General features: G+C 44.2%; 2 protein-coding genes across 2 annotated transcripts; both read left to right on the forward strand.

The window, feature by feature from the left end:
• Window positions 1-29,834: 29,834 nt before the first annotated feature.
• Window positions 29,835-33,524, forward strand: LOC142802749 (carotenoid-cleaving dioxygenase, mitochondrial-like). The gene is made up of 5 exons (XM_075887778.1): window positions 29,835-29,972; window positions 30,527-30,651; window positions 31,252-31,393; window positions 32,358-32,499; window positions 33,321-33,524. The coding sequence occupies exons 3-5, from the start codon at window positions 31,352-31,354 to the stop codon at window positions 33,509-33,511; spliced, it is 375 nt and encodes a 124-aa protein (XP_075743893.1). The 5' UTR covers window positions 29,835-29,972; window positions 30,527-30,651; window positions 31,252-31,351; the 3' UTR covers window positions 33,512-33,524.
• A 6,565-nt stretch (window positions 33,525-40,089) lies between these two features.
• LOC142802771 (carotenoid-cleaving dioxygenase, mitochondrial-like) lies at window positions 40,090-48,686 on the forward strand. Its single transcript, XM_075887810.1, has 6 exons — window positions 40,090-40,124; window positions 42,969-43,062; window positions 44,264-44,375; window positions 46,188-46,288; window positions 47,091-47,205; window positions 48,325-48,686. Exons 1-6 carry the CDS (start codon window positions 40,090-40,092, stop codon window positions 48,477-48,479), a joined length of 612 nt encoding a protein of 203 aa, XP_075743925.1. The 3' UTR covers window positions 48,480-48,686.
• Window positions 48,687-72,089: the final 23,403 nt, after the last annotated feature.

Genomic DNA, 72,089 nt, shown 5'->3' on the forward strand with positions numbered 1-72,089 from the left:
ACGTCTCCGCCTATCCTCGCCCACTTTGATATTTCATCTCCAACAGAAGTTCGTACAGACGCAAGTGGCTATGGCATCGGTGCAGTCCTCGCCCAGAAACAACAAGGACGAGACCGTGTTGTTGCTTATGCCAGCCGCCTTCTTTCGCCTGCTGAAAGAAAATATTCAATAACCGAACGGGAATGTTTGGCACTTGTCTGGGCAGTCGGTAAATTTCGTCCCTATTTGTACGGCCGGCCATTCACAGTAATCACAGATCACCACGCCTTGTGTTGGCTTTCGTCCCTTAAAGACCCTTCAGGCCGTCTTGGCCGTTGGGCGCTGCGCCTTCAAGAATTTGATTACTCAGTCCTGTATAAAACCGGCCGCCTGCATCAAGATGCGGACTGCTTGTCCCGGTATCCTGTCGACCCTCCAGACGGCGACTCCTCTAAAACCACCCTTCCTATCGACGTTTTCTCTCTATCCGCGTTTCATGACATTGGAATCGAGCAGCGACGAGATACTTTCTTGGACGGTATTATCCGAAGGCTCACATCGGTGAGGCCCGACCCTTCCCTTCGAATGTTTGAAATACATGATGGTGTATTGTACCGTTGCAATATGCGTCCTGACGGCCCCGAAAGACTACTCGTCGTTCCCATTCAATTGCGTCACACTGTTCTCGCCCAGCTTCATGATGCACCTACAGCGGGTCACCTCGGCGTGTCACGGACCTACGACAGAGTTCGCCGGCGCTTCTTCTGGCCTGGCATGTACCGCGACGTCTGCCGTTATATTGCAGCCTGCGACCCTTGTCAACGACGGAAAAAACCAAATGCCCCTCCGGCCGGACGTCTTCAGCCACTGCACATCCCACAAGACCCATTCTACCGTGTTGGCGTGGACCTGCTTGGCCCTTTTCCTACGTCAGCTGCGGGTAATCGGTGGATTGCAGTAGCAACCGATTATGCTACCCGATACGCGATCACACGGGCCCTTCCAACCAGCTGTGCAACTGACGTGGCCGATTTCCTTTTGGAGGACGTCATCTTACATCATGGCGCCCCTCGACAACTCCTTACCGACCGAGGCAGCTACTTCCTTTCCAAAGTGGTTGATGACCTCCTCCGCTCCTGCGCCACTAAACACAAGCTCTCGACTGCTTACCATCCACAAACAAATGGTCTAACAGAGCGCCTCAATCGCACTCTCACCGACATGCTCTCCATGTATGTCTCCGCCGATCACCGCGACTGGGACACTACGTTACCGTTTGTAACATTCGCGTACAATTCTTCCAGACACGACACCGCTGGGTTCTCTCCTTTTTTTCTGTTGTTCGGCCGTGACCCTGCGCTACCTTTCGACACCCTCCTGCCGGCCGGACTAAATGACAAGTCTCAGTACGCTCGTGATGCAATAATGAAGGCCCAAGCGGCACGCCAAGTTGCTCGACGACGCTTACTCGACTCCCAGGACAATCAGAAGAGCGTATACGACGCCCGCCATCGTGACGTCCACTTCACACCCGGAGATCTCGTTCTGTTATGGTTCCCCTCGCGCCGCGTTGGACTTTCGGAGAAGTTACTCCCACGCTATTCAGGTCCCTACCGTATCTTACGCCAAGTAACTGACGTCACATACGAAATCACCCCTACGGACCCCGCCATCCTTCACCCTCACACTGACGTAGTGCATGTTACGCGACTCAAACCGTATTACTCCAGTGCCTCCTGATTAGCACCGGGTCGGTGCTCCAGCCGCCGGGGAAATCATGTAACGGTAAGATGAGAACGACGAAGAAGACAAAGAGAAAGACGATGTTGTCAGATCTGTGAGCCAACTGGGCGCCATCTTGTCCACCACCGAGTTTATTCCTCGTTTTATAAAGTAAAGTTATTCTCCCGTAACAATATCACACTGCGTTGCGTAATCATTTCCGGCTCATTTCGAAATCATTTTTTTTGCCTTCTCTTTTCATTACCTGATACTTTTCTTTCCTTCTTTCTGTTCTCCCGCTTCTAGGTCATTAGGCTGCAAGTTTCAAACCGGACAAACTACTTCTGTATTCCTTCTATTAGCACAGAAACATCCGAAAAGATTATAAGTGAAAGGTGTTTTCAAAGTTCCCGCAGAGCAACGGAACGGCCATTACGGCGATGGGATTAAAAAAAAGAAATTCGCTCAAAAATAGTGCAGCAGCGCAGCGAGCACGTTTTTGACATTTACCTGGCCGGTTTCACTTGCGCTACCACCCGAAAGATTTTTTTTTCATGCATGTGCCTCTACATCAGACACGTGTATTTCGTGCACCAGAATGGGAGAGGCTGTACTTTCTAATGGCAGGGTCATTTGGAGCATGATTGGATTGCACATTGGTTCTGCTTGCATGAGTAATTATTGATCGCATACCAATATATTTACTATATTGCTCTCGCAGCCAGTAGGGGTCTCATAAATGATAATCGACAATTGCAATTAGTGTGCGCTCAGCTCTAGCACAGTCGACTCTCAACAATAGCGGAGACATGGAATATACCTATTTATTGATGCTTCTGGGCAAGAGCATGGATAAAGAGTCAGTTGGGAGTTCACAAAATACAGCTCACAGGAGGGTGAAGAGACAAGAAAGCTAACCGGACGTGCTTCTAGTTTGCTACACTACACTGGGACGGTAAGAGAATAAAATAAAGAATAAAGAAGGAAGTAGGAACTGTCAGGGTGTATGTGCGCCTGTCCATTGTACACCTACAAGCAATCGTTTAGCCGCAAACAATTTAAAAAATTAATATTGCACGCATTGATTTGTTGGCCTGCAGCCTCTCAATGCGCCTAATAATAGGGACTTGGTACATATAACAGCAGAATTATTCTGATTCAATTCGGAATCACGACTTTGGGATTCTTTCCAGAGTGTTCCAGCTTGTGCGTTCATCGTATGCCATACAACTTTGCTGCTCACCAATGTTTGGTGCTTGCCGTGGCATCCTGACACTTTCTAGCGCAGTGATTGAATGTGTCGTAATGAACACAACATGTTTCATTCACACTCTAAATAATAGTCATACCGTGTTAGTTGGCAGGCTCATTTCTTGTCACGCAACGCAAAACCTCGCTTGCCAAAAACACGAACGGGGTCCCAGATATCTCAAAATAGATCAATGACTGGGTAGGTGAGGCATTATGGGCTAGCCTGGTGACACCGGATTTGTTACCTTTCGTCGTTTATACTCGGGCTTCATCCGCTACATCCGCAAATGGTTTACAGAATTATGGCAACGGCTTTCGCACCAATTATAGTTGGAACATTTTGTCAGCGATTGAAGAAGACAAGTATGTTCAGTTCTAAATACACCGATTTCTTTCATTTCCGAGAATCTCTAACCAGTATATTTCTCCTATTTTTTCTACCCATTCTCATCATGTCTGAAACCAAGCTTTGTAAATTAGCAGCAAAGAACAGCAGCAAATTAGCAGCAAACAATAGAAATTGTTTCAAAACACATTCTTAAAATTTCATCGAAAACCTCGGAATACAAGGTCACAAATCCGACAGAGTGTGTTAATTTACGCGCCTTTGTAGCCTTCAAGACAAGCCCCGCTTCATTTTGAATCATGCATCTTCCTATTTTTACATGAAAGACTTCAGCTAGCTGTGGCACTTCTGTTATTTAGATTTGTACGGTCGCCATTCATTCTCTTGAAAGTCTTAAGAAATGGGTGAGAGTATGAATAAATAACGTTTATTTGACAATGGAGAGCAGTGGTGCTATTGTGTGACATCGCTGGAGGCCTCTCGGCGGAACGCCGCCTCTTTTTGGCGGTAAAGAGGGCAACCATCGATCCGCTGTGGGTCGTTTACACAAGCAGGCGATAAAAAAGGGCAAGGTGCAAAGGGTGTCCCCAAGCTATTGAAAGAAATATTACCGCTTTAAGATAACTCGGCCGTAAAGTCGCGCAATGTTCACGTTTTATTTGTCGTAACATTTCTTCGCTTATTGCCTGTTTGACGTAAGCAAGGCTGACGCAGCCTTGCGACGCGAGAGAGGGGAAGAGGAGCGACAGTTTTGCGGAAGTATTCCTGGGCTGGCACAAGACGCGAGCATGCGGTATGAGAGGCGAGACGCGATCATGCACAGTGGGCGTGTGGACGGCGCCACATCCGACGCCATAATGCGACATCGTGCCACTAAAAACATTCATATAACGACACGCCTCCTGTAAAGCGTGCACTGCCGCAAGTATACTAGCCTTGTGAAAAAGAAAGCAGTCAGTCTCACTTTTGCTGACGTTCTTGCATGTCTGTGTGGTAGAGCGATGCGACGTCCGCTGCGAAGCTCCATCGCCTCATGCCCCTCGCTCTTCCACCAATAAGTTATGGGGTCGATGTCATATTTACAAGGTGTATTTACTGGAAAAAACACAGGCACGAGTCAAGATAGCTGACTAACGCACTCGTGCTGCACAACCGTTCACGTTCCACCCCGTATGAGTTAGCACTGAATCACGCATTAGGAATTCAGTCAAGGGCGTCTTTACGTGGCTTTTGCTTGACGTTCAAAGCAACGCTTCTTCTTCATTCAACAAAAAAGAATAACAAAGATGAAATAACAATAAACATTTCCGTACCATACCAAAATACATTCACGTAATACCTCCCCCCCCCCCCACAGAGTCTGCAACGCATTTATTCGAGTTCCTCCCGTGGGAAGATGCGGGCGGCATTTTTTTCTCTTTCGACGTTTGTGTGCGTGCGTGAGTGTGTGTGTGTGTGTGTGTGTGTGCGTGCGTGTGTGCGTGTGCGTGCGTGTGTGCGTGTGTGCGTGTGCGTGCGTGTGTGCGTGTGCGTGTGTGCGTGCGTGTGTGCGTGCGTGTGTGCGTGTGTGTGTGTGTGCGTGCGTGCGTGAGTGTGTGTGCGTGCGTGAGTGTGTGTATGTGCGTGAGTGTGTGTGTGTGCGTGAGTGTGTGCGTGAGTGTGTGCGTGCGTGTGTGTGTGCGTGCGTGTGTGTGGGCGTGCGTGTGTGTGTGTGTGTGTGTGTGTGTGCGTGCGTGAGTGTGTGTGTGTGTGTGTGCGCGTGTGTGTGCGTGTGTGTGCGTGTGTGTGCGTGCGTGCGTATGTGCGTGTGTGTGTGTATGTGCATGTGTGTGTGTGTGTGCGTGCGTGCGTGCATGCGTGTGCGTGTGTGTGTGTGCGTGCGTGCGTGTGTGCGTGCGTGCGTGCGTGCGTGTGTGTGTGTGCGTGCGTGCGTGCGTGCGTGTGTGTGTGTGTGTGTGTGTGTGTGTGTGTGTTACTGCGCATTCAGTCAGTTGCGCTGCAAAGCTCTGTTATGCGATTCAATCAACTAGCCCAGTGGTAAAACGATGATTAATCATTTTATACCAGTTGTTAAACATGGCAACGATGGTGAATTTGGCACATTTTTATTCGTATAAACAATAGCTGCTTTGAAGTTAAAACTAACTCTTCGCTGAAAATATTTATCATTATTTATAAGCCATCCGTAGGTTACTTCGCTCGAATGCGGAACTCGTTCGTTTGAGCCCTGCAATGTATTTATTTAGAACAAAAAATATTTTTAGCATTTGTATTATTTTAATCAAGTCTATTATTGAAGAAGAAACAACATACTCGTAATGGCGTTTCTTTCGTTGTCCTTGAAAGCAAAAGACGAGACGTATCTCAAAACTTGCTGCACTAGTGCTCTCTGCAACCTTTTTTCTTCCCTTCATCCCATCCCCAGTGCAGGGTAGCAAACCGGATGTGCTTCTGGTTAACGTCCATGCCTTTCCTTGCATCTTTATATATATATATATATATATATATATATATATATATATATATATATATATATATATATATATATATATATATATATATATATATATATATATATATATAGTGCTCAAAACCTCCTCAAATAGAAAGGCTTTGTCAACAACTGCAACGCGACTCCCTTTCTCGGTGCCTCCGAGATTCGAGACGCAGTCAAAGCCTAACCGTTGAGCGTTTCTGATTCCCTCTTCATGCTCATGTATAATGAATGTGAGCTTGAGGCTCATCCACGACGCCTCAAAATATGCCAGTCCCAGACAGCGTAGAGAGGACTAGGTGCAACAGTGCTTTTTTTTTTCTACACGAAGGTATTTTTCTCGCCGAGCTGACCGGCGTTATCAGCCGTTCTCTACTTGTCTATTGCGTTATTTTCCCCTACTTCTTCTCACACATTGTGACGACTGAAAAGCGTTATAAAAGCTACTAAAGAAGAATAAGGAGCATGTTCTTCTTTGTGAGTACTTTGGAAAGCTCCATTTCACTCGTATCATGACCTAGTTCTGCCGTTCATTGCACTTCCGTCGTTTCGTAGCTTTCTATACCGTCCCGAATTGGGATGTGTAAGCACAGAACACGCGACACGCACGTTACACAGAGATGTTGGAACTCGTACATCGTCGAAGGGCTTGGAAGTCCATCGTATTGCTCGGCGGAGGTTATTTTTAGAAAACGTGTATCGGCATCTTACTCCTTCGGAGCAAGAGCGGGTTTCAAATAGGTCGATTACTGCCACTTGCACCACATCTCAGATCTTTATTCCGAACATCGCGTGCACTGGCCCTAACATGCAAAGCAGCTGCACTATGAAAGGAAATGTGCAGACAACCGCACCCACATCGCGATACCCTTTAATACCAAAGGAGTATCGAACTGTGTGTTGCCCCGACTTTCGATGTCTAAACTGATCACGTACATATATGTACGCAGTGCTTCTATCAAGGCCTTTTGTGTCCTTTGTAAATTAATAGAACACGTGTGATATACATTCTGACACCTTTACGAGGCCTTGCGAAGGTATCTTATTTACATCTGTAGAAATTCGAGAATGAAGATCGAAATTTTTGTGAACTCATGTGAATGAACCCCGTTAATATGGTTGGAGGGTTCTAATTTTCGGTTATGTCAAACGCCTATCACTATTTTTTTCTTGTGACTCTTGTGAATTTATATAGCCCTTTTGTGTTGTGAACAAAAGCTATAGTTGTTTAGAGCTCGACTTGGTCAAGATAAGAACATCACTTGCTGGTACATTCTATTTCTTTTACATTGACCACAACAAAGAAATATCGTTTCATAGCTCTTGGCGGCAGAAGTTACCAACCAGCACAGGAATGCACGAAACACAACTGTAATTTTGCAGGCCGGCGCAGCGGAAAAACTTACCATCAGGAGAAGAGCGAACCTAAACACAGTCTTTATAACTGGACACCAATTTCAGTTTTTTGTAAGCAACCCACAACTTTATACACTGAGTTGTGAATATAGTTTTAGAAGCTGTGTGCTTAAGGACTCATATATATTTTTATTGTAGCTTTTATTGCATATCCTTACAGAACAAAAGTACAAGTTCTAAAATTAAAAGGCCACATACTATATTACACTTACTACATAGCGCGTGCGCTGCTTAATGTGCCGCGTTTATCTCTCTTCTCTCTCTCCTCTCTATCTTTCATCTCACCCATCCACCTCCCATGCTCAGGGTAGCAAACCGGCTGCCTACAGGCTAGTTAACCTCCCTATCGTTCCTTTCTTCTTATTTTTCTAGCCACATGAACAACAAAAACGGTCATGAGGAACTTCTCTGAAATACGTATTTTTTGCGCGGCCATTCGCAAAATGTCACGATGAATATATTACCCTCAGATCAAACTGTACCGAGGTCAAGCAGAGTAGTAGAATTGGCAAAGGTAAAAAGGATCATAAAGAAAAGAAAGGTGTGTTCACAAAATCTTTGGTATTTTGTTCTCTTAGTTGCACCCGTAGTTTTCTTTTTATTTTTTGTCGTTGGAAGTTCCTAAAAGTGAACTTGACACCGATTGTACACACCGATTGACACCGGCTGTACCCCTGATGAGGTGGAGACCACTAATACATTTGCCCTTGCACAGTCCCACGCACAGCACATCAGTGGTTCGAAAAGAGCTCTGTACAATTATTTCAAAGGCAGGACACCCCGCCCCCTCCCCTCCACTTCCTAACAGTTGCTGTACACCCACACGCAAAAATGTACCACGCATGTTAGAGCTGAAGTTGGTGCCGAAACAACGAGAGAACACCAAAAACGACAGTGTCGACGAATTGAGCCAAGGTTTGACTTGCTAGGATCAAGACAGACTCGATTGGGGCTTCTTTAATGAGCGAGAGCACACGTTTGCAGAACTCACGCAAATACAACGTTTGAACCATAGAATAAAGGAGAGGTTCAGATGATCCTCCAAAACCCTCCGTTCCCGCTTTCGGAAAATCCTACGGAGACGCCTCCCGATCCGCACTCTTCCTTCCGCTCTGCTGTTGCCGCACTACGGTGATACTTCTTCTACATGTTCCTTATGCGGCAAGCCTCACACCACACTTTCTCACATCGTTTTCCGCTGCCCCGTTGATCCTTCCGTGCAGGGACAACCTGCGATTTCCAGCTAGGGGGATTGGGAGGTCTTAGCATCGTTCGCGAGCCCAATATATCCCAGATTGTTGCAAGCTACCCATGCAACTACAGAAAGAGGCATTGCCATGTAGACATGCTGTGGAATTGCCCGTTAGTACAGGCAACCGGAAAGGGGGATCTAAACAACCTAGCTGATAATGATTTGAAGAGCGATCCTGCTTTATCTCAGCGTAAAATGTAAGCAATAACCCAAAACTACCGTCAGCATCAACCGACACCCTCTCTCTTCATCCTTTTTATCCTCTTATCTACTTCGCTCACAGAGCACTTGCACTGTTTTGTCCATCGCATAGCAAGGGGGTGCGAGAAAAAGAACAAGAAGGAGATGCACAGAAAGAGAAATGGAACATATAGTAGTACGTGGGGTTCAACGTCTCAAAACCTCCAAATTATTATGAGAGACGCCGTAGTGGAGGGCTCCGAAAAGTTCAACCGCCTTTGTTTCTCTAACGTGTCCCCAAATCTGAGCACACGGGCCTACAACATTTTCGCCTCCATCAAAAATGCAGCCGCCGCAGCTGGCATTCGATCCCGCGAACGGCGGGTTAGCAATCGAGTGCCTTATACCCATGTTACACAGGTAAACCAAGCGCGGTTACGACCAACCACGGTTGACCGCGTTGAATCGCGGTTAGTGCCAGCCACGGTTCACTGATGTTACACAGCGCGAAAGCATTCTCGGTTAAGGTGGCTAATGCCATCTGGTGTAGAACAATCAACAGAGCCACTTCCTTGCGTATATATGCTCCGAATACATTACACAGCAACCAGGCAAAATTGTCATATCTGCCCCCTAATATATTCATGTACTTACCGGTATTTCTTGTTCAGATTGTCTATCTTCTTCCGGACTTGCTTTGGCGTGAATTGCTCTGCGTCTAGCGGAAGTTCGGTGTTCAATTCGGTTGTGATTGCCGAGTATACCTTCCCATTGCGTGACATGCTCCGCATATCACTCAAATGATTTTCCCACAACCTTATCGGGCTTTAAGCGTGGTTCATGCCGCCCAGCTCTCATTTTTCACGCGCGCATGCCGGCATGCACTCATCGGTGGTGAGCGCCGCCATTTTCTCGGTTATTTGCCTAACCGATGTTGCAGAGCTCGGTTTCTTAAAACCAAGGTTAGCGGCATAACCACGGTTTTGTGTGCCGTGATACGTTAACCGCGGTTAGCGTAACCGCGGTTTAGGCTGCTGTGCAACAAGGGTATTAGCCACTAGAGCACCGCGGCGCGCGGGCTTACAAAGCGAACACAAGTCGGCGAAAAAAAATTCTTTTCAGGGTGGTGTGATTCGAAACCCCATACCCACGATATGAAAGCCAGCTAAGGAACTCGACCATCCAGAAAAGTTGACAGAATATAGCATAGCCTTGTAAAGTATCGTATAGCAAGGGTGTAGGAAAGGAAAGTGAGCGGGAGAATGAGATATGTGAAAATAAGCATGAGGGAAAAGAAGATGGGAAAGAGTAAAGCATAGCATATAAAGATTGAGCAATAGTAAAAAGTAATAACGAAATGCAGAAAGACAACGAAAGAGAGAAACAAACAAAAGAGAAAGGAAAAGGAAAGACATAAAGAAACAGGAAGCAAACCGAGACAAAAAAGACAGAACATACAAAAAAGAAGAAGAAAACTGAAGAGAGAGAGACAAAGAAAAAAACTAAAGAGAAACAAAGATGTTCGTTCTGTTCCACCCTTCTTCCAGGATTGGCACCAGTGGTGTGAAGCTACCAATTATCTCCACTGCCTCTTTGGCGTTGCGCCTTCGATGCAAGCTACGCTATTTTTTTTTGTCTGTCAAAAAGCGGTATTGGCAAAAAAGCAACAACTGCTCAGAAACTTTTGCTAACTGCCACTTTGTTTTTAATTTGCATCAATGTCACACCACAACAGCGTTTAAGTGTTCGAGTGAATCGCAGCTTATCGAGTTCGTTCCTAACGTGTTCTACGATGGTTTATTTCTACAAGCAAGACGATTAACGTGAGGTGTCAAAGCAAAGTGCAACGCCAATCCGTCCTGATAGGGCTGAACTTTACCGAGCCTGTGTCGTCGCAGCAGTCCTAAAAGATCGATTCAGGGGATCGCTATTACCGCTTGCGCGATGTGCGGCTGCCGTTAATGTCTTACAAGTGAGCGTTTACACGAGAGCGAGTTCAGCGAGTGCTAATGATCTTGCATGGCATTTGGAGTCAATTAAGGAGCAAACACAGCGTTAACAATGAATTCAGGAGACAAAAGTAGCTTCGAATTTCTTATTGGTACGGACATTTTAAAAGCTACGCAAGCGCTAACTAGAATTGGAGTTCCGAATTTGCAGGTTTTATGCTCTTGACACCATGGTAACTACAAAAGAGCTTAATTTAAAATATCTCTACCTATTGTGAATAACAGATTCTGAAAAAATATCGGAATTCTGCACTTAAATGCCGACCTTTAATTGTACTCGTCTACACTGAACAAGCTGTATTTATTCGTAAGTTGACACGTTACATCACGTTCGAAACGAAAACCTTAACTTCTGCATGATAGAGGGGGAAGAATAATTGAATTTAATGGATATATTTACAGCTTCAGAGCTGGGAGGTACGTGAAGGCCACCATTGTGTTTCAATATGTATCCAGAGGCACACAAAGCAAGAAGACGCTAATCTGTGTCAGCTGCCAAATTAGCTAAGAATAATTCAGGAATTTTCATTGACTGCAAGATGAGTGGATATATTAGCATTGAAAAGTTGTAGACAGTCGCGTGTTTAGATAGTTTAGACAGAAAGAATTTTTCAGCGTGCTCGTGCTTCCGGATATGGGGCTGAGAATTCAAATTGCAGTCCACATTACTACGCATGCAAGACAGTGAGGACTGACGAAAAGCTCCTCCATGATGTCCTGGGGCGGAGACAACTGGGTTCGAACAATGGGCTCGAAAACCTCGATAAAGAAGATAATGGTTACTCTTTACTACCAGCTTGCGACATCTAAAAATAACTACGCGTCACACCCGGAATGATCGGAAATTAATGCAAAATCGTTACCCTAATCTTCGAATTTTTGTTACGGCTACGCCAATTTTGTTGTCAGCAATGGTGAAGGATGGGCACGAAATTTGTTTCATTGCTACATATCCCACAAACATCGCTTCTCTGTTGCATATCAAGTCGGAAGCAAGAGAGCGTGATGGACACAACCAGAAGCACATAAAATAGCGCCTATCGCCAGCATGGTGAGGTCTACTGCAACATCATTGCTCGACTTGAATTATGGCGGCGCTGAAGCAGTCTGACGTTGCTTCTTCGAGCAATCTAACCTCGCAGAAACTGCATGAATAGTTATGGCAATAAATTGGTTGATCTCTAACCACATCAGGGCGCCCGACCAGCTTTGAAGAGACCACTCAGTCATGCATCACATTGACACCAGCATTTCATGATTGCCATCGCATTGATTACCTTTGTACGTTATCTCCACTCGGCTGTCGCTCTGATTTATGAATAGAGTGCGTAACCTAACAATAAATCTCTTTGACGGGATAGACTTCTCATTTATCCATCTTGTGTCGCATTGTCTCAAATAATCTAGACATGCCAAATACAAGGATAGCAATGTTGAAAATCATCGCAATATAAACTAACAACGTCAGATGTAATAAAAACCAAAAAATATCCAATGTAAATCGTAATCAATCACCAAAAATTGGGAAAAAAGCTGATGAATATATGTGGTCGACACCTCTGCGGCGCAAGAGAGGGCACCGCAGTTTCGGCATGTGCGCGATGACTAGGCGGTTGCAAGCGCCAAGGCAATTAATGAATCGACATGCTACACACTTCCGCATGTTTAAGGGAAATGCAACTACATTAGGCACACGATTCGTTCACGCATTCATTCATTATTTCATTAATTCTTCCTTTCTGTCCGTCCTTTTTTTCTTCTTTTCTTTTCATTCGGCTTCACCGCAACAAGCCGCTTGGGCCTCAAAACTCTAGGGAAGCTAGGTTCAAGGACTTGGTCCTTGAAGAATGTGCCGATAGAATCCTGAGAATGTTCAAACCCTCAAAACGTGACTTGGAGATGCGCAGAGATGACAGTAATAACGTGCATTCTTCTTCCCGACGAGTTACGCAAAGTGGAGACCAGTAATGGTGTCCATGTGCTGTTTTCATCTCCTGATCAAGTGGCCTATGTGGGAGCGGCAGAAAAAAAAGAGAGAGGCGTTAGGGAGAAAACAAAAGCTGCCGAATAAAACAAGTGACCAAGTATGTCTCGTGTAAGATTGCCATTGTGTATCAGATACCTTTAAGCCACAGCTGTACGCGCTCAGGGTAAACATTCTGGTGCCCTAATGCGAGGCTCTCAAAGACCAGTACTTCACTAGCAAAGAAATCAACTAACTTGGCAAAGTTCTGTTCTTAGTTTCGGTGTGTGACGTTTTTTGGTTGACACCAAAACCTTGTACGTTCACAATAATTGGTACACATGGACAGTGACCGAGGCTTTTTAATATACCGAAAACAGTAAGTAAATGCGTTAGCCAACCTTTCCTGGCGCTCTGAAAGGAAGTGGGCTCGTTAAACAAAGGTGGCCGGTGACCTCACATGATGTGGTGCTGCTGGGAACGGCGAATGGGAGTATTGCGAACCAAGACATATCGGGCCAAATACGAAGGGGTAGACACGGTATGCAGTGCGTGTGGAGAGGAAGAGGAAACTGCCGAACACTTGATAATGTTCTGTAAAGGGCTTCACCCTATAGTTCAGGATGATGGCGCAGAGTTTTTCAAAGCACTGGAGTTTAGGGACAAGGAGGGCAAAACAGACTTAAACGGGTAGAATTTACTAGAAGGAGGTTATCTGATTGGTGGTTAAAGTCAAGGCACGAGAGTAAATTAAACGCTTCACTGCAAAGTACGAGTCCCCAACTTCACTATTTAAAGAAAAGGAAAAGAAAATAAATCTAGTTTTGGATTCAGTAAGTATTGCGCCGTGGTGGCGTTAGCCACCGCCTGATCTGAAGGGTACAGCCATATCAATCTATCCGTCCATCCACTGTATAGTTCATGAGCATGCTCGCTCGCTTTAACGATTTTGTTTCAAAAACCAGCAAATATTTTTTCAATAATTCAAGTTGCGAGTTCAGAGCGTAACTTTTTTCTCGTGCTCAAAATCACCGCGTAAATTAAAGAGACAGAGAAAAATGATACTTCTTGGACACCTCTGCCGTTTTCAGCGCTGATATAAGCGTGCATCATTTCCAACTTACCCGGAGCATTAGTTTAACACCCAAAACTTTCATATTGACAACATATTCAATTTTCGCGATTAAAGACCACGCTACATAAAGTGGTATAAAAAACATCTCGACAAAGAAAATGGGGAATTCTTTTGTTAAGCAAGCTATGTGGAACTGTTTGACGACAGAATATGCACTGAAATAACTTTTTGTAACAAGCGCTCGTGTTTTCGATAAGTTGCACAGTTTCCTATTCGCATTTAGCAGAAAAATTACACAAATAAAGCTTAAATCTCGCAATTATTCAAGGCTACTCCGTAAGGTCAATAGATAAGAAAAGAAACAAAAAAAACATCCATTCGTAGCGCGAAGTCACAAGAAAAATGCTTACGGATTGCTGAGAAACTCGTAAGCATTTCTCAGAAATTTATACGATTTCACAACTGAATTCATAGGAATTTGAAGCACAAAAAACTTCATACGGATCACTGAAAAATGTATATATGAAAAAATCCGTAGAAATACATACTCATTTCTCAGAAATTTGTATGAGTTTTTTTGTGGCTTCGTGTAACACTCGATCAGTTGTCTATTTCCATTTCTTAAACTCTCGGCCATTTCGCGGTATTCCAGAGAATTCATTAGCAAGGTCAGTGTTTAGTATTCTATAGCAGTATTTAATTGTTGCGTAAACGCATAGCGGTGGTCGTGTGAATTTGGATGTTCTCCACGTATACGATAAATCATTAGCGATATAAATCATTCTTTTCAGTGAAGTTCTCCTTTAATAGGACAGGAAACACTGATCAAAAGAGAAGGAAAAAGGCAGTTTACAAATGAACACCCTGCTGAGAAAAAAATAGAATCAAAGAACACTGCTCTAAATGGCACACTGATGAAGATAGTGAGTCGCAAGTATTCCCGCTTCTTTTGAAACCATGAGAGTTACACATTTTAGTGTTTTTTTCATTTTTATTTTGGAATGAAACATGTCAAGCTGACAAAATGCAAAGCAAGCAAAGAAATATATTGTTCAAATCGCACGGTGCTATCACCATGCTAGGGGATTAGAAGAAAGCTCTGCGGCAAGGAAAAGCATCCGCACAAATTGTTTTCTAAACTTTAATTACATTGGGTCATGGTGCACGTCTCTTACATGCACGTCCCTTGCAATTTTTTCACTTTTTCTTTTTTTTGCTGCTATAATATCTGTCTTAAGGCACTGTTTCACGTGCCGGACCAAGCTGCAACGCAAATTCATAAATCATTCGAGCCCGTAATGGCTGTTTCTGCAACAGCAGCGGCGGCGGCTGTAATTGGCCCGCCAGCTGGCTTGAACGATGGCTTGGGCGCATAAGCGGCTTAGGCCGAAAAAAGTGCTTCACCAGTCACGACTTATGTCGGCGGAGAACGCAAATGCAATCGCGCGGCGTCTGGCTGCACCATCGAATTTGTCCCCATAGTGTCGAAATGCTTCCCTCGCGACGCTGTTTCTGGAATCCACTATGTAGTGCAAATGCCTTATACGTTCCTGTCGAGGACAGATGGATTTAGAAAATTTGGTTTGCAAATGGACGTGGGTTTTCGCTGAAATTGCCCGCTTACTGGGCTTGTTTCTGGGCGACTGCCTGTGTTCAGTGTCAGAAATTTTCCAAAAAGACCTTCAAGCTTCACAATTAAAAAGGGTGGTATTGATTGAAGTCTCATCGTCTATTTATTTGTTATATGCAACACAATGAAACCCACTGACAGTGAAGCGGATGAATGTATAGGACGCATTACTTGTTTGTTTCCACTGCAGCATAGTAATTATTACATAACTGGAAAGGAAGCAAACGAAAAATAAACCTGTCGCATGGAGGCACCTCATCTACAATTTTCGGATAACACTTCCGACGCTTCATTGAAAACTACCGCAGCTCTACCTTATTCATTTTGGGCTCTAACAGAAGACTTCTCTTTACAGTTGCGTTATAGCAGGTCACTCTCACTCTGTCTCTTTCCTCCACCATTGCCAATGAGTATTTACAGTAGCTGCTCAAATTTAAATGAATAAAATAAATAAAATACAATAAATTTACCTGCTAGCGTTTGAAATTCTCCACTGCCAACCCATTCTCCGGGTCATTATTTTCACGGCCACTCACCCAGCGCCACTTTGGCCGTACTTTCAGGAAAACACGTGTTTCGGTGCGTTTCTATCCGGACATCGCAAGGCTTTTCGTGGTCAGTCGAGCTTGCTTAGGCCATTTTGAAATACGCTCGAGAAAGCACGCGTCAGTTTTCTCTGCTCAGAAGTCAACATGAAGCTTTCTTAATATGTGCATGACAAACGATGAAGCCTCAAAGCAGAAACCACTAATGAATGAAGAAGAAAGCCTAAAAACAGACAACAAAAATAACGAAGGGCTAACGATGACAGATCGCACCAAAAGGTGCAGACAACTTACTTTTTTTTCTCTTTGTGATTGCTTCTGAAGCGTAAGACGTCCGCATTAAAGATGATCTTGCAAGCTGTCTTGCTCTGGTTATGCGAAGGATGGAACACTAACGGAAATAAAATGTTCCGGAGTGAAGGTTACAGGGATGGTCAATTTATGCGCAAGACAACATAATGCACGACGCATCCCTGTCTCATTACACTCCTGCACTGGGGAACACCGAAAAGGAGGCACAATGTTGCGACTGTATCGTCTCGGCTTGGTGGATCGGGAAATGTAGCCGAAAGGAGAAAACAAGTATATCAACTTGGGAAAACCCTTTATTTCGTTTTTATATCATGTGTGCATCGTCGTTCTCTGTAATATAATTTTCGTGTTTTTAAACCAAGGTTTTACGTCCCAAAACGATTTATATGATTATAAGGAGCATCATAGTGGGGGGCTCTAAAAGTTTAACAATCTCGTGTTCTTCAACGTGCAATAACATCGTACAATACACGACCTCCACCATGTCGTCTTCACCGAAATAAACTGCTGCAACCGGGATCTAATTCATGTTCATGACACTGGCTACGTATCCATTGTTTAGATCCGTTGTGCAGCATGCTTGAGTATTTCAACGAACCAGTGCAACCTTCCAAGCTAACTATGACTCGGAACCATCGCTGTTTGTGATCCGTCATACAAGACTCTTCGCAAGGTTTCACCAATGACGTAAGAAATCAAACGCTCCCTACATTCCTTAAAGCTGAAACATTCGCGTTGTTCATGCCATCTTTCTAAGGTGGCATTTCGTATCTTCTGAACATTGAGACTTTTTTCTCGAATGGAGGAGGAATCGTGTGATGTATGCATTAAGCGCGAATCTAATTCGGCTGCAGAAGAAAAAGGTACCATAGTGAGGTCGTGTTACTCGTTAAGAAATTGCGCTAGAGTACAAATACTGGGAGTGCACTCAACTGAGCAGACTCTATCAGGGATATTAAAAGAGCGGCACTCCAGATAACGAGCTTCTCCTTTTCAGTGCAGCATTGATTGTACAGATTAAAAAAATATTGGAAGTGCAAATAAAATTCATCAAGAACCCACGTGTAAGTACGTGCGTCTGTGCGAAGCGTGGGTTCAAGTTGAAAAATTCACATATGAAAGCCGATTTGATATGCCGCTGTTTGCCTACCTGAACCACCGAGGAAGTTTCTAACATTTTTATTTCCTTTAATAGACAAGAAAAAAACTAAAATGTTACAGAAATAACTTACTCAGACATACCAAACGTTTCAAGCATTTCATTTCCTAACACGGAATAACTAAATCATTACTAAAGACGAATTACTTGAAAAGCATATTCACTGTACATTTGTGACATATCTAGTAAGCATCGTACTTTATAGTTTTGTCCCGAGTTTTTTTATTAAAACTTTCTCATTACATTATTACGCTGTGTTAGCAGCTGACAACACGCCGAGTGGTTCAAGACGTGTTAGTTCAGTCAGTTTGAGGATTTCGTCGCATTAAAGTAAGTTCTCTATTCATCCTCGTCCCCCGAGCACATTACGCCCTCTTGTTTTTCGTCGAGACGCACCAATTGCGCAAAGTGGGCTAACTGATTACTCGCCCACGTAGCGAACGCTGATGTGTAATAAAAAAAAGCACTCAAATACATTACACGCCAAAACTGAAGCAAGCTCACATGAGTCACGCAACGCCGAAATTCAATACAGGCGAAATGCGGCAGTTTAAAGTGTGTGAATGCAAGTGAAATATTACTATACAAGTTGTTTTTTTTTATTAATTTGATAAAAGCACATGCTAAGAAAGGAAGTGTAAGCACAACCTATTCACATTTCTGTTCACTCTTGCATTCGGGTATTACTCCTCCTCACCTTTTTAGCTTTCAAATATGTTGAGAATCTTCTATTTCTTTAAAAATAAGCTACTACAGAGCAATATACAATCGTTCTTATGATTACAATCGCCAGCCTTACAATTTAGTTTCTTGCCTTACGCATTCATTAAGTAATTATTCGCGTCACATAAAAAGGTTTGCTCGCATGAAATAGACTTGCTTACCATACTTCTTGAAGTTTTAGTTTCGTACATTACTGCAGACAACAGAAGAGGGTGTACAATACAAAACACACAAAACAGCAAAAAGACCAGAAATTAGTGCGTATGAAGGTTAAACTTGATGCTAACTAATTCCCCACTACGACTTCTTGGGCGAAAGATGAATATTTACATAATTTAGTTTTCGCGTAACTTACTCACTGCCTCTGCTGCACGGACTCCCAGCCTCCACCGAAAGGAGACTTCACTTCTTATTGGCAAGGAGCTTGAGGGTATGTCTCGGTTTACCACGGTCAACTTCCAGTGCTTTAGTGTATGCGGAGGCTCGAGAGCAACCTTTGGCAGTACTCTGAACTAAAGAAACATCTCGAAATTTATTTAGAATTTTCACGCAACATGAAAGTCATTTTTTATCTGGTGCACTAACATAAAGGACGGCCACGAGACTACAGGATACTATATAATAATTTCAAACAGTAGTACCAGAATTTAAACAATGGAAACCTTCAAAACCACCTTGGACGCTGCCACTTCTCAACGTTATCCGTGAAATAGACGGCATAGAGTAGAAAGCAGACATGGCACCTCTAGTAGCGGCCCAGTTGGTACTTCATCAGCTTCATGTAATGCATAATGAAAAAACGAAGATATGTACGGACGGATCATGCACAGAAGATGCGTCAGCCTGTGCGGTCTTTATACCCGAAATTCAGAAAAAGAAGATGTACAAACTATCACACAAATATTCATCGACGACAGCAGAATTGGTGGCTATCTTTGAAGCAGTTAAGCTTATCTGCGAGAATCCTGAGCCACGAAAATCGATTATATGCACTGATAGCAAACCTGCTCTTCAGCTAATCAGAAATGTGAGATCACCTTAGAAAAATGGTGAAATAGCACAATGTATCGCAGAAACTGTGGAATATGCCTCATCGCAGGGTCACAACATCGTATTCCAAGGGATACCCAGCCATATTGGAATAAAAAGAAATGAAAGTCTTGCGAAAAAAGAATAGCCTCGCGAAGAAAGCATTGAAGGAAGGACGGGATTGCGCAATCCCTATGTCTGGGGCGGATATTCGACATTTTATATCACAAGGAGCTAACCATTGTTCGATGCAGAAGTGGTTTGAGAGCCCTAAATCAAAAGAAGCGGTACTTTATGAAGTTGATCCACGCAGAAAATTTTCCATAGCGACAGACCTCCCACGACACCTAGAGACATTGATCCACCGACTTAGATTGAAAGTAGCATACACAAACCGCTTCCTGCACAAGATACATCGATCCAACTCACCGGAATGCCATTGTGGTCATGCAGAAGAAAATGTTCGCCATATTCTTTTGGAGTGCGTTAAATACGCGAATGAAAGAGAAAAATTAAAGAACAAATTAGCAAGTTTGGACAGACGGCCCCTCACAACAAAGAAACTACTTGGACCATGGCCTGAGATGCATCTCCAGAAAAAGGCAATAATCTTCCTGACAGACTTTTTAGTGGAGACCGGACTGGACAAGCGCCCATGACTGACAGCCAGAGATGGGTATTATATAAAATGTGGTCATGTATATACTGACATTAGATTAGTAAGGTATGCGTGTAAGTAGTTTATGACTGTGTGAACTGCGTGAAGAAAACTGTGTATTGGCATGATATTTGAACTGGTTTCAGTGTGCTATTATGTTTTTTTTCCTATTGTTAATTTTTGGGTACCGTTCTGTATTATTATTTTATTTTTCGCTGCAGAACTTTGTGATATGGAGTAGCCGAGTGTTTTGCTGTAGAGAGGTTGAGTAACCTCAACCTCTCCACAGCAAAACAGTTAAAACAGTTTTCGCGAATGCTCGTCTGATACAATTTTTTCCGTGAGGCTCGGGTAATCAAAGGCGGTGCCAACGGGTGACACGTGGGGAGGGAAGGTAGGAGCCCTTCCCCCATAATTTTGCCTGCCCCTCCCCCTTTTTTGGCTCCCCCAAGGGCGACTAGGGTCGAAACTCAACGCAAGTTCCCCGCGTCTCAGCCTCCTTGAAGGAACTTAATTCATCGACGACACCCCCCCCCCCCCCCTACACACACAGACAGTAAAAAATTCTGGCGCCGCCCTTATGGCCGATATTTTCTCCACGTAGTTTTGAAGCTTTAATCCCAGCTTACAAAAATAAACAGAGGATAGGAAATTCAAATCTTTGGTTCCCCTGCTTTGAATAAGTGGTTCTGAGTCGTCTATATAATAAAACAATGGCGAAGGTGGTCCGAGACGTTTAAACCGTTCGAAGAAGTAATGGTCTGCGAACTAGTCCAAGTAGAAAACGCTACAATGCGAACAGCAATCAAAATGTGGAATGCACATATGCATTCCCCCCTCCTTGCACAAGGTCACCTATTTCAGGAGAGAGATAAATAATTGGGAGAAGGCTAATCTAAATTTCTGCCACAGTACACATTGTGAGACATGAGTCATTTTTCACGCTACACTCCGAAAACTTTGGGGATTCTTAAGTTTCGCCTTGAGGAGTTGGATGCAATAGCAGTATCCTGAGCCTAGTGCGTGAATCAACAACTTAGTGAATACTTTTTATTGTATGTTGTCACTCGGGAAGTTTAATTTGTACATTACTACAATGCAGTCAATAAAGTTGAGAGTTGTTTGTGTCAGTGAAAATTTCTCATATGGGTGCATTCTGTGTAATACGTAGCATCTTTAACCATGACAACGTCTGGTTGTGCAATGTTTTAGAATGTGTGAGGCACCCACTACGTAGTCACGAGAGAATATACGTAGTAACGTGTGTGCTCTTAGTAACGGGTGGCCCGCTTTAAACCACGAAGTCATGATAAGCACATGTTCTGACGCCCGATGGCAATTTACGCTTGTAATGTGGAATATTACTGCGACATCACGTGGTGTATTGTGGAGTCTGTAAACAGGATGCCTGCGTTTGTAAAGCATGAAGGTTGTTTTTACTGCATTTCCAAGCAGGGGAAGTCATTTTCACTACATTCTTAGCAGACGTGCGGCTGTAGTATAGTAGACCTGCTTGCCACACACAAGCCTGGGTTCGATCCTCGCTCGGATCTGAAAATATTTATAATTTATTTTATTTGAATCTTCTCGAATTTTCGATCATGGACAGTATAATGATTTTTCGCTGACAACCAACGATGCCGAAACCACCGCCAACGCCGTAATTTCTGCGAAATACCCTATTTAGTGTCATCGCGTTAAAAGGCGAGTACGTAAGACGCTCTCAGTGAATCCTGAATTACTATCTTTAAGACGCACGTTAACTCCCATTTGGATCTCACGACTCTGTGTGGAAAGTGTAATTATCTCCAAAGAGAGCGTGTCTCTTTAAGAACATTCATTACATAGCAAGCGAGAACTCGCAAAAATGACAGCCATTGACCTTTTTTAAAGGCGTATGCAAGCACTATGTAACACAGCTGCCAGTCAACCTGAAAGCCTCGTGTCAGACAAGATACCTCCATTTGCAACTGGCTCTGTGTTTCGCTTTGAGGCTATAAACAACAACAACAAATATCTCTGTGGGGATGTGGCATTCCTAAATGACTTCGGTACACTTTATTGGCTATCCTATTGTGTTCAGATGTCTAAGCGACTAATGCAGTCACTTCGAACAATGTGGGCGCCGTAAATTAGAAACAATGGGAACCGGAACGCAAACTCGTTTCCGGTCGTTTCGACTTCTTTGGATGCCTTATGGCGAACGTTTTCAGTCGTAGACTAACGTGAGAGAAAACCATGAAGCATGCTCAAGAATCGATAGCAGCCTTTAGCTCAGCGGTACTCCAATAATGATGCGGTATCTTGGACGAATTTTCATACGTTAAACATCATACGACGACGAAAGTATTTTACACATTTGGCAAGAATCAGCATCGCGTGGGATACACATTCCTATATTATATCCCCGTAAATATATAATTAGGTAAGTATAACAATACACGGGTTTCGTAGCTAAAGGCAATATTATGAATATGACATGTCGAACAAGAGTGGAAACTTGGGCTAGTTGGTGCGTAGTCATATTTGCAAGATGTTTCAGCGCGCGAACAAAGGAAAAAGGACAGGGTAGAATGGTAGAATGGTTATTTGACAGGGTAGAATGGTTATTTGTCTTGCAAATATGACATGTCGAACATGCGAGTCTAATCTTTCTTGGGAAGGGGGGGGGGGGGATACGTGTGACTTGGTCTCTACCTGTCAGATATTTTCTGAACCATCGAGCTTGTGTATATACTTAGTTGATGCCAAGGAATAATAATACAGCCTCAGAAACTGATTGATTGATTGATTGAGTGAGTGAGTGAGCGAGCAATCGATCGAAGAGTCGCAACGCCACTGAGAGGGGTTAGCGCGGTAGCATAGCGGTTTCGATAGCTTGTTATGTGGTAGTCCTGGTTTTTCTGTGCCGGTGCTGTTGAGGCAATCCGTTAGCACACCGAACTTCGAAGCTATCTAATCGCGCCATGAAAGCAAGGGCAAGCTCCGATTGGATTCGTTCGGGCGTATCGGGAACATCGATCGCCTGCGCAAAGTGCGGCTCCATGATCTCTCTTCCTGATGAGGGTTCGATCTGTTGCTCGGAAGGGAGCCCGGTCGAAACACGGACGACAAGTTTAACAAATTATAGCAGCCAAGCTCGGTGGCTGTGCAGTCTAGCAACGTTTTTATTAGTCATATAACTTCCACTACCGTGTTCATACGCATTTTATCAACCCTCGTTAGCGCTGCTCAGTCTCAGGATGTACTACAGTACTGCGTAATGTTCACTAAGGATAGCAGGATTGCTGCAACGTCAGGAAATCACTGGATTCCTCTCGCGTCTAAGGATTTCATTCCGATGTGTGCCTCAATAAAGCTTTTAACTCTCCTTTAACTTGACAGCTATTTCCAGTCTTTGCATGTCGTGAATTAAATGGATAATTGAATACCTACTGTGCCGCTGCGCTTGTTTTGACACGCAGTCATTTCCGCTGTGGGTGATTCTGAACCAGTTGGAATGAGTACCGTTTTGAGCCGCCAAGATACTGGGATCTTGATGATGCGCATCGAGGGCACAGAAGGCAACAAAAGTGCTACTGCTATACCCAAAAGCAACATGTATGTGTAACCATCTGCAGGCTATAGATTTACTTCCCCAAACAGGCTTGCGATTTCGTCCATCCCACTATCTTTTTCTCTCTTTATATTCACCCCTGCAGCGTCCTCTTCCTCAGTGCAGGGTAGTAAACTGAACGTGCATCTGCTTAATTCCAATGTTTTTTGTTGAATCACTTACCTGGCTATCTCGCTCTGTGGCAGCTGAACACTCACACACAGAGATAGAGAGAGAGAGTCCCGTAGCTTCTCTTCCTTGGTCCCGCCCGTTTTTGCTCGGTAAAAACGGAATAAACGGCAACAGTACGAGTGCCATCCGTGTCAGTATACAGGATATAAACGTGATGCTGTATCCTCCAACACCGCGCTTGACAGGGAAGTGTAATCGCCTACGTCGCGCACATCCCAGCAACTTCTCTTAAGGTTGCTAGCCATTCTGTGGCTTTAGAGCTCGTGTCTTTGACTGACACACGAGCGTGCGTGTATTTAATACTAAGCACGCTCCTGCGACATTCAAACGTGGAAACGAGCCCTTTGAATGTACAAAGCGTATCAATAACACTTTGCATATGAAAACAGATTCAGGCTCCAGACGTCGAGTATATTCGTACAAAATCGAACTTTAACAATGTACAGCCAGTGTTGATGCATGAAACAGGTTAAATGGTCAACAGGTTAACATCTAAACAGAATTGCATTGTTCTTTAATATTCCTTCCTGCCCACCAGCAATTTCGACAGGCTCACCATTATTTCTTCAACTTGTAGCTACGTATCAAAATGAACTGTTCTTGCGCTGCTTCATAAGTTTTCTGAAATGTTGACGTCAGATTGTCATTGTCGCTGCTTTTGATTTATTCCAATTAAGGAATTACTGTTAACCTTTTCTGCCATTAATGCTAATTCTGACCACAAGCTTGTCCAATACAATGTCTCCTGATTAATTCTATGGATGAGAATATGTTCTCAACCAATAGGGTTACTGTAATACGAAGCTATAGAAAAGCAAAATACTACATCCTCGCAATGCGTCACAAGTTCATTGCTTCTCCTACACCAATTACATGGGAGAATCGAGCAACATCTGGGATGACTAGTAACGCGTGTACTGCGCGATGCCTGACGCTACTGCACGCATTTAGCGAGATATCGCGCCAGGAAGTCGTTCCTGGATCCATCCTCTTTCTTTTCTGCGCCACCGATTCAGCGATAATTACACTCATCGATCGAGACGACCAGCTTCATTAATCGGTGACGCAGTGGGACCACACGTGCGACTGTCTGCGCCTGTACAGACGATACAGCTAAACGCAACAAAAGCACTAGCGCCTCGTCTCTAACTTTGTACTGGCTGAAAGGACGCGGACGAGGTGCTATGGAATGATAAGCGCACAACCGTAAGCCACGCGCACCCCCCCCCCCCCCCTTTTTTTTTATTGCAGAGAGGGCCGTCACTCGAGAGCTTTATTGTTTTGAACCTGCGGATTTCCGAGTATACTCCTTTTTAATGGCAGCGCGTATCCGATGACTTAGTGGCAAACAGGCTGCAGCCTCCTCTCTACGAAAACAGTAAGCGTACAGCGACACTCGCACTTAAACGGTGCATTGCATACAAAGTTATAGCCTTTTAACAAACGCAGTGTGCGAAGATAGGCAATCGAAGAATACTTTGGAAGGAAACCACGTTTGTACAGCCTCGTCAGCTTACGTCTTCCAGAAATTTGGAGCATCCGCAAGAATAAAAGCACACAGGCGTTTCTGACGTGCGAATCTCGGGTATGCGATGGTTACCAGTAACGTAGCCAGAATTTTGTTTTTGATAACCATTTTTTTTTTTTGCCACTGCAGATGCTACATAAATGGAAAAGTTGAGGTGGCCTGAATTCGAACCTCTTCACACCGAGTCAGTTAGAACGGAACATATTTGTGATGAAATGAATAGAAAAGTATACGATCTGTCATCAGTATCAGTCATAACACGAAAGGGAAACGCATCTGCAAAAATCAGTCGAAGCTTTGTTTGCCGTTAACAGAGGAACTCAAGTTTCCATATCGTCGGTTGCTGTAGAGCATGGCAACCTTTTGCATGGATAGCTAGCGACACACGTTCCCCATCGCGAGGACCAGCATGCGCTGACTTTAGGCCTCTTCGCTCTGTCCAGTGATAGCGCGTCACCTAGAGGCACTGAAGAGCTCTCGGGTGCAAGAGCACCACCAGTACACGCTCGACTACAGGCACCAGTACAGGCTACAAGAAGTGAGCCAATGGTTTTTACGCTCAATTTGCTGTGTTGAGCGATGCGCAGTTGCCTAACGCTGGCGAGTAGCCAAGTTTGAGCACTCGTTGGTCACGTCTCAGTGGCTACAGCATAGTAAACCCTAATGCAGCTTTGTGAAAAACTATCGGTTAACACGAGCACCAGCTCGAAACAAAAGTTAAATCACTGCTAGGAGATTCTGCAGTTCACTCTGTGTCCTTGGGAAATGTTTATGCCGATCATAAAAAAGACTGCTTGCATGCGGTCCTATCTTTTTTTTTCTTACACTGGAATGCCTTTTCTTTTTGGAATGTACTCTTTTATAATTGGAAGCTCCGTAGTTGTGAGCTATCCATGTCAATTAAATAGCTGTCTTACGGTCTTTTTCTACACTGTAATAATATGAAAGGAAGTTGGCACTTGTGTACAAACCTTCGGTAAAGAAGCGCTGTGAGCGTGGTAGGTCGGACTACATTCGTCGAATAGGCTCTGTGTATGCAGTCATGCGCACCTCGATTTCGGGATCATTAGGCGCACTACAAAGGATCTTATTGTACTAGAAATATTACTAGTGAGTGTTCCGGATGTCGCAAGCATAGAAGAAAGTCTGTTTCGCCTGCATGTGCGTGGTGAAAAATACCATGCGAAACAAAACTGAAGGCCATTATATAAACATGAACCAAAGAAGAAATGAGTTATAAAGAGCAAGATAAGTGTTCACATCATTTCACGTGGAGGCGATTACATTTACCATTTTGTTAATAGCGGTTCCCGAAAAGCAACTGCCGTTGGGTTTTTCCTCCGCTCTTGTTTGAATGAAAATAAACACTATATTGAAAACGTACGAATGAATGAAGCCAGTTAAATACAGAAAAAAAAGGCACTTGTGGCTACGCGAAAGAGAAAAGGCCAAATAAGTGCTCAAAGTGTGAGTGGCGCTTTTAGTGTTGAGGAGCGAAGAAACGTTGGTAAAGACGCGTCTGCAAAATGAAACGTTCGCTGATCCTCGCTGGCTCAGCTCTTGTAGTGGAGTAATATAGCGGAAGAAAAACATACGTCACAGCAAGGAACCTCGGTGCCTTCTATAAAATAATATAAACGATCACATGAATAGTAATAGCAAACTGCCCGTGTGCTGTCTCTCGGTGTGTGAAATGGCGAAGGAGGGGGTGAAGTCTAGCTTGAGGAAATTGCAGGGGTGAGCCGGAAAGTGAACAAGAGAAACGAGAAAACCGCGAACGGCCATTTTCAGGAAATGAGAAAAGTCACCAAGGAGTGCTCGGCTTGGCTTAGCTTGGTTTCAGGCAGCTATGAAATATCGGGAGAACCAGAAAAAAAAAACTGGCAGTAGACCAGATGACGGCCGGGAAAACTGATCTCCGCTGAAACCAAGTCACCCGTGGGGTCGACACATAGCTCGGCTTATTTATTTTATGTGCACGCACATACAGAGAAAAGAGAAAGAATAGCACAAGAAAAGCAAGAAATGTTTGCTGCGCCAGTGTTTCCTAAGGTAGACATAAGAGCCAACAGAAGAACCACTCGCCGTCTGTAGCTATAGCTGATGTGCACACCCGCATTTGTCGTAAAGGAGGGCTTCTCTAGTCTAGACGAAAGGAAAACAAGGCGTCTCCAAGGCGAATAAGGTGAACACCGAGAAAAAGAAGAACCGAAAACTAGCAGACGACACGTGGCTACAGGAGCTATGGAGGTTCCTGTCTCGGTGACCTGAGGTCATAAAACGGTGGCGAAAAATAGCGGCTATTTGTTCCACAGCCACGAATGGAAACGTGCGACATATATAAACCCCGACGGCAACTTTCTCAGAGTCGCTCAGAGCTCTGCCTTTAACATATCACTAGTGATGCTATTGTATGACTGCTGCTAAGAAGCGTTGGTTTCCACGGATGAAGAGTTTTTTACCCAGAATTGAAGGAATATCTGTCATTCGTTGTAGGAGTCTGTTGTGTGTGGGGTTAGATGTTACATGTCTGTTTTTCGCGACAGACACAAGGCACCTAACAAATTATGTGAATGAAAACATCCGTGTGAGCGGTATGGGGGAGATGGTGGGATGCTTGATAAACCCGCTTTTCTACATAAATATCCATAGTTCGCAAGGGTGTAGCAGTTTGGGTGAGTTGGTATCCGACGACGTACTCAGTGATTAGCGCAGCTGAAAGTAAAAGGAAACAAAGGAGTAGGGGTAGATGGGAAGACAAGACTAGTAGCGGCACGTAGTGAACCTGTAGTATATATGACTCAATTTCAGTGTGGTACGCGATGAGGAAAGTCACAGAAGAGGAAAGAGTAGAGTGAGTAGTGGGAGCGTGCAGCCAGGAAGCAGTCATTATTGGAAGTTTATAAGCGCCTTCGTTGCACTACATGCACAGCCAACGTTAGTTAACACACCACCTAATTTATTATAAATGGCGCTGGTTAACATGAACCACGAACGCGTCTTAGCTGGTTAGATTGCACTTTTTTTTTTATAAGAGGGCACACTTTAAGTCAGTATAGACTGAATTTGCTGGCTCTTTTACAGCGAAGTTGTCGCAAAGAAGCACTGTTCGGTACCTACAGAATAGAAACTTACTATCTATAGCTCATCAAAAGTGAATGATTGTTCTGCTGTAATGAAACAAAAAGGTGAATTTATAAAGTAGCGAATACCATCTCATTTTTAACAAAGATGACTCAGGGCAAAGATGAGCGCAAAGATGGCTTAAGAAAACAGACCAGAAAGTTGGAGCATAGAGATTTAGACCAAACAAACTTTCCCGTGATGTTTTACCAGCGGCAAACCTGATCAACCTTCCAGAGAAAAATACTTTTGGAGATCGTTTTTCTTGTGGGGAGCATGCCATATCACGAGATATTTGCGTGGTGCTAGAGGCCTAGTCAGGTGACTCATAATGTCGTCCTTCGACTTCTGCACCACGGCAATCATGTATTGTGAAATAAATAAATAAATAAATAAATAAATAAATAAATAAATAAATAAATAAATAAATTGAAACGATGTCTAGTTGCGGTCCTGCCTTGTGGCACGATGCTCGTCAGAGTGTTGTCCCGTTTCCACTTCCTTCTTGAGCTTGCACGCGGGAAGAGGGCTCAGAGTTTCATGTTCATGAGAGAGACGAAAATTTAAACATAAGACGCTGCACAGTTACTTCACGCGAGAGTTGTGAATTTTCGTGTATAAAAGAAAATTTGTTGAGTTCCAGCAAAGTCTTCATATATTAAACTCATGATGTGTTTCTCATTATACTTTTTCAATTAGTGGTATAGCATTAGATGCCTGATGAAACGCTTAAACTTGACTGTCGGCAGCGTCAATATGAGTGATGAGAAAAATCATCCCGTGATGACATCGCCACACGACGTCATGAAAAACGACACAGATTGCACAAAGTTCTGACGTCATCACATGATATCGCCACATCGCACTTCTTCCCCGATCAGCAAACCAATCAAAGAGGTAATGTAAAATTAGGTGAGAAGCTGAAAAAATGCAATACCTCGTATTCTGAAGGCAGTGCAAAAGCACTTTGTTATATAGGTCTGTCTGCCGGGCACGGGGACTAGGGAACCTCTTTACTTGGCTGAACAGTAATGTTGTCATCCATTCGTTCTAGTGCAGACGCGCGATGAATATACGTGCTCCCGCGTGGCGTGGCGACGAACTCGCGTGGCGCGCTCAAACAGAGCTCGAGACGAGTAATAGCAACCTAAACTACTGCCTATTCATGGTGTGCTCAACTTGCAAGGGCGCGTTAACATCGGGCAACGTGCCCATGATGAACGGGATCTAAAATTGATTGATTGATTTGTGGAGTTTAACGTCCCAAAACCACTATATGATTATGAGAGACGCCGTAGTGGAGGGCTCCGGAAATTTCGACCACCTGGGGTTCTTTGACGTGCACCCAAATCTGAGCACACGGGCCTACAACATTTCCGCCTCCATCGGAAATGCAGCCGCCACAGCCGGGATTTGATCCCGCGACCTGCGGGTCAGCAGCCGAGTACCTTAGCCACTAGACCACCGTGGCGGGGCACGGGATCTAAAGTCAACCCATGCATTGCTTCGCATGCCACTCATGGTTTCCTGTAGTGGTAGGTGGTGTAATTTTTGATGATGACCGAGAAATGCGGTGCGGCATTAAAGCCGGTGCAGTTCTTATAAAATGCTCGAGGCTAACGTTGTTGCCACGACATCTTTTTCTTGTTTGCAGGTGAGATCCCCGAGTGGCTGAGTGGCAAACTATTCCGGTTGGGTCCTGGCAAATGGGAGCTAGGCGGTGGTTTTTGCTTGCGCCACTGGTTTGACGGCGCCGCCATTCTGTCTGCATTCGAGATACACAAAGGAAAGGTGTGCACGACTTTTTGACTTACGCACGCTGACTGTCATTGTTCACAAAAGAGAAACTGATTCTGCATTGAAGTAAGTTAAAGCGGTTGCATAGTTTCTAATACCAAATGCCAACTAGATTCACCCTCTGTTGCTTCGTGTGACCTACGTTACGAGTGATGAAAAATTCTGGAACAGGTAGTGTCCTTACAGTTTACGTTTCGATCTTGTCTTTGTCAAGACGATGACTGGTGCCGTGACAAAGACAGGGCCACTTGTCAAAATGTTGATTCTTGTGACACCATATATATATATATATATATATATATATATATACATGAGATCTCATTAATATTGTGGTAAAACACGGAAAACGAGCCCTTAGGTATAAACTTCTTTCCCATATATATATATATATATATATATATATATATTATTTGCATGTCTTTCCCATTTAAGTGCAGCGTGGCTGTTGTCGGGAATCCTTACTTATCGATTTCGATATGGCAGGTGTGCATCCAGTGCTTCGCGCTTCAAAATCGACAAATCTCTCGCCGCCATGCGTTGCTTCGCAGGTGCGGTATAGTTCGCGATATCTACAATCAGAGGCGTACAAGAAGATGAGCAGCGTCAGTCGTCCGGTCGTCACCGAGTTCGGCACGAAGTGTTACCCGGACCCATGCAAGAACATATTCTCTAGGTGAGTATATGTTTCTACAAAGCAATCGCATCTTGTAAGGACATCCTTCATGTTCACATGTTTCTATTTGTTCAATTGCATTAATCCATTTTGCTGTGGCATCACAAATGAACACATTGAGCCGAATGGCTACCGTCTTTAGTATTAGAAAATTTGTTTCAAAAAGAGCTGAAGAAATAAAGGCAGTCTGGTCCTTACATTTTCTAGCTTGTGTTTCAATCTACACCAATATCCTGCAATATTGAGAAATGATCATGAAAGGAAAAACTATAATCACTTCTTTGCAACAAAATGTTATAACGAGATCACTACAAATTTGACAGAAAAAAATAATATCCGACGAATAAATTTGTCTTAATATGGACTTCTAACCCTTCTCGAACACGTTTCCGAGATCACCTGGCAGCTTTGTGTTGTGTATGGTTGGTGACTGACATAATTTCCTTTCAGTTCCGTTTACGTTGCGAATATTTTCAGTAACACGACCAAATGTGTTGGCATCTCTCTCTTCAAACGTAGCTGCAAGATTGTGCTTTACAAATTATTGCAAAGTATAAAAAATACGTCACGATGTTAAATTTGATTCAACGAACCACGCAGGTTTTTTGCTGCCCTGGTCCCTAGCGACTTGACGGATAACAACCTATGAAACGTGTACTCGCTAGGGGACGAGCTGTTCTGCACGTCAGAGACGTGTTTCATGTGGAAGGTCGACCAAGACTCTTTAGAAGCCGTCCAAAGGGTGAGTAAGAATGAGAAGGTTATCGGGAAAAGAATTAAAATTATTGAACCCTGTCATGCGCTCAAAGAGTTGTGCTTTGAGAAAAATTGCGAGTCAGAACTGACCGCTTTCACTATTATTGTACAGTTCATTAAATATTGAATCAAATTCTGTTGATTGCGAAACTTAATAACTCTTGATTGGTAATAATCCCTTCTAATAAATGTGTAACTCACTGTCTCTCAGTATGACATGCTAAATCTGCAATAACTGCTTTTCATTACACTTTGATCGCTTTGTTATCGTTTCTGAGACATCATATTCAATGTAGCCAGTATGACACAGTGGGAGCTGCAAGATGTTAAAAAAACTCACTGCTGGGGCCTAGTTTGTTCATAATGATGAAATAAAGAGCGCACATTACTTACGAGACAGAGATGGGCTGTCTGTGTTCACCTGTGCCCCGTATGTAGTTTTCGCTCTGTAGTTCACACTTACAAAAAATCAGGGGGCATGGAGGGCCCCTGAAGCCATCGTTTCGACAAGCGAACTTGTCTTCGTTACTGCTTCGTTGAACATACCACATGTCGAAGCGTTGGCAGTGACACTCCATGGGCAAGTATTCTTCTTCGTCTCAAGCGTCATCTTCCCACGAACTTGTTTGTTTGGATTTTGGAAACAATGAAGGAAAGAAATACCGGAAACTCTTTCGACTTCTCATGAGACATTCCTACTGTACTCGCCAGATAAGTGAGTTGAAAATACCAGCCGCTCTAAAGTGAACGCATATTTAACGCTCTATGCTCATAATCGCATCTTGAAATCATAGGTACAAGCAACGATACTAAACTCTTTACACGCTCTGATAAGTTATAACAATTCCTGCTTGATTTGCTACTTAATGGTTCACATTCGTATCTGTGCCGGTATCCGTAGTCACCTTAGGTACGAATACACAACCCACGGGTTTTTTGCTCCGTTTCAGTACGACGTGAATAAGCTGGTCTCGGTGAACCTCGCCAGCGCCCACCCCGTAACCCGAGAGGACGGGACCAGCTATAACCTGGGTGCCAGTTTTGTATCCGGCCTCAAGTACCACATCATAAAGATGCCGCCGCCCGGCAAAGGTAGCGAATGCGCCTCTTCTTGCCACCATACAAGCATGTACGAACTGCCGGTGTATATCATCAGTGCCGCCATAGTCTTGTATGTGTTGCCTCTTCAAACGTTTCTTCTTGTTTTGAATAAGACACCTGTTAAGCACTAATATGGTTTATATAGGGCCGTTTATGGCTACACGAAACGCTTCCACATATCTTTATTTACGTACGTTAGGCTGATGAAAATTTAGCTCCATGTCTTTTAATCTCTCACTGCCCTTCCCCCAATGTAGGATAGCAAACCAGACGCCCAACCTTCCAGCTTTTCCTTCCTTTTCCGTTTCCTTCCTTTCTTACGCAAACGTTAGCACACCAGCACACATAACGCGCCAAGCTTTTAAAAGGATTTGGGCATTCGAGTGTAAGTTTTTGTCCTTCGCCTGCGGCGAAGCCGCTGCATCTCAGTTACAGCGTCAGGGACAGCAGGCGGAATATTGTTGCGAAGGCTGTATATAAAATCAAAACAAAATGAGCGTGGTCAATGTGAACATAGACAGAAGTGCACTGCTTAGAAGTACAAGCTGGTATGGGCTGCCAATGTTCTTACTGTACAGATTATTTTTTTTACAAAAAACGTGCTAAAACGAAACTGGGTGTTTGTGGGAGCACAATACCTGAAGTTTGAGCAAGTAACTGCACAGGGACACAATAAGACGGGAACACGCGCATGTCCCTGTTTTCCTGTGTCTCTGTGTAATGTCTGCGTGCTCGAATTTCAAGTATGGTGAATCGACAACTCGCCCAGTCAGCCATTCTGGCAGGTACAAACACACCTTGTGGCACGCGAGGGCTGTTCGGGTCTGAAGCGGGCCTCGGTGGCCTACCACATACCGTCAAGCTGGAAGACGACGTTCAGCTACTACTACAGTTTCGGCATGACGCGCAACTACGTGGTGTTTGTCGAGCAGCCGCTATTGGTCAACGCCATGCGCTTGATCGGATCGCGCATCAAGGGCTACTCCTTCAAGGACTGCTTTGACTGGTCGCCCAAGGAGAAGGTGACTATGCTCTTTCATTCCAGATATGAAAGTAAACCTTGTGTCTGGATAAATAACGGGCAGTTAACAGAATGAGACGTAACGCAGGTTAACGTGTCCTGTGGGATTTTACAGCATCAAATATAACCTTATAGAGTAGCAACAAGAGTTACAAGTTGCTTGCACATTGAAATGTTGTAATGCATGTGCGGTGTTAACAATGTATCACTTGTTACAGACATGAAAGAATAACGAACCACTGATGCAGGCTAAACAGGTAGATTAGCGCGGAATTTCGGAGTGCTAGTGGCCATAGCAGGAATGTAACAGACGTTTGGGTAAGGCCTATACGATTGCGGTTAACACAGACCATACATACAGGCAGCCGAATATTTAACGAGTTCAAAATCTAGGACTTTTGAATGCGCCTGATGGATATGTCGGAGTGAAGTTGCTGTAGAGAAGCCGCCGAACACTGAAGTGGGTCAAATTCTCAAGTGTTCTCTAGTGGGTCTACCCAAAAAAAGGACGCCGCTCGCGCTGGGAGTCCGTGCTTGGCCGTTACTGTCGCCATTGTGTATACTCGCTGTCTGCCCGCTAATAAACGCCATAACAAATTGGTGGAGAGTGCTTCGATCCCCTTTGATGCCCTGGGAACTGCGTTCACGTACCCTGCAATCTACAATGTCCCACGACGCCTCTCAGCAAACGCCTCCTCCCATGCCACCCCCTTGTCCCGGTGTCCCCAGGATCCGAGATCCACCCATCTTCACGGGCGCCGATGGCACTGACGTGGAGGACTGGCTCGCCATTTACGAGCGCGTGAGCGTCCCCAACAAATGGGACGAGGACGGCAAGTTGACAAACTTGGTGTTCTACCTTGCGGGCGTTGCAAGCTTGTGGTACAACAACCACGCGTCCGATTTCGCAACCTGGTCCGATTTCAAGACCGCTATTACCAACGTTTTTGGCCGCCCTGCCGTTCGTAAGCTGCAAGCCGAGCAGCGCTTACGCGAACGCGCTCAGCAGGCCGGTGAATCATTCACCAGTTACATAGAAGATGTGCTGGACCTTTGCAAGAAATCCAACGACAGCATGTCCGAATCAGACAAGATCCGGAACGTCATGAAGGGCATTGACGATGATGCCTTCACGATGCTGCTTGCCAAAAACCCAGGCACAGTAGCTGAGGTCATCACGCTGTGCCAGAGCTACGAGGAGCTCCGCCGGCAGCGTTCGATGACCCGTCGCTCTACACCTCGAGATGCAGGGCTTGCAGGCTTGGAGGCGAGCTGTGATCAGGTGGCACTGCTGGCAGACCTCAAGTCCTTCATACGTGAGGAAATCGCGCGGCAGTTTTCTCTCCTGCCCTTTGCCCACCCACCGGCTGCTCAACAATCGGCCACTACCATTCGTCCACCCATCCGCCGAGCAATTGAGCAGGAAATAGCGGAGGTCATGCCGGCGTACCAACCACAACAGCTTCCGGCCCCTGCGCCCCCAAGTTACGCCCAAGTCGTCGCCAGGCCGCCTCCAGTCGTTCAACCGCCCGCCCCACTGACTTACGCCGAAGCTGCCGCACGACCTCCATCCTTTACAGCGGCTATGCCGGCTACGTATGTTGACGTGACCTCTCAGACTCAGCTCCAGCCCCCTCTTCAGCCTTTCCAGCCACAGTTCCGTCCATCGGCTCTTACGTCATGGACAAGACCTACCCCAGCGAACCGATGGCGCACACCCGACAACCGGCCCATCTGCTTTGCCTGCGGTTACGCCGGTCACGTAGCCCGTTATTGCCATCGTGTACAGCCGGCTCCAATTTCTTCGCCTATTGCTGGCCACCTCAGCCGTCCCCATCACGATGAACCACCGTCTATGCCACCGCCGTCTCGCCCAGGTCCATCTCCTCGAAGGTCGCCGTCTCCACGACGTCGTTCCCTGTCCCCCATGAGGCCAAGTTCGGCTACTCATGAGCGGGAAAACTAGTCGTCGCAGTCCCCGAGGCAAGGACTGCGATGCTATTGCGATGTGAAAGCCCTCAGAGCCACCCATCTAATGTCATCGACGTGCTTGTGGATGGTGTTCATGCGTCTGCTCTTATTGACACTGGAGCTGCAGTATCCGTTATGGACGAAAAATTTTGCCGCTTGCTTCGAAAAGTGACGATGCCGATTTCTGGGTTGTCCCTTCGTACTGCCGGTTCACATCGTATCCATCCTTCAGCAGAGTGCACAGCTCGCGTTGTCGTTCAGGACGTTCTGTACGTCGGCCAATTCATCATCATTCCTGCATGCTCTCATGACGTCATTCTGGGGTGGGATTTTCTTTCCCGCAATGACGCCGTCATTCATTGTTCCAATGCCGAAATTGAACTCTCACCCTTCTCGCATTTGACGCCGGAAGACAGTCCCTCAAACTTGAGTAAGATTCTCGTGAAAGACGACACATTAGTGCCTCCAAGCTCGGCGATGGGTGTACCTGTCTACTGCGCTGGACTCTCCGACACAATTGCGCTCGTTTCGCCATCCGACCGTGCTTGCCGAAGGAAAGGGTTGCTAGTACCTTTCGCGACCGTGCAAATCACCCAGAGCAACGCCGCTATTTTTGTGACCAACCCATCCCCGTACACTGTTACCTTGGTTCGAGGGGAATGTCTCGGCAGAGTGGAACCAGTGGATAACGCACAAGTCCTGGACGTACCTGATGACTCGCGTTGTCCCAGTTCGTGTACCGTCAGCGCTGTTTCCACTTATGATTCATCATCTCCTGATGTATTTGGCCCCTACATTGATGGCAATCTTACGTCGGTACAGCGTTCCCAGCTTCTGGACCTGCTGCGAGAATATCATTCTTCTTTCGATGTCGGGCGAAGTTCTCTCGGTCGCACGTCCGCTGTTACACATCGTATCGACACTGGTGGCCATCCACCATTACGGCAACGTCCCTACCGCGTGTCGCCTGCTGAACGTCGGGAAATTAACGAGCAGGTTAATGATATGCTCAGACGTGACGTTATTCGGCCCTCAGACAGTCCCTGGGCGTCTCCTGTTGTTCTTGTCGCGAAGAAAGATGGTTCTGTGCGGTTCTGTGTGGACTACAGACGGCTCAATAAGATCACGCGCAAGGATGTTTACCCACTGCCGCGCATCGATGACGCAATCGACAGCCTTCATGGAGCCGAATTTTTTTCTTCTCTCGATCTGCGCTCGGGGTACTGGCAAGTACCCATGGCTGATGACGCTCGACCGAAGACTGCGTTCATCACACCCGACGGCTTGTACGAATTCAACGTCATGCCGTTTGGTCTATGTAATGCTCCTGCGACCTTTGAGCGCATGATGGACACCGTGCTGCGCAACTTGAAATGGCACACGTGCTTGTGTTACCTCGATGACGTTGTTGTGTTCGCCCCAGATTTCTCCACGCATCTCCAACGTCTGAAAGAAGTTTTCGCACGTGTGAGCAATGCCGGCTTGCAACTAAATCTGCAGAAGTGCCGCTTTGCAGCACGGCAACTAACCATCCTAGGGTACGTCGTGTCTAAGGATGGCATTCTTCCTGACCCAGCCAAGCTTCGGGCCGTGGCTGAATTCCCCAAACCTGCGTCCGTCAAAGAACTGCGTAGTTTCGTTGGCCTGTGCTCATACTTCCGACGCTTCATACGAAACTTTGCTACGATTATATCACCGCTGACGAAGCTCCTTGGAAGTAACGGGCCCCTCAATTCGTGGTCGTCTGAGTGCGACGACGCGTTCGCGAAGCTCCGCCATTTGCTGACGTCTCCTCCCATTCTACGCCACTACGACCCTGCGGCCCCGACGGAGGTGCATACAGACGCCAGTGGTGTAGGCCTCGGCGCTGTCCTGGCGCAGCGCAAACCCGGATTCCCTGAATATGTCGTAGCATATGCAAGCCGTACGCTCACGAGAGCCGAGACAAACTACACCGTCACGGAGAAAGAGTGCCTGGCGATCGTCTGGGCCCTTACAAAGTTTCGACCTTATTTGTATGGTCGCCCATTCGATGTCGTCACCGACCATCATGCACTATGCTGGCTTTCATCATTGAAGGATCCCTCAGGCCGTCTCGCCCGTTGGGCTCTTCGCTTACAAGACTACGACATCCGCGTGCTTTACCGCAACGGACGCCAGCATGCTGACGCCGACGCCCTCTCGCGCTCCCCTCTGCCTGAAGGTGATGTGCTCTGCTCAGTATCCTCGACTGCAGTTTCTGCCATTGATGTTGACATCATCGCTACCGAACAGCGAAAGGATAATTCGATCGGCCCGCTCATCGACTTGCTCGCTGATCCATCCACAACGCCATCCACGCGTGCCTTGCGTCGTCAAGCTCGCCATTTCGCCATCCGTGACGGCCTTCTACACCGACGCAATTACGACGCCGATGGCCGGCAGTGGTTACTCGTGATACCCCGCAGTCTGCGGTCAGAGATCTGTGAATCCTTCCACTCTGATCCGCAATGCGCGCACTCTGGGGTATTCAAAACCTACCGTCGCATTCGACAACGCTACTTCTGGCGCGGGATGTACCGCTACGTGCAGCAGTTCGTTCGCTCCTGCCTCGCTTGCCAACGCCGCAAACCGTCAGCACACATGTCGCCAGCCAGTCTTCAACCATTACCTTGCCCTGAGCGTCCGTTTGGGCGCATAGGTATCGATTTGTATGGCCCGCTTCCTCTGACGTCGGCTGGTAACCGCTGGGCCATCGTCGCCGTAGATCATTTAACGCGATACGCCGAAACCGCCGCTATCCCTGCGGCTACAGCGCGTGATGTTGCGTCCTTCCTGCTGCACCGATTTATACTGCGCCATGGTCCACCTCAGGAGCTTCTCAGCGATCGAGGCCGTGTCTTCTTGTCAGAAGTCGTCGAAGCCATTCTCATGGAGTGCCATTCTGTCCACCGCAAAACAACTGCTTACCACCCGCAGACGAATGGCCTGACCGAACGCTTTAACCGCACCCTCGGCGACATGCTTTCGATGTACGTCGCCGCCAACCATACGAATTGGGATACTATACTGCCCTTTGTCACCTATGCCTACAACACCGCCCCTCAGAGCACGACCGGTTTTTCACCTTTCTTCTTGCTGTACGGAAGGCACCCGTCACACACCATCGACACTATACTCCCGTACACGCCGGATCCATCTGAGTGTGCACCTATTTCCGAGACAGCCAGGCTTGCTGAAGAGTGTCGCGAGCTGGCCAAGACATTTACGACGCATGAGCAAGAGCAGCAGAAGAGTATTCGTGATGGTTCCGCTGCTTCTGAACCCACGTTCCTTCCTGGTTCCCTTGTATGGCTCTCAATCCCGACCTCTGTAGCTGGCCTTTCTTCCAAACTACTCCCAAAATATGAAGGTCCCTATCGTGTGATCGAGCGCACATCTCCGGTCAACTATCTTATCGAGCCAATTGAACAATCTTCGGACATGCGCCGCCGCGGGCGCGACATAGTCAACGTGGAGCGCCTGAAGGCTTACTATGACCCACTCGTAGTGACAAGCTGCTAGGTCGCCAGGCGGCTCCCTCTTCGACCCCGGGGTGATTGTAGAGAAGCCGCCGAACACTGAAGTGGGTCAAATTCTCAAGTGTTCTCTAGTGGGTCTACCCAAAAAAAGGACGCCGCTCGCGCTGGGAGTCCGTGCTTGGCCGTTACTGTCGCCATTGTGTATACTCGCTGTCTGCCCGCTAATAAACGCCATAACATTGCAAACAAGTTGAGAGTAAGCGCATGCCCACAAAGCGTGCTCAGTTGAAACATTGTCTGCAAGTGATTAAGGACGTCCCCTAATGTCGGCTCACTGCACACGAACCGGCGAGTGATTTGCTTTAACTGCATGTTCCAAAGATGAAAGTTGCAGCGACCAATCACAGATATAAAGCCTACAGATACGTCACACGCTCTCACTTATGGGATAAACCGAAGAACACGGCTTGTCCAAAGTGCGCTAATATGCGCCGAGATCCTTCTAAGAAGGAACAACCTAACAGATTCTGGACCCGGCTGAGCGTGCTTAGTGGCAGAGTGCTTGCCCTCGCTGTTTGCACAATGACTCAACGTCATACGGCGCTAATGCTCAAATAGGCGGCACTGACGCACAAAATTTTTACCTTCCAGTACACGTGTATTCACAAGACATCGATGTACAATGATGTTAAACAGGACTGTTCAGCTTACTCTATTCACTGCCACATTGTCTTTATTAGTTATACTGTTACATTTACTATGCCTTTGCTTCCACGTGCTATTATGCTATGTAATATAGCAATACACATTCGCCTATAGGCCAACGCTTCTTGCTTTTCCTTCTTATAACACATTCTCTATTCTTCTGTCACCAACTCTCTTTTTCTGCACGGACGTCCACAACTGCTGTACTGGATCGGACTTGACTTGGACTTGACGATACCCTCCTGTAAAACACGGCGCATTTAGACCAAATTTGTGGTGCTGGACAGATCTTCGGGCGTAGTGTAGACGCGGTTCATCACGAATCCCCTGTTTTTCTTCCACGTGGTGAACACTTACGAAGACGACGGCCACATTGTGTTCGACATGATCGCCTACGAAGACGCCACCATACTGGACAGGTACGTCACCAGGATCCATAGCTCCCAGCTTAAAAGACCCCTAGTTTCAGTGTTGTACAAGCCTTTTTTGTGTTTGAAGAATCGGTAGAGCCCTGTAAGTGTCGTCGTGCTCGGTCTATTGTCTCGCACGCGCATGTACAAGAGGCAAGAAACAGAAAACACAAACAGCGTTTGCGTTGTCATGTTTTCTCATTTCGGTTCTTATTCGAGCGTCTTTGTTTGTATCCGCGCAACTTTTGTCGTTCTATATTAGCGCTGCACTTCGCATGGATGTACACTTATACAGTGTATAGGCTTTATATATATAGACAGAGAGATAAATAGAGAGGAAAGGCAGGGAGGTTAACCAAGCTTGGCTTGGTTGGCTACCCTACACATGGGATGGGGGAAGGAGAGAATAATAGAAAGAAAAGAGATAGAAAAGAAGAGTAGTAAGAAAGAGGATGGTGAATAGTCAGCTCGAGACTACACAGCACGGTCTCACACTGTTCTTTCACAAGCGGTCGTGAAGTCTGGTGGTCCTTAAGAAGTACAAGAGACAAATTCGAATCACGTCCGTCCTGGTACGGAAAGACTGTTAGCCCGTATGTGCCATAGATGTGGCGCCAGTTGCACTACTTATCGCTGGTCCGCAGAAATATAAGGAAGGCAACACAAGGGTGGCAAACATCAGTTATCAATTTTGCATTGACGTAATCAATTATTTAAAACGACCTTTTCAAATTGTGATAAGTTAAGTGACTTTTCGTTTCAGATTCAATGGTACACCAGCTGTACGCGGAATGCTTCGGCGGTTTTTTAGTTTTTTTTTATTGTATAACTGAATAGTTAGGTAACACTTCAGCCAGCTTCCTGCAGTACTTTAAGCACGCGGTAAAATTTCAGCCATGATGTCTACTTCAGACCTCTGCTAGTTCTCGTTTCATTACAAAAAAAAAGCTTTAGTATTATGAGAACCCTGGTAATGCACGCATTTGCGCCGGCAAAATCATTTAACAGGAGTGTTGGAGCTCACACCGAGAAATAAAATTCTCGTGGCATGACACTTTGATGTATCCCGAACTTGTTATAGCTTGACTGTGGGCCGTAAAACCAACAGCTGTATAAATGAACAACGTGCCTTTTGTTCCAATCATTCATTGCTTCTACCAATACGGAGCAGCCCTACCTTCATTCCTAAATAAAGGAATTACAATGGAGCCGCAAATGCGAAGCTAATAATGAGATGACAAAAATTGGAATGACATACAAAGTAAGGCTAACTGCTACCTCTTTTGTATACGGTGGAGTGTATCTCTGCAATTTATACGATGCTTTCATTGACGCAATGTCGTGAAGACCACCATACAGCGGAAGTGACGCGAAGCCTCAGCATTGAAAGGCAAAGTGGTGCAAGGCTAGACCAACATTCACACGGTTTGACACCGAATTCTCTACGTCTTTGTCTGAACACCTGCATGCCACCTGACCTCCAACTCGCCTACGCTATACTAGGTCATACTCTCTCTTCTTTCCGACCTCCCCTTCACGCTTCGTTCCCTTTCCCACCTCTTGCTATGCCACACCATACACGGTCACGCCATATTAATGAGATCTAACAGACAATCATGTCAAGGAAGGTATAGATCTTTTTATATGAGGTGACTATATTGTAAGTGTGAAGAGAGAAGAGTTAAGGAAAAGATAACTTGCTGTGAGCACAAACGGAACCTGAGGCCTTCGAATAGCTCGCCTGATGCTCTACTAAGTGAGCTACCTTGGCGGCTATCCCCCTCTCCACTTTATTGGGTATATATGTGAATTAAACGTGAGAGCATTAGTCAGCGCCGCCTGTGGCCATGACGACGAGTGTGGAACACTATTTTTCTGTCTGTTTGGCATCACGTGATTTTATTACGAGCTGGCAGCTGACCAATAATCACTCGTATACTACTTGAGGGCACGAAGTTTGCCACAACGAAATCCTCGCTATGAATGGCGAAAAGAAGTGTACACTTAAGGGCTCGTTTCCTTTGTCAGACACTATAATAATGACATCTAACAGACATAGTGCGTGGTTTAATATTTACACGAGTTGCCTTTTAAGCGCAGTTTTATCTTGACTGCTGCAAAATGCTTCCCCCTTTTGATGATGGCTTTGACAACTCTGCTCTAAAAGGCTGGTGTAAGGGAATACGGCCACTCCAGGGAATGAAGTGGTTTTCACGGGGTCTGTTTTCTCAACGCGAAGCGGTTAGAGCACAACACATAGGGAGGTATGCGAGTGATTTAGGGATGTCCGTCGACTGAGTAAGTGCGTCAGAATTTGGGACCACGCCCTTATGATCGACGTTCCCAAATGCTGCTCGAGTGACGCAGCCCCCCCCCCCTCCTCTCCTTCGGCGTTCATCCTCCTTCGTACGAGAAAATGTGGGCAGGGTGTTTCTTTTCTGCTTCAGGAGATCGGTGGCAGGCGCCGCACGTAGGCATGACGTTATCACGTGCGCAATCTTTTAGACCGAAACGGCCGACTCGTTTCATCTGTTTCAGCCACTTTCGTCGCTGGCTCGAATGCTTTTATCTGCGAGTGTAACTTGTTATTGATTTGGACTTGATAGAAAACATGACGTAGATAGCAAAAAAAAAACCTCGTCGAGGATTTCCGTGCAGTTATCATCACAAAAAATAAAGCTTCACCGAATGTACATATACCAAGATTTCAAGCAAGAAAATAAAAATAACGAAACGTGTAGAAGATTACCCTCACTGAAAGCTCTTGTGTTTCCCGGGCCCCATCAAGTTAATTATACTCCAGTTCTTTACTTCAAGTCAGTCTCTCTGCGAAAGTTGTCTTGCTCTTTGCAGGTATTACCTGGACAAGCTCAGGAACTCCGGGAGTGAAGACTTCGATCCGGACTGCCAGGGTCATTTCCGGCGCTTTGCGATTCCCGTATCTAAGGTGCTCAGTCTTTAAATCTGAGTCTTTTGCGTAATAAAACGAAGCTGTGCTGCGATTTTAAGGGAAAAAAGCGAAAAAAAAAACTGTTCTTTGTATTTCATCCTTACCTTAAGCATGTTTTACAGCCTCTACAAAGGACGTCCTTCAAAAAACTGCTGACCGAGGCAGAAAAATGAAGACCGGTTGCTGACATTGCACATTGAGTGTAAGACGCGAAAAAAAAATCAGAAATTTCCAGGTTCTTGCTACTTTTGTGGAAGACCATGAACAAAATTGATGGATCGGCTTATAGGGATGTAAAGTGGAAGAGAATGTGAAGGAAAGGAAGAAGTCTTTCTGCATTTAAAATAAACGTATACGCACCTTTGAAATCGGCATTGAAATAAGTTAGTGTGTCTCATTTTGAACTTGCATTTTCAACGGTGCGCTTGGTTTTCACTTCAATAACTATCGTTTATCAGTGTAAGCGTCGCTACTGCATGAGCTTTATTTAGCTGGGTGTTGCTAAAATGACCTCTACAGAAATGTTTCAACTCGACTGAGGTGTCACTACGCGGCTACACTTGTATGCGCGTTCGAAGAGCAATTTAGGGGTGCGTCCTTCGGTGCACATTGACACTGATGCCGGCATCACCTCATGTGTTTCGAGAGCGTTACATGCCTGTCGGCATAAAGTAAGATGCCGATAAATGCAAGAAGACACAACACTTGTTTTGTGTTAAAAGTGAACTGTGAACTCCAGCAGTGGCTTTACACCCTTTGCGGGTCTTGACCAGTGAGGCTACATCACTACGTGTAATTGATTTGATTGATTTATATGTGGGGTTTAACGTCCCAAAACCACTACGTGATTATGAGAGACGCCGTAGTGGAGGGCTCCGGAAATTTAGACCACCTGGGGTTCTTTAACGTGCACCCAAATCTGAGCACACGGGCCTACAACATTACCGCCTCCATCGGAAATGCAGCCGCCGCAGCCGGAATTTGAACCCGCGCCCTGCGGGTCAGCAGCCGAGTACCTTAGCCACTAGACCACCGCGGCGGGGCAACTACGTGTAATGACTATCGTTGTACCCAACTTATGGACATTGAATAGGGACGTTTTTGAACAGCCAAAACTTGCCATTTTGTTGCATCGAAATTATGTTCGGAATGCAGTGTCACTATGCCTTTCTATCTGTCCCACCATTAAACAACGCAGATGAACAGCACGAAGGAAGGTAACCTGGTAAGCCTCAAGTACACCGAAGCCCGAGCCTATCGTCAGGACAACAGCACCATCTGGCTCACCCACGAAGAGATGAGATCTAAAGGTAGGAGTACAGTTACGTCATTCATGGTGCGATCTAAACAAGACGCTGATCTCGGAACAAATGGACACAGCGGACGCCGTCGAAGAAACGAGCATCGGGCATTTTTTAACTGTTTTTACATTGACGAGCTCACCAGTGGAATCGATAAATAACTAGTTAGAACACGAATAGCCCAATTATTACCGTTATGGAACACGCACATAAAGAACATACAAAATATTAAGGGACCCTAACGCTTTGGCTTTAGGAGTTGAACGCGAAAGTGATATCCTGTTTCTAGTGTGTACACTTCAAAAACAGTGCATGAAACCTTTCCAAACTTGCTATGCACCCACTACGTGGTCTTGAGGTGATATGTGCAGTAGCGTGTATGCCTTTCGTAGTGAGTGACCAGCTCTAAACATTGAAGCCTATATGATAATCACAAGTTCTGACGCTCGTTGGCAATCGGCGCTTGTACCACGCATTATTACTGCAATATTTCATGTAGCGTTGTGAAGAATTAATACAGGGCGCGTTTGTTTGTAAATCATGAAAGCTACTTTCACTGCATTTCCAGGCAAATGAAGTTCTTTTCATAGCATTCACAAGCGGACGCGTGGCTGTGTGGTGTAGAACATCCACTTGCAACGCAAACTGTCCGAGTTCGATCTCCACTATGCCCCAGGATTTCGTCATCAATTATTTTATTTGAATATTTCTCGATTTTTGACTCACCCATGAGATGATAATTTTTCGCTCACAACCAACGACGCTAGAATTCCTGCGAAACGAGCTCTTTAACAGTGTCGCGTTAAATATATCACATACGTAACGCCGTAGATGTGTCGTCACCAACTTTCGTCTAACCTCATTTGTCTGTGGGTCCACGGCATCATGCACCAGAGGCGACTGTCCACGAACGCTGACAAACCTCAAATATTCACTGTTGTTCCCTGTGTGCCAGCCGAAGCTTTCTCCCGCCAGGTGGCGCTGCTGGCTCCACCGCACTAAGCCTACACTGCACGAGCATAACGCCACCTCTCGCTTGGCTGAGTTTAAGCTAGCTACGACTGTTCCACCAAACGCTCATGCGCCATGCGACAAGAACAACTTTACAGGTGATGATAGCAGCCTTACACCACCCCTGTGTGAAGAAAGTAGGTAATCTATTGCTTCGCATCGCATCGGTCCATTACATTCTACTCTAACCATCTCATGACATTTCATACCATATCATACTATTCTTACACCATACCATATTATGCGCAATACCAATACCATCCGATCCTGTCCCATTGCATTTCATTTCATTCTTTCCCCACCAATTCAATCATTCCTATCCCGCCAATCCCTTTCAATACCGATCCATTCCATTCCATTCGATGTTATCGCAATATATTACGTTCATGCCATTCTGTTATATTTCGTCACATTCCATCCCATTACGCTCCACACCGTTTCACACCATATTATTACATACGATTCTGTTCCATGACACTCCGTCCCTCTCAACATCAATTTACGTTTAACACCGACCGATTCCAACCTGTTCCATCCCATTCCAAACCATTCCAAACAATCTTAACTCAACTCCTATTTATTTCAATTCCATCTCGTTACATTCTGTTATATCCCATGGTGTTCTATCGCATTCATTACTCCAGCCGTTCATACATGAAACGTCTTTCCACACGTAGGTCGATCGAATAATTTGTACTTCAAATATGCAAAGAAATATTTTCTTCTTCTTACACGCAAGTGCACCAAAGCCTGCTCGTACTCTACATGCTGGAAAGCATGATTGTTTCAAAGCGCATTTCCCTGTTGCAGGGTATGACTTGCCGACGATAAATCCAGAATACAAAGGGAAACCCTACCGCTACACGTACGGCAGCGGGAATTTCGAGCGGCTAGGCGAGTGCCGGAATGCGGTAAGCTCATCGCATCAGCTTCTTCAACCCTATTCTACTCTAATAATTTTTTTTCAATAATGTAACAATCGACCCTTTATTATGTGCTGCTTTAAACGCATTCATAAATGTCAAAGTATTTATTATTTTTGTGCGAAGGCATTTATGCTCGTTTTCACATCTGCTCACGTTACCTAATTGTTTGGGTACACGGCACGAAGTGGAAATATCTTTACAGCGAGATGTAGTTATTCTCGGAATAGCGCTGTTGTGGGCCTCGATGAAATAGGCGGTGTGGTGCCGTCAACAAGGCGGTGGGTTGAAATCACAATTATGACGACCTTACTCTACGTCGTGCAACTTATAGGTAGGCGCACGTGAATAAAAATAATAATCATAATAATAACTTGTTCGGGTTGTACATCTCAAAACAAGGATATGATTACGAGTAGACGCTGGAGTGGGTTGGTTTGGAGATTTCAACCTCCTGGAGTTCTTAACGTGCGCCAAAATTTATTACAAGGGCATCTATGGACTTGCTTCTATTCAAATGCGGCTTTCACGGCCGGAACTCTACCCCAAGACTTGCGAGTTAAAAAAAAAAACAAGTCAATGAAAATGGGGAAGACCAAACTTATCAAGTTTCTGGCGTAAATTCGTGAAAGTTAAAATGTTGTAGCTCTTAAGTTGCCGTTGAGTGCAGGTATTTAAAAGTCAGCACAATACACTGCTATCTAGGACTTAATATTTCTTATAATACTTGCATTTAATAGTTGCCTTTATATACCACCACCGATCGGTTCTCTGAACGATGCCTGTGCAGATATGCAAACTGGACATCGAGAGGCGGGAAATGCAACTCTGGCGAGAGTCGGACACACAGTTCCCCAGCGAAGCCATTTTCATTGCGAATCCCGAAGGAGTCGATGAGGATGACGGTAAGAATCCTGCTCTCCTGAAAAATAGGCATGTTCGAAAACACCAGAACGATGTAACAAAAGCCGGCTTTCATTCTCTGCGTTTAGCTTTACAAGAAATGGCGAAAGTAACAGTGGGTGGCCTTTCTTCACTTTAATAAGAATATTCAGTATCAGACATCGCAAATGGAAAGAATTTATGTCAGATGGTAAATTAAATAGTACAGTTGGTGCTTGGACAGATACCTTAGCCCTTATACAAGAAGCGATCATTTTGCAAGTGCATTCTCTATTTGGTTCGCCGGCTTCGCTATTGTTCGAACACCTCAATGGCTGAAATTTGTCGCAAACAATAACAGCTTTGGTCGTCTCCTAATATTGATCCCTGTCTGCAATTCTTCCAGAAAATGTGAACTTAGACTCATGTTGATGCTGTTCGCAGTGGTGAAAGCTGTTATAACATTTATTCCCCAGTTACCGCATAGCCCGGTTGCTCCTAAATGCATGCATATTTGACTATCGTCACGTCGTCTCATCCTGTCAGCCAGTTGGCGCCCCACAGCCGAAATCATGTATGCTTATTTATGCGAGGAGCAGGTACCGCGTCCCCTTGCTCGGCGTCGCGGCATGCCGGCTCCGCGCATGGCGGGACAAAAAGCAAAGGCGAATATGGCCAAAGTTATAAAATGCCCGCCGTACACATTTGTTTAAGTATTGCCGGCTCGGAAGTCACACGACACGAGATGAAGTATTGAGGCGCGCAAAACCTCTGGCTCGCGTGTCAGGCGACCGGTGGAAGGGGACGTGTGGGAGAGGACGATAAACCATCAATAACTATGCCTGTAGCAATGACGACGCACGCCTTAGAAGGAAGAGCAGGAAATCGACTTTGGCTGAGCTTCAAGGTCAAATGCATGCCCAAAGTTGTTTTCTGGGTTCGAACAGGGCGGAGTGGAGCTATCCTATTGAATATTTTCAGGCAATAGATTCGCGAAGCGAAATTCTAACAGCGAGTTCGATATATGACAACTTGAGAAGGTGTTGCCGAACTCGTTTAAAATGCTCTCGCTAATTATCGTATTGAATTTTTATTTTGTTCTTCTTCCTCCGCCTTTATTGCCCCCTCCATCTGCACCACAGGCGTTCTTCTGACGGTGGTGAACGACACAGACTACAACAAGCCGGACTTCCTCTTGGTGCTGAACGCCAAGACGCTGACTGAACTTGCGCGGGCCCAAGTTCCCCCTCACGTGCGCGCCTGTACCTCGATACACGGCTGCTTCATCAGGAGCTGAAAGGGCCAGCCCCTTCTCATTCCTCCTCGGGAAGCAGCACACAAACCGCCTTTGTATACGCGATTCCCTGGTCCAAGTCATTGCATGTCTTTCATTTCTGTGCTGTGCAAAGTATCATTCAGTGACGCCATTGCTTTTTGATTGGAAAGCCTCCTCCGCTTCTCGGCGGAACGCATCGTGTTTTAATAAATGCAAGAGCATCTAACACTGGCAGACTACCGTGTGCGCCATGGCGTTACGCTATCTTCAACCTGGCAACGCTGCTTTGAGATAGTGTATATATGAGGGACGCAATGAGCATAGAGTTTCCTAATATACATTAGAGGGAACTCTGGCGCTAGTGTTCATGGGAGCTGCAACGCACGGCGCTTCAGCGAGCATGGGAATTATGGGTAGCACACACATTTGTCTAATATTCGCACTTCTGGCCTGCTTTTGGCTCCGTGTGTGTTCGTGTGGCTTGGAGCTGTTTTCTTACGAAAGAAATATTGCCAAATGTTCAGCAGTTGCGCTTCACCGTCATTTCTTTTAGACTTACCTTTCCGAATCGGATCATGAAGTTCGAAAGGCTTGAATCTTTCTTTCAAAATAAAACCGAAACACAGCAATAAACGAAGCCGCAAGTACGATTCGCCGCCTGCAAGTATGAAGACTAGGCAAATGTGTGTACTAACCATCAATCCCATGGTCGCTGAACGATCGCAGCGCCAGAGTCCCCTCTAGTTAAGTTTAGGAAACTCTATGGCAATGAGGCTCTAATATCGGTTCAGCTTACGTCTGTGTCTGGTGCTGTTGCATTTCGTAAATTACGGTACGTTCACGAACAAGGACTAAAATCAGCAATCTTTCTCTAGTGACTTGTTGTCAAGGTTGCACGTGTGTAACGTGTTGTTGATCTCCGATGTTACGTGACTGTTACAGAGACTTGTTAATAACAGACACTGTGTAGTTAAATGAGAGACATTGATGTTGTGAAGTCGAGTTCAAAAGAATTACGCAGGTGTGTGCGTTCACATCGTTTCACAGCCACATGCTTGAAGCTTTCTTCTTTTTGTTTTCCAGGATTTTTCCTAGCATAATAACCAGCGTTCCCAATAAATTGTGCTATTTTCTACGAGCCACTATGCAGGTGTCGGGGCAGTAGCTTGGCTCCTTCTTATTTTATTTTACTTAACACTGGGGATATTTTTTGCGATGTACAAGCTATTATACTTCATCATGCTAAGAATAACATATACGATTCTCTAAACCCAGAAACAGAGATCTCACGTTCACAGTTGTGTAGATGAAACGTAGAACTAGTACTTTACATTAGCAGAGAGTACCGAGAGCTCAGAAAGATGAAGTTCAGCGAAGTTCTTAGAAATTGCCCTCCTCGACAGAAGACACGTTGTGCTTGCATTACATCAGGAATTGCACTGGCACAGTTGGTCTATTGAAGGCACACCGGAATACAATCAACTATTTTCAAATCATCCTTTCTATTCATTTGCCTATTTTTCTTGAAAGTTGCTTCTTAAGTGAGCACAGAAAATAGTCTAAGTGAGCTTCCCGGCAACTATTACGCACTGATGAAGGTTACTTGTGGGCTAGTGAATTTACTGAAAGTAAATTATTGCTTCAACTATGATTATAGATCATGTTTTTCTTTCATTAATTCCCTGCCTGCTTTTTGTGTGGACCACGTCAGGACAACCTAAGTTTTGGTGCTTCTGTATATCATTTTACGTTCATTTAATTTTGCTTAGTATTCATCGACAAGCGAAGAGATAATTATTTGAGAAGCGGTTGCCCCAACACATTAGTAATATACCAAGATCTCTTCCGCATCCAAATAACAGTTGCAAACATACCATGAAGGAATAATGCACTAGACCTGCGCAAATACAGAGTAAAGTTGGACTGTAGAAATAGGTTTACAAAGCCGTCCTTACCAATGACAGCAATGGCACAGGGTAATAATGTAATATGTGTTGCATTTCAAAGTCTCGAAACAACAATACGACTACGATGAACATTATATATTATTATATTAAACGCGGTAGTCACAACTGCATTTTGGTCAGCAGTCGAGAACCACGACCATTAGAACACAGTATTGGGTTATTGATAAGGGGTGCTTATATTTGCTGACTTTAAGAAATGAGTTCGTACAGAAATATGAAAAGAGTATGCAAAGCCAGTACATAATGTTCATTTTTGTAGAACATGGCGAAAAACAATGACCCAAAGGTAAACGCGTTCAACTTAAACCTGCCTACCAGAAAGTAACCGACATTGATAAGGTGTGCAGTCAAATACTATTGAAATCAGTGACCCGGAAAACCCACTTGACCAGATGACACGCATGAAATCCGCGCGACCAAATACTTGCTGATGAGAAATCGCTTAGTGTGGTATAATAAAGCAGACACGTTTTCCTAGCGCTTGGGTTCATTTGTTATCGGGTACAATTATATACAACCGCAGTAGTGAAGGCATCAGTACTTATATTGATTAAAAATTTGAATTCTGACGTCGCTATAGGCTATTTCGTGGTCTCTTCAGGCAGTGTAATATCATGAAGTACGGCTTGCATCTTCTGCACACACCCCGTTCAGAGCAGCCTAAGACTCCTCACAGCCAATCAGAGGCTAATTTGGGCTAAGAAAAAAATAATAGTAACTGGAACTCTTCGTACTACTGACCTTTTAGTGAAGATATCACATAATTGCTTCCCGCAGGACAATGAGAGACAGATGAGAACAAATCTGTTCTCGTCGTGTTTTTTTTTTCTCTCTCTCGTCGAGTGGCGAACCTGACAGGTTTCGTGGCACTGAACCCAACTGGTGAGGTTGAGAATCCCCTAGCGTGTACACTCAACTCTAGTGCGATAAAGTCAGAGATTGACTTTCATCACAGCATCAGGTAATGATGAAAGATTGGAACATTATATTTGTGTATATTATCGTAGAACGTGCTCCGTGGAATTAGCGCACTAATTACTCTTGAGCGTGTCGTTACAGAGGTTCTCCCCACGTAATGCTTTACGGAGATGCACCTTCCGAGTATTTGACGCTAGTCGCCTGGCGTTTTAAACAAACTAATTAGCACATGGTTTCAGTCTATTCTTTTTTCTTCTATCGGTTCTTGGAGTTTATCCTCATGCCACAACATGCGGGACCACTTCTCTTTCTGGCAATTCAGAGTGTTGGTGATGGTATCATTATCTTCATGGTGTTCGCGCATCTTCGTATTACCATTGCAGCGTGTTAATACTTGTGAAGTGCCGTCAATATAACGCCTAAAATTCGAGCTCTGCAAGTGTGTGACAATTACGAAAAATTAACCCAGCCTATTTTGCCGTCCTCTTCAGTACCTTTAGCAAATTATCTTCGTCATTGACATGAGTCAGTTTATTTGTTTTACTGATCATGCTTACGCATAAGGCTCCCAATAAAAAAAAACAATTTAAAATCAAAATCAGTTTTTTTTAATTTACCTGTACGAAATTGGTGACCCATGTTTATATTCATGACACAAAAATAGAACCAAAACATGGAAGTTCAGCAGTTGCTTTCTCGCCACTTTACGTGTACTGTGAATTTTCCTGTGTGAGTGTAAACGGACTTATGGTTTTTAGAACATGCCCTAGTGCTCACTCAAATCTGGGTCATCCTATTGCGGCACTTCACAAAAAAAAAACATTGTCGATTATTTCAATGCCGTAGAATGTACAGTCATCACACTTTCAGTCCCAAACTGTGATAACAAGGTGATTAATTTGGAGCTTCCCTCATTTGCGCAGTCCCTGTGCTCATTACAACGGCACTGGTTCATTGTCACTTTTTCACACACTATGCTACCTCTCAGTTTATGATCACTGTCATAATTCTTTTTCTGACTAAAGTCTGTCCGTACCTTCAACCTACTGATGTAATTTGTTTGCTTGTACTACCAAAGCCTGCCAAAGTCTGGCATCCAGGCTGGCAATATCAAATAAAAAATAAAGAAGCCTACCACATTGTCCGACTCGTTCTTAGCCATTGACTAAATTATAGATATTTACGGGGAACGCATGTGAAAAAACAATGTGCCGCGTTTATTGATTTGTTCAATGCTTACCATAGATGACAGAACGGTAAGTCAAGAGGACAGTGGCCACTTTAAGTCCTTTTGTGGTCTTTTAGGACCATGGCTCTATCTTAGTTTACATGAAGCCGGAAAAACATACAGCTTCGAAAAGACGGCGTTGGAAAAAAAAACGACGCAATCTACTCGCTGGTGGGGTCGTCTGAAAACCAGCACAGACGCCTTTACAAGCGCTAATTCTAAGCTATGTTCAATTATTCATAGAATCGAACGCGAAAAAAGTTAAAGAGATAGCAGTTAAAGCTTACTTTTGTCAGCTTTCCCTTCTCGACGCGAAGTGGCGTCATATTGCACTGACGTCATCCAGACTCCTTTCGTTTCTCAGAGTAGTACGGCTTGATGATAGCTTCTAAGCTATCAGCGTAGACTGTCTAGGATTCCATCAAGAATGTAAACACATCTTATGGCGCTGTTGCTCTGTATACATCCGTATTTCAGTCAACGTCAAATCGAATCAAAGTATTTATTTCCGACAAGTAAATAAAGATGGAGGACAATATAAAAAAGCTGCCTAAAGATGCAAGTCTATATCTAGGTGTCCGTTTACGTTTACGTCAATGTCTACATCACTGTGTTGACACTGTATGTCGTCTATATCTCTGTGTTAGACCCAGTAATAATGAGAATTAACAGACATTGATGCAAGCAAATGTATAGGGGATGTTATTAGAATTGTCATGTAAATGTGACATTTAGGTAATTGCAATGCAAATGTCACATTTAAATTACAATTTTTTTAATAACACTCTCTATACTCTCCTTGATACTGACTTCTAGTTTTCATGATTATTCTGTCTAACCAAAAAGTTTAACTCTTCTATACGCTTTTTTCTTTCATATCTCTGTGTTATCACTCAGGGTGTATTGTAATCCTATCACGCCAAGAAAGCCCATACATCTCCTGCTGCTACAGTGTCAGAAGTAGTGGGCTTCATTATGCCAAAATGCAGACGCCACACCTATCACAGAATCTGCAGGAGCTCGAGACATCGCACTTGTTATCAAATGCCAGATGAATCCCGTAGTCCAGCGGTTGTCGCGTCCGACTCCTTCGTGCACGCAAGAGACCAGAAAGACTGTACGCTACATATCCATACGTGTTATGTTCTTTTCCAGAAAATTAAACGTGGTGCTTGGCCTTTTTACAGTTTCAAAGCCGTCCATTTCAATAAAGGCAAACGCTGAATTCTTGTAAACGGTGCACCCTCAAAACGCACTGCTAGAACTCAGCAGCATCACTAGACGAGGAAAACGCGCTTTACTATGTAAGCAAAACGCTCTACCTATGTATTTTCTCCTTAAACCTCCTTCCATGCCACACAGTGAACGTGGCGTCTAAGTTCTACCTGTCTACGATGTAGACAAAAAAAACGTGCAAGAAAGTCAGACTTTCGGCATACCTTCATATCACACTCTAAATTCAGGAAAACGCAGCAACGTAATCATCTAAGACACGAGCTTAACGTATCTTTCACAAAATGTACCTTTATGTAAGACGAATGAGAACAAAATCCTGTCAAGGTTGGACTATTTTATATACACGGGCATAGCACCTTAGTAAAGGCTAGTTATATCCACACGCAGATTTTTGTCACTATGCTCTTTGTAACTATGCTCACACTCACGACTCTGTGTGAGGGCCTGTCCAATAACCTCATTTCTTATAGTGATTTGACTATTTCTTTTCAACGAACCTTCAGTGTAGGCGCTACCGTAAACCACAACTGAAAGAGCTCCCGAGCTGTGGGCCTCTATGAGCTCGGACACGTTCGTATAGACGCTATAACACTCGAACACATATTGCGGCAAGGGTTTGCGTGCCGCGCGCAGGATACCTGACCCGAGACCTATGGCTAGCAGTTACCGTGTGTGCAGCTGATGAGGTGCACCATACCGCGCTACCTAAAATGGACTCCCCTATTTCATTGTGTTTTATGTCTTGCGTTGCAGGAGCACACGTGTGGAAGAGCGATTACGCAAGCACGTTTATGAGAGGGCCGTTATGGTCGCGGAGAAATTTCGAAACCTGTAGTCGCGTTGCAGAGAAGGGATTGTCGAGTCCTTCGGCAGGCAAAGACACTAATAGGGCACTATGAAGCTTTGGTACTGTCGCAAGACGATAGTTATTAACCGTTCGGTGTTGCGGTATTCGGTATATTCTTTTAATACGCTGCCTTATTACTCAACGAAAAAAAAGCTGCCACAGTAGATTGCTAATCAGGTCTTGGTTTATGTTGGCTATATCCAGGAAGCTAGACGAAAAATGGCGGGTTCCTTAGTTATATAAAACACTTCAAGTGAGACCTCGTAAAGTGTGAGGCTGAAGTTACCACGTGTTTCATTACGTTCGACCTTCATCTAGTCAAATAGCAGAATTGAGAGTCACGCATTTTGCAAACTACACTGATTTATGCTACATGACCGTGTGATACTCCGTGAGGAAGTCGGGATAAATCATAAAAAAATAAACCTGTCAAGTACAGGTAGCATCACTAACACAATTCCCTGTACTAGTATGAGGCACGCTGCAACAGTGTGCAAAAGGAAACTGGTTTATCATGTTTCTGAAAAATACATACAAAGCGTGGCTATGGTTTCGTGGTTTCGTGATTAGAGCAAAAATATATGTGTAAGATTTATTGTTGTAAAAGGCAAAGTATTCCCACTCAGTTATCTAATTTTGCAAGTGTAGTTATAAGCAACGGTATTTGTCCAGCTATCGAAACTGCAGCGTTAAATGAAGTCCAATCACAGAGCATATTAGAAAGTTAAAAATATATGTTTAGGTAGCATCGACTACCAGCGACCAGTAAGTACTTTGATCTTTCAAAATAAGCATATTCAAGGTAAAAAGACGTCTTAGAATGATAACCACTGAGCAATTATCTTCAAAGCACGTGACTCTACTTGGTGTGATGAAATGAAATCAGCTTTGACACACCTCCAACGTTATTAAGACGAAAACTAGAGAAAAAGTATTCATTAACATGAGATGAGAATGTATGAAAACTCTGCAGAGAAAATGAACTTTGCTTACGACTGGCCTTCGCAGCGTGAAGCTCCAATTATCCAGTGCTGCATTCTCAATATACCAGCCCCATTCGACCATATAAAGCTGTAGATAGGATGCAACCGCCAAGTCACGCACAAGAAGGGCTTCGGTGGTGTCAATCCGTGCTAGGGCAGCTTTGGTATTACACACGCTGCTCTCGTCTCTTCCCCCCCCCCCTTCCACTGTGAAACAAATGCTGAATCTCCTCACACATTTGCTCGAAAGGCAATCTCATTAGGGGATCTTTTAATTAAACGGCACACTGGTCTCTATTAGCGCAACCATTTTAAACTCACTCTGTGGTTCTTATTCTATACGGCGGAGACGAATCGTATGGAATGTGGAAGCCGGACAAGATGGCGGTCTGCATGGTCGGTCAAAGTTTCACGCTTTCAAACTCATTAGTCTGTTATTGTGGCACGCGCATTGTTCAGTGTGTGCAGTCTTGGTTATGCCGTGTTTCCCAGCAGAATGCAAACGGCGTACTCAACGGCCATTCTGCAAAGCTGGGGTGCGTGGAAATTTGACGCGTTCCAGAAGCGACTACATTGCGCCATTGGCCACAGCGTCGTTAGCTGCCTCGTCTTACGCGGAGCCGTGTTTCACGCGTTTTGTTAAAACTTTTTGTCAAAGGAAGTATAATATTCATGAAGATATAAGTGTAATCTATGTTTTAAAAGAGGAAAAAGGTTCATAAATGACTGTCCTAGGGCTCGTGACGTTAAATGCAGCGCATAAATACGACACGCGAAAGGAGGACACAGGACAAGCGCTGATATACTTTATGGGGTATAGTATGTGTTATATGATATACTTTACATGATATACTTTATGTGTCCTTCTTTTGCGTGTCGTCTTTATGTGCTGCATTTTACATCATGAAGCGAAACCAACTCGCCCAGTTTTGTACGCTGCTGCAGTCCTAGGGGTGTACTGTTAACTACGACGGGAGAGATTCTGAACGTGCCGTTTTCTTACATTCTAACACTGCGCCAGCACCGGGCTTCATGCAGTATGAGATATGTGGGCACACTTACGATTGTGGGTATGTATATTTTATATGTGTATTCAGAATGTGAATATACTTACGATTCGTTCGTTTGCCTTGAATAGCATTCTTGTATGAATTTTTTCTCATGATCACATCCCAATACCTGTCTCATTATAAACGCCTTAGCTGAATTGGAGATTCGTGTGACATTACAGTATAAAGACGCAACACTTCTAGGTACCATATTTTATGGCTTCTGTATTCCTATAGCGAAGATTGGGTTTCAGTAGCGAAACATTTTTCCCTTATATTTCTCTTATGCAAAATTATGTTTAAATACGACTTCATTCCGCTCCTGTATTAGGCCCTTCAAAAAGGGCTGACCGTATCAATAAATGAAAATAACCCTAACCTTACAGATTGCATGCGCAGAAGTGTCGAAGATAGATTCAAGCAACTCGATGTTGTAAATGATCCAAACAGATAATAACAGACCACCATACAAATCACTGAAAAAAAAGGGGAGAAATCTTCACAACATTGTTAAATTACAGAGAGATAAGATAGAATTTTTGCGATTATCTTCGCTTCATAGATGGAAGATAATCGCAAAAATTCTATCATATCCACGCAATATCGCCCGTACACACAATGCACAATAAACGCAAGTTCCACACACATAACGCCTGAAATAGTAGGATCAAAAAGAAACGTACAAGCCAATCTTACTTTTAACAGCCACTGTAGAGTGTGTTTGCTTTTGTATAACCTTCTATTACCAGGCTGACGCGAGAAGCAACGAAAGTATCGGTGACGCTGATAAACAAACTGAAAAGCCGCTCGATATTGCAGTACATTCTTGCCTGCAAGTACGTCGAATTGACGTGATGCGTCTTCCCCAGGAAATTACTTTGGCAGCTTATACCCTCCACCTTTTTTACTATCTGTACTTTCAACTTTTTTCCTGTGCACCATCTCTCGTTGTATATTTGGCTGTATATACTCTGTAGCGCGAAGCTTTATTAAACCGAGTGCTCCTCGATCCATCTAGTTGATGGAGTCGCCTGTCTTGAGTGAGCACCCTGTTGAGGATGAGGGCCAGGCGACTGCTCAAGAAATATAACTACTGTGCACGACTGAAAGCGTTCGGTTCAGTTGCAGAAATATAGATGACACCTACGTGGTCGTGCTGGAGCGCATTTCCTTGTCCAATAGTTCTTTCTGGAATCTTATTTCAAAGAAAAGAAAGTTTCTGAAGCACTTCCTCCATCTCTGGCACTGCCATGCAGAACGGCTGCAACTCAGAGGGGCCATGACGTACCACTCTTCGAAGTGATCATCAAATGATCTTCGTATCGGAGTTTGTTCCCTTGCGTATCAGTGACTGCTCAAATGTCGTTCTAGAACCTGTCAGAATGAGAGGGTTTACACACGTTTGACGTACGCTCTAAACGCGTTGTTTTGTCAGGGCGAGCGCACTGGAAGCAGGGAGGCGTGGCAAGAGGGAAAGAATTTACGTCAGCGCGCATGATCAGACACGATGACTAATTCCCATTATTTACGCTCATGAGCATATGTCACTTGTGGAGCTCACCCCGACTCACTCATGAAATATATTTTGAGCTGTGGACTCACTCGAGCTCAAAGTCGCGAAAATTTTCCTCAGACGGACTTACAGTCACAGACTTCTTCAACCAGACTCACTCGAACTCACTCACCAAAACGTTCCTTAGACGGACTCACTCAGACTCACGGCTCAGTCTGAGTGAGTCGCCTCGTGAGACCGTTCGCTTAGAATCAGCTGTTTCGACAAAAGGTGACAGTGGTGACAATACCCGTTAGCACCAGTATTCCACGTAAACTGTGCTCCTCTTGGCGCCGTTTCAAATAGTACCTTCGAGTAGCGGTTCTGAGTGCTCGCTAACCAGTAAGGCCATTTTTATTGGAAAAGATGACAACATAAGATATTTATCACGAATATCCGTGGGAAGTTGGGGAGGATCGAGGCACCCATGTACCTCTTATGTGATTCGCACCTCTGATGAATAAAAACGACACTGCTTTGAAATACGCGTGAGTAGACGAGAGTATAAATGTGATTCCAGGTTGGATGAGTAGATAAACAATAGGTCGACAAAAATAGAAGCCACTCAAACTCACTCAAAAAAAATGTGTCTTGGCCTTTCGACTCACTGAGTTCAGGCTCACCTAAATAGTACACACCCTGCCTCACTCAAACTCAGAATGACGGCTTCGTCTGAGTCTGACTGAGTCCGAGTTAGTCGACTGATGATTGAGAGATCGCCGACCTGTGCTCGTGATTGTGCTTCACTGTGCAATGTCAGCAGAATGTTGAACGCAGCACCATCACGTGGTGGCACCCTGTGGCAAGATGCGCCTCCGATCATGGTCTCCGAGATGGCGGGCGTGCAGCGTGTTTCTTCATCTCCCACCGGCCGTGCGCCCTCCATATCGGAGGCCATGCTCCTATCCAAACACTGCTCTCAATTTATGACGGCTATTAGACAATAGAATGTTACGTGCTATTTTCTCGACGTCACACAACAGACACGCAGGCAACTACGAAGAGTGAGCGCAGACCTGTGTATGAAAATATAGTGCCTGAGAAAATGGCAAATTCGCGCTGTGCTTGTAAGCACTTCTTGTCAAGCAACACTGCAAGCTTTGGCTGAGATATTCGTAGTATTGTCTTCTATCCGTAAGATGTGTTTTCTTACGAAGCTCAAATGTTTGTTCATGATACTTTTTGTGATCAGTACTAACCCCCCAGGGCTCAGTTTATAAGAGCCAATTCCACCGTGCTGCGGTTGATTTAGGAGAACTGTCATGAAGGAACAAGTACTAAGATCAAGCTGACGAGCACCCGAGCTGCTGCCGTGCACACAGAAATGGTAATATGTACTGGAAGAAAGAGGCACCATCCTAGCGCACCCTAAGGTAAAGTACAGGCCACCTGCAAATTACTGTTGTAACGGACCACAAGAGGTGCAGAGAGATATTTAAAAAACTTTCCCAGTCTTATTTCATGGTTAACTATCCACCTAAATTGAAAGATAGAAACGTTCCCTTGATTTTCTGCCGTCATGCAACATATATATTCACACTTCGCTTGAGTTTCAAGTTATGTAGGCAATATACGAAAGCTGATGGGAATATGTATGAGCGAGACAGCGGAGTAGGGAGCAGATTAACGTGGCGAAGCATTTCGGGCGCAACCGCGGCTGGCGGAGTACGGTGAGACTTAGTTATTTCTGCAAACTTCTTTAGGTAAAAGTACAGCGGTATGCCTTTCATGGAGCGTATGTCAGCGCATTTTGTTCTAGTTTGATAACTGCGCACCAGCTAAGAAGCTTCGTGCGCTGCTTGTTGCTTGCTGCTGCTGCTGCTGCTGCTAAGTGCTTTAAAGGAGGCGTAGCCATAACTGACAAAGAGGCGACTTCCTACGCAGCGTAGACAATTGCAATAATAAAATGAACTGGGCTCTCTGAACTTAAAATATAAGCTTTGTGAGAGAACAGTAACAGACAAACGGTCGTGTTTGTGTAGCATAAAGTTCTTCGGAAAATTATGCGCATTTCCTAGAATAAAAAAAAAATGTGTTGAAGGAAGAAAATCCATTTGTTTCTGGACGAGGGGCAGTCGTCAATCAGCTTTCGAAGCTTTATTTCTGAAAAATGTATCTGCAATTTTTTTTATTCACGACTGCGGTGGAAACATGTAGACATATTAAAAAAAATAAAGGTGGGTATCAGTAAATATGTAGGTACTTGTACTACCTCTATAAACTTTTTGTATATTTCATACACGTCACTTTCACTTTTGCCATGCCTCCTTTAGTTTGAAGTTTAGTTTGAAATTGATTTCACCACAGTGTTACACCATACAATGTGTGGTGTGGAATGCGGGAAAAAAGCTGCGATAAAAACGCAGCTTGACTAGCCCCACATCCCATCAATACAAGGCAGAAAAAGTGACAGCTTTCATAAAGTTTTGGAAACAACTAAACAGACACAAATACATAGTTTAAAGTGGCACCAATAAGAAATATTGCATACATAAAATTGTAAGAAATGTTGATAGTATCGCACTCTTTGAAGAAATACGAAAAAAGAGAAATAACCAGAAGATAAAAACACATCTTTGGAAATGGCTAAATCTCTCTTGCGTCATGAAAGTAAAAAAATATTCGACATATCCTGTCGCGAAAGAAGGCCCAATTGTTCCAATGATAAATTAAATTTATTTAGTATGTGGGGGAGTGAATGTTTCAGTATTTGTAGACCATAGTTTGTTCGGCATCGAGGAACCTTCCAATAATCACTCTGTCTAGTAGGTCGAGACAAGGTGCTGCGCTCTAAGCATGCTATCAAGATAAGATTGTTACTTCCTTTGTTAATTTCAGATTTTAATGACGCTAGTAAACAATATTCATACATGTTGTCAAATCTTATGACTCTGAAATTGTTGAATAAAGACAAGGTATGTGCATTTTATCCGGCATTTGCAATAGAACGTAATGCCTTTTTTTGTAGTGTGAGTAATTTCTGCTTGGAGTTCAAGGTGCCAGTACCCCACACCAAAAGACCGTAGCATAACTGAGAAGAAAAAAGCGTGTTGTATATCATTAGCACCTGAGTAGTCGGTAAAAATGACTGACATCTCCTAAGCATGCCTAGTACCTTACTTAACTTGTTTCTTACTATTTCGGTTTGTGAATCCCATAACATATTCTCATGAAAAACAATTCCCAATGCTTTAGCGGTCGAAGAAAAATCAATCACAGAATCGTGCAGGTGTAGTTTTGAAGTAGCTTCGTACGTTGTTCCTTTTGAACGAAATAGGACGGCTTTGGTTTTTGAAGAGTTGATTTGTAGGGAGTTAGCAGTCGCCCATGCATACAAGTCATCTAGTGTCGTGTTTGCTGCTGGAATTAGGTCATTTACATCCCCACCTTTGAAAAACAAGGACGTGCCATCCGCATATATGACATATTTCATTGTGTGATTCATGTTTATAATGTCGTTGACATAAGTGATAAAAAGTAACGGCCCAAATATACTACCTTGGGGTACACCTTGAGCAAGTTTTTGCAAAGATGATTGTTCCGTGTTTATACTTACACACTGTAGCCAATGCTCAAATAACTGGTGATTAAGTTTAGCGCATTTCCTCTAATGCCATAATGGGGCAATTTTCGTAAGAGGGTATTGTGATTTATCCGGTCAAAGGCTTTGGAGAAGTCAACAAATATGCCTAGCGTAATTTTCCTGTCCTCTATATTACCTAATATAATTTCCTTTTGACGTAACAATGCTACCTCTGTCGACAACCCTGACCCTAAAACCGTACTGGGCTGGAGTAATTATCGAATGTTTTGCAAAGAAGTTTGACAGTCTTTTAAATATTAACTTTTCTATGGGCTTCGAAAACAATGGTAGAACAGATATGGGCCTATAGTTCTTCAAATCATTTTTGTCTCCTCCCTTAAACACCACTAGCTTTTGCATGCTTCATACGTTCTGGGAAAATATCTGTGCCTAAAATTAGGTTATAAATGTATGGTAAGGGCATGACTAATATATCTATGACAGGACAGACTTGGGCCGTCTTTAACCCATCATTATCTTCCGATTTACTTTTCTTTAGTTTTTTGAAAACACCCATAACCTCGTATTCATCTGTTGGGGAAATATAAACTGGTGAAGCTACTGTTTGTGCGGACATGTAATGTAGTGCGGCAGTGTCACTGACACTGTCTACTAAGGAAGTGAGGTGTTTATTGAATTTCTCAGCCAATGTTTTGCCCCTGTATGTCCGATCGCCTTCAGTTATCTCTTCTACACTAAAATTACCTTTATGTAATGCAGTAATTGAATTTAACTTGCTCCACATCTCCTTGACCCCTGAGACGCCCTCGAACATGCAAGAATAATAACTCCGTTTCGCTTTTTTCATAACTTAAGTTAAATTATTTTTATATTTCCGAAAGGAATCCAACGCGTCTGGATCGCGATTCTTCAAAAATATTTGATACATGCTATTTTTCACATTTATCATTTTTATCAGGTTCTTTGTGACCCATGGTTTCCACGAACGTTTAAACTTTTTTATTTCTTTGTAGGGAAAACATGGCTTGTAAATACGGGAAGTTATCTCCTTAAAACTGTCGTATGCTGCGTTTGCTGATGAACACGAGAGCACTGCTGCCCAATTTCTTCTGGAGATTTCATCTCTAAACTGCGAAAGAGAGTTTTCAGTTATATTCTTGCATCGAAATTTGTAGGTTGGGTTTGATACGACATGGCACTTATCAATAACTAAATATATCGGCAAATGATCACTAAGTGTAATGTTGACTGTCCCAGAAAACAGACTTTCACGTGGTAAGTTGGTAATAAAAAGATCCAGTAACGTAGCGCTAGTTGCTGAAATGCGAGTTGGTTGCAGTATCCCATTTGATAACAAATACGAATCAAGAAGCATACAAAATTCGGACTGTTTTGGTGTATTTGAAAGCTTGTCAATGTTTAGGTTGCCACCTAGGACTAATTTATATTGATGTATATTAACATGAGAGAATTCCACGTCCAGCTGCTCGAAGAACTCACCTAAATTACCATCAGGTGGACGGTACACCACCGCAAAAAGAAACTTCCCACATTTCAAACATATTACCTGAATATCTGACGTACATAAAGACAGGTTATCAAGCAGTTCATAATTAATACCTTGTTTAATAAACATACATACGCCTCCACCTCTTCTAATGGGTCTGTTAAAAAAAAACTGCATTATAATCTTCTAGGTGCATGTCATCGTCAGCCGAAAACCACGTTTCTGTCAACATAATTACAAAAAACGAGAAGCCGAAATCACTCAGAAATACACAGAATTCACCCTGTTTGCCTCGTGCTGACTGCACATTTAAATGAATAGAAGTAAGAGGTGAATCGAATTTCTCGACCGTATTATGCTTTAACTTTGACGGGGTAACACTAGAGGTGTTCATTTCTGATGCTGATGGGTCAACAGGAAATCGTGCATTGTAATGTTTATATTCATTACGACATAAACCGTGCGTTGGAACGACAGGTCAACGACGAAATTTGCGACAACTATTTTTATCGAACAAATTTTATAGCCACAAACTGAATAGCCAGCATCAATGAATAATAGTAATGAAAACAAGCTACTGCAAGAGCACTGCATCCCAAGGCAATAAGAGAGAGTGAAATATGTTCCCTCAAATAACAACTCACACGCCCAAATTTTTTTGTGATATCGTGAAGCATATATTTCATGAAAAAACATAAACGCAACTTCATGAGCGTGCGTGGTACTTGACCCACTTGGGAACAAAAACTAAGCATGAAACAAACAACCGAAATTCTCGTTTACAGCGGCGCCGCAATATCTGTGCCCACAACACAAACCGCCTTTTTCGCTACACTGCTTTCACGAAGAACTGTTCGTTTTGTTTACGTCATCACTGCTTTAGATTTTGATCTTTGGTGCGTTTTCAGTCTGCCACGCAAAGATTTTTCCATCATGAACCCAGACATATTTCCAACCAGTCTCCCGCTTGCATGCCGTAACCTGACCAAGAAGTCGTTTCAGTTCTGGGCACAGATGTTCATTTACGAACACCACTGACCGAGAGTCAATGCCGAGATCAGAACACTTCAAGATTGCTGCTTGGGCATTCATCAAAAAGTTATTCCGCTTTGTCTCTGCTCGAACTGCACAACCACATTTTTTGCTTGGGTTTTGTGCCATTGGAACTCTGTGTGCTCGTCCGATATCAGTCGCGACAAGTGGCACCCCCTCATTTTTTTCAATTTTTATGACCATTTCAACTAGGTCTTCGGAGGATTCGTATGGAACGCCTTTAATTTCGACATTTGCCATTCGGGAATACTGTTCAGCCCGAAGCATTCTGTTCTCATGGTCATTTACCTGCCATGCGAGATCAGAGCACTGTACCTTCAACTCAACATTTGAGGCTCTCAGGGCTTGGTTTTCATTTGTAATTTCTTCATATTCCCTGTTTGCCGTAGCCAGAAAGATATCCCTTAGTTCCTTGCGAAAGTGTCGCTTGATTGTTTCTTTGAAATCTTTGAACTCCGCCCTAAGTTCGCGTTTCAGCTCATCAAAAAGTGCTCTGATCTCCTTCGACATCATCTAATGAAACAGCAATGCCAAAAATAGAAATGATACAAATGATACAAATGGCAGCAATGACAGCAGCGGCAAGATCAATAAAAGTAAAAAATAGGCTGATTCCCAACCTGCGTAAAAGATGCGCAGAGTCTGTGAGCACACGTGAAGCCTGCGGCCGCCCTTGCTGCCAAATGGCTCATAGACAAAGCTCATATACAAAGAGCCGTTTTGTGACTATAAGCTCAGAATTTTCGCTTCACTTAACAAGCAGCTACAAGTACACAAGACCGATAATATTTCCCGCATCGGTAAGTGATTTTGACTGCCCGCGTTCTGGTTCAAATAGGCCTCAGCCATCTGTCGCCTTCGTTTGTTTATTACAACGCTATGCTGCAAGATCACGCTTCACATCAGCTACCATTCGATTTTCGGTAACTCGTTTCTTACTCGGGAGTCATGCTGCCTCGTCTGGAAAGAAAGCACTTCTTTCGCGCCGATGATGGAGTTCCGGAACAAGGCGTCCGGTCTAGTCGCTGTTTTGGTGATGCCCGAGTCTATTTGTGGGGGCTTATGCTCGTTCAAGCGGCAACCAGGCAGCAACCCTTCGCTGTCTTCCTGTCCCACTGTTTCTACATTTCTGATAGCTTCTGTGCAAACATCACATGTTGTTCTGAGCAGTACGGGATTTGCGATTCTGTTTCTGGGCGTGCGTATAACCAGGACCTTCGAGCTGCATTGCCTCCGAGCTTGAACGCCGCATTTACATCACTGCGTGCGAAAACAAGCTGTCTCCGCGGACTTTATCTGTGCGTGTAGCCCTAATGCAAATACGACAAGAGGCACTATTTTCTAGTCTACTGATGAACTGATTTTAGTGACATATCGATCAAGGATACCTTTGGTAGGCTCAGAGAAAATCAATATTCTGGGGGGAAGGTGCGTTTGGCAGCAGCAGCACCCCCCTTACCTACGCTTCCTGCTGAAATACAGGCCCATGCGAGTAGAATGCAGAGCAAATGCAAGGCATTACTTCCATAAAGTTCAAGAGCTGAGCAAGCACTCACCCCACTGTTAATAGAGTATGTGGTCCTACAACAAGGTAGTATGTATTTTACGTGCATTTTATGAGCCTCAGTTAGAGCAGCGAAGTATGTTTTGTGTACTGTCCCTGTGTTTGCTGCTCATTTATTTTTTTTTTCAAGCCTGGCTATGTCGTACATAAATTTATGCCCGTGTAGTGGTAGCGACCCTTCGTAACCATCGCATAGTTTAAAGAAAAGAGCAAAGAACGCTCTCGAATCCTTAAAAAATGACGTCTGGCTTTGTACTGAAACCTAGTTTGCTTGGTGTATATGAAGAGCAAAGAGCATTGACGCAGTAAAGCAAAAAAGGGGTGGGTTAAAGAGGACCATTATACAATAAGATGGATCGGCTGTCATGAATGCAACTTGAAATACACAGCTCAGCGAATAGGACCCGAAGTCAGTGGAACAGACGAGAGACTTCTTGCGCAGTGCACACACAAAAAAAGAAACATAATGAAAAGGCTCGATTCGTGCTTGCAAGGTCGCGACAGCTACCGCATCGATTTCCGAAAAACTGAGTCCTGCCTCCTGTCCCGATAAACGGGATGTTATATATCGCCGAGCTGGCTTGGGTCCAGAAAAAAAACAAAGATGGTGCTGGCGTAAGAATTCTAGTCTCGTGGCAGAAAGGTTAAGCCCCATATGCTAATTGGTGCAATGAAGACTACAGACCTATGTGAACGCCTTTGGCTTTTGTGTAGTGCCAGTCCGCGTCAGTCCATTACGACAGTTTTTTTTTTTTGCTCTTTCTTTTCTTTCCCCTATTTCTCATCTTTATACTCCCCCTTTCTATTCTCCCAGCATAGGGTAGCAAACCGGGAATGTGCCTGGTTAACCTTCCTCTTTCTTTCTTGTTGTTCTTGTCCTTCGTCGCGTAACGAGACCGGCGCGAGAAGACCGGCTTTAGTTATACTGCGCAACCAATTCACAGAGGCTGTTCGATGAGAGTTGACCTCGACTCTCCTCATCGCACTGACAACAGCGGACGGCCCCATTGTGGCTACAGTCTAACAGAAATCGTTGTCTTTCAATGCCTTGCAACATACCGGTGCACAGTTGAAAGGGGTATTGGTGCGCGTGGCGGCCGCTTGGCACCACCACAGTCAGCCGGCTGCTGCGAGTTCCATTGCAGCCCACACTCAATGCAGCCGACACACAGTGGTGGCGCCGAGTGGTCCTTTCTTAAAGCAAATAAGCAATGGTTCACAGTCGAATGGAATATCGGAGCACGTGGAGCCGAGTGGCTGCCACGTGCTCCGATGTTTGTTTTAACAGTCAGACGTTGTGCATATCATAGGACTTTACGTTGATACCTGTGCCCCAGTGCCAGCGTACTTCTCCGTATACATTGTTCTATCTGAATAACAAAAGCAAATAATAAAATTACTTCGAACAATTTCACTAAGAACAGCGGGAGGGCAGACAGTCGATGGTTTGAAGCAAGTATTCAAAAGATTAGGTAGTGTATTGAGCGATTCATCGTTAAAATACATATGAACGTTTAAACCAAGGTACAGTAATGGTAAATAAAATATGAAGACAAACTGGTGAGATGAAATAACTTCATGAAAAAAATTCTTGTTACATTTCGCCTGAACCTTTTTCAGCAGTTCAATCAATGACAGAATGTTGACAAGAAATCTGGGGCCCATTAAGCTTCGCCTTTAAGAGTTAAACGCAATAGCGATATTCTGTTACCAGTGCGTATACCTCAAAAGCTTGATGAATGAAATCTTTTCAAATTCGCTATGCAGCCACTGCGTGGCATTAAGGGTGCAGCAACGTGTGCGCTTTTTGTAGAAGGTGACTGGCTTGAAACTATGAAATAATTACGATAATCCTATGTTCTGACGCCCGATGGCAGAGTACGCTTGTACCGCGCACTATTACGAGAATATTTTATGTTGTATTGTGAAGCGTGTACGCAGAACGCGTTTGTTTGTAAAGCATGAAAGTCACTTTCACAACATTTCCGAGCAGAGGAATTTATTTTCACTGTGTTTCCCGAACACACGCGTGGCTGTGTGAGCAGCCACGTTTCGTGCAAGGGACCCATGTTCGATCCCCACTCATACTTAGATTTTTCGTTATTTCATTTGCATCTTTCTCAATTTTATGGTCACGCAAAGATAATTTTTCGCTCACAAACAATGACGGTGACACCAACGCTGACCCCGGAATTTCTGCAAAAAGAGCTGTTTCACGCTATCGCGTTAAAAAGCGGCTACAAAAAAAAGGCAGTTTCCCTTAACAAAATACCTGAGAGGGCAAATAAAAAGAAAATAAAACCACGTAGAAACGCCGCTACTTCAATTTTCATATAAAGCATCTTGGCTAGAATGATCAGACCACTCATCAGCGCCTGAATTCCGAGATAGAAGATTGAAGAGATGCAGGGCGTATAAAAAAGTATTCGCGGTAAAGAATTTTCTTTGTTTCATGCGATGTACGGCAAAATAAGAACCACACAAAAAAAACGTGGCATTATCTATAAAGCAGCAACAAACTCAATTCTTCACCAAGAGCTTCTAAAAAAAAATCGCGTATCTTCCTTAAGGTACACTATTGAAATTTGCTAGCTAGAATTCGCGAAGCCAGCAAGTGAGCGAGCGGAAGTAATTTTGCTTACAGTAAGCCTTGCGATCCAAGCGGAGGCCATAAACATGGATGTCACACACGCTTCGAGACGCTTTTCAGTTTGCATCACTGCCAAGACATTTCATTTGCTGCGTATGCCTTGATGTTGTCGATGACTAACATACGAGATGTTAAGTAAGATATATGACAAAACCAGCCATTGGAGTCGGGTTTCCATTCACAAGTGTACACATTTCGAAGATGCATAGAAGGCGCTCCGAAAGAATGATTGAATGAGCGAGCAACGCAAGCTCTCGGTTCTATCCGAAACATGCTAAGTAATTGAAAAGTATCTTCTCTCATTCTGTGTAGCCGGTTGTGCTTAGTGGTCGGCGATATTTGTATTGTAAAGATCTTGATGCGATATTAATGTCATATTCTTAGCTGTTGTATTTTTTGTGCACCCCTCTCCTACAATAGGTCTGCATTAGGGTGTAGTCTTTCAAAATGAATAAAAAGTTGCCCGAAGTATAAAAGTTTGAAAATGGTATGTATCCATAACCAGAATGTACTGAATTTCCTTTCTTCCTTGAAAAAAATATGCAGTCAGTTTGGTGGCGGTAGGCTTTCGCTGACGGGCATTTTCGAAAAAAGAAATTTCCACTTTTAGGTGCACCCGACGCGCCGGGAATATTTGGAAAGGTGCTTTTCTTACCGGGTCTCAAAGGAGGGGTGGAGTGCGTTGTTATTTTCTTCTTTTTTATGTTGTCAGTCTGCTATAGCACTTCCGTCGTATAGCTTGCGCAGTTTCAGAAACTTGCTATTAGAGGCCTCGAGGGAACAGCTTAGGGCGGGATTCATTGCACAGTCACACGGAATACGAGTTCAAAACCAGACTGGGCCAGACAAATAACGTACGACTTTCGTAGGGTTCTTTCTGTTGGATGAAATCATTGCATGGGAAGCATACGACGAACGTATCTCTTTCTAGAGACTATACCTACAAACTCCAACCACTGAGAAGTGTTTTGAGAAATAGCCTCGTCAGATATAAGTACCGTTATTTTGCTGAGCTACGTATAGGACGTGTAGAAAAGCTTCCTTACTTTAGCCTAATTCGAATAAATATGGCATACCTAACACAGCGCGCAGTTTTCGTTGCCTACCTTCTTGCGGCCATGACTAGCGCTTCAACAGTAGCTTGCTCTTTTTCTATACTTTTTTTCGAAGAAAATTGTGGCCTTCGAAGAAGTCCTTCTTGAAGTTCTTGAAGTGCTTATATAGTAAGAAAAGAATAGATCTAAGAAGATTGTGTGCCCTCACGAAGCCCAAATCTATGGCTTTGGCAAAAAGCGTGAGAAGAACGCATGAAAAAACCTTTCATCTTGTTCTCAGAGTTAGGCACGCAGAGCTCTTTTCATAAACCATGAAAAAAGCATGTCCCATTCAAAAACAATGTCACCGCTTTCGTCCCGCCGAAGTCACCGTGGCTCTGAGTGCAAAAGTAAAAATAAAACTGAAAGAAAAAAACAAGCGAAGAAACGTCAGAACATGGCAGTCGCAAAGACGCTGCCCAACCTTCCAAGAAGCTTTTCGAAAGCGGTGCGGGGTGGCTTCACCTGTTCGAGGGCTGAGCGTCAGAGATTGGAACTTGTGAGACTTTCCTCACTGCTGCATACGACACGAACAACGTGTTCGTCATCCATGTTCTTACCACGTAGCGAGCTCTGTTTCTGTTCTCTGAAGGGCCTACCATCGTTTTTACTCAAAGTTTTTTGCGTTTCTTTTTTGCGAGTCATCGTTCCCGTCTTTTACCTGCTCCTCTCGGCTCGTGTTTTATTCAGTGGACCAAGGTGCACGCCTTACGTTAGAGTTCTGTTCGCAGCCATCAAGTTTGGTCAGTCGTGCTTCTTTTTGTTTCGTGGGGCTACTTGTAATACATTTCTTCGATACGATTTCTTCCCTCGGAAGTTTCGTGCCTACTTTGTGCTGGTCTGATGTAAATAGCTTTTTTTGCCGTTCTCTATGAGCACAAGACTTTTTCTAAACTGGGAGGAGCAGTGATTTTAAAAAGAAGGGTTTCATGCCAACGACATTTTTTTTTAGTCTTTAGCAACATATGTTAGCATCTTCAGGGTTCCACGTCTTTAGCGCGACAAAGTATTTAGATTTTGGTTAACCTGTTTTTTTTTTTCTTATGGAGTGTATTTTTCTCTTGCTGGTGATAAGCTTTGCACCACCATAGCTGAGACTAAGATTGAAGTGCTTCATGGAAGCACCTGTACGGAAAAGAGGTTTGGCCGACTTGGTATTTTTTGCAGTTTCAACTTTACTACGTTGATACCTTACTCTACGACACTACGTGAACTGTAGCGAGATTTTACATTCGAAGTCACGCCGACAATTCGACTGTCATAATATCTATTCCTATAGTACTGGACATATCTTTTTCCCTTCCTCACACAAAATCCTAAATTTTAATGTTTGTGATTGAAAAACAAGAACGAAAATGAAATAAATATTGAGAACATTGTGTTTGGAGATTTCATTGTTTTCTCGCAGACTTTATTTCTTCATGGTTATTTGAAAAGTCTGCTGCTGTCTGGCCGGAAAACGAAAAAAAAATCAATCTACTAGTTCCTTCTACTATTTATTAAAATTTGCAAATAGTCAGCCTTTTTGTCGTTTTATTGTCAAAATATGCTAATAATATAGCAATCAGGCTTGCAGCACCAGAAGAGGTGAATGTGATGGATCAATGCATTCCATCTGACTACAGGTCACCCACTGTGCATTCTCTGAAAAAAAAGAAAAAAAAAACGTCGGCTGCTTTGACACGTATACTGCACTGTAACACTCTGGTCACGTTTACGACATGTCGAGTAAAACCCTGAAAAAGTTAATCTTGAAGAACAATATGTTCTCTATACTAATGTCACTTCAATGGCTACGTATTTTTGCAGGAATTGTTTAACGTAATTTAGAGCAGTGGAAATTATTGTATTTTTCTAAACGAAGGCTTCTGATGGCTTTTACGATCAGTGGAACTTTTTTTTCTTTTATTCTGTATTCAAAGCAAATACCAAAACGAAATTCTGGTGGAAACATGGGTGCACGCTCAGATACAAGCATTGACATGCAACCCAGTGCTTATTGAACGTATCCCACTGAACGAAAACTTCACAACACACATTGCAATTCTCGAAGAAAAAAAACGTTACAACATTAAGTCAATTCAAATAAATAAAGTGACGAAGTGCCACATTGGTAGCAGCTATTCTACTGCGTGTGCCACAGGCATACGCTGTGAAAAAAAAGAAATGAAAAGCAAAAAAAAAGACACGAAAGGCTGCATTGTGAACACATGGAAGCCTTCGAGAGATGTGAGTAAGATCTCTAATAACCACTTCTAGCAACATCACCAGGGCGTTCTCTCAAAAACACCAAATTAACCTGCAGACGCCACCACCATTTTGTAAACGAACAATCAGCCACTATCTATGCACCGCAAAGCGTTTGAAACACGCCTCCGCATCCACGGTAACTGTACCGCAATATGCTTTGGGAAACAAAGATTAAACAAATTAAGGTAG

The sequence above is a fragment of the Rhipicephalus microplus genome, chromosome 3 (genome assembly GCF_043290135.1).
Source record: "Rhipicephalus microplus isolate Deutch F79 chromosome 3, USDA_Rmic, whole genome shotgun sequence".
NCBI lineage: Eukaryota > Metazoa > Arthropoda > Arachnida > Ixodida > Ixodidae > Rhipicephalus > Rhipicephalus microplus.

Bases quoted from the DNA above. Each gene is read 5' to 3' on its own strand.
- LOC142802749 (XM_075887778.1), top strand. From the start codon at position 31,352: ATGTGGAAGGTCGACCAAGACTCTTTAGAAGCCGTCCAAAGG. The intron at 31,394-32,357 runs GTGAGTAAGAAT...GCTCCGTTTCAG, and splicing joins CTTTAGAAGCCGTCCAAAGG to TACGACGTGAATAAGCTGGT. The intron at 32,500-33,320 runs GTAGCGAATGCG...GTGGCACGCGAG, and splicing joins GATGCCGCCGCCCGGCAAAG to GGCTGTTCGGGTCTGAAGCG.
- LOC142802771 (XM_075887810.1), top strand. From the start codon at position 40,090: ATGATCGCCTACGAAGACGCCACCATACTGGACAG. The intron at 43,063-44,263 runs GTGCTCAGTCTT...TAAACAACGCAG, and splicing joins TTGCGATTCCCGTATCTAAG to ATGAACAGCACGAAGGAAGG. The intron at 47,206-48,324 runs GTAAGAATCCTG...TCTGCACCACAG, and splicing joins AGGAGTCGATGAGGATGACG to GCGTTCTTCTGACGGTGGTG.